The sequence below is a fragment of the Triturus cristatus genome, chromosome 7, assembly GCF_964204655.1.
Source record: "Triturus cristatus chromosome 7, aTriCri1.1, whole genome shotgun sequence".
NCBI classification, from domain to species: domain Eukaryota; kingdom Metazoa; phylum Chordata; class Amphibia; order Caudata; family Salamandridae; genus Triturus; species Triturus cristatus.
In genome coordinates, this window is record NC_140590.1 from 1,496,364,679 (window position 1) to 1,496,436,767 (window position 72,089).

Here is a 72,089-nt window from a genome sequence, read left to right on the forward strand (position 1 = left end):
GCCATTACAATGCAAGTCTTTACATCGACTTGCGCTAGATGGCGTGCTAACATTACAAATAGTGTAGTTTACTATCCCAACACCTTCCCTACTGTTAAGTGGACTGGAGTTGGAATAGTAAATTATACTTTTCTAATGTTAGCACGCCATCTAGCGCAAGTCGATGTAAAGACTTGCGTTGTAATGGCATAGCGTTGTAACATCGCATGCGTTGTAACGCATGCGATGTAACTGCACGCGTTGTAATGACACGCGTTGTAATGTCATACATCCTGTCCAAGATAGTGGGAACGCCGGATTCTTGTTCTTATCCAATTATCTACAAGAACCCACTCAGATCGCCAGGATCTTTTTACTTGCAAAATAGCATAGAGGGAAGAAACACAATTATCAAATCGTATTTACCGCAATTTGACATTTCAGAAAGGAAGACTCATAATCTGGATGGTTGACCTTTTATTATCAGCAAAAACATCTGAATATATAGGCACCTCAATACAAGGCACAAAAGATAAATGGGGACTAACACAAATGCTAGTCTACGAAGTATCCGCATACGACTAAAGATAAACAGGATTACAGCTTCCAAAAGCATCAAGTACCCTATGGCAATTGTGATATCGAAATTTAAAGTCATGAATCAAATCATTTCTGTCCCTACTCTATTCTAAGGTGACATCCCTACTCAACATTCCCTTCCAGGTGAGGATCGCATAAAAGGTGTCAGCAGTGAAACTTCCTAAGAAGTCTTCACCATATGAGAGCTCGATCTATGATGCTCCTTTCAGTCTCTCTCCTAAGTCTCGTCTGCTCAACCCACGGGTCTCTGTCCCTAATACAAAACCCCAAAAAGCTGTACACGCCCTTCAGCACACCCCTTCAGGCAGCTTCTTCCTCCAGTAGATTTCCATTTGGATCCTTTCATCTTCCCTTCCATGAATTCGACCTTGGGTCCCAGGCCTTTTCTGTACCAGGAGTTGCAACTTTACATTCCAATCCACTCCCTTCCTGTCTACTCCTTCTGTCTCCATTCCATTTGAATAAAGACTTATTCTAACTAACGAGCTACATGGCCTTGTACCTGCAGCCAAATGATGAACAGAAGAACCCCTAACATCACGAGGTTTCACAATTCAATGCTAATTAAGCTTTGCTAAAATCCTGTCGTTCTAATAAAGTATGGCTAAAATAAACGAAGGCCTTCACTTTACAAACATGGTTAGGCCTCAAACTAAACACAGTACAATTACTAATTCAATTTATTCGTCTCATATTAGTAAGAGAACTACCTTCTTTATTCTTCTAACACGACTTAATGTCTCTTAATGCATGACACTACTACAAGCTAAACATTACACCTACACAAATTCATTTCTGAATAACTGGTGGCCTTCTCTCTTCTCTCGAGGCCTGTTTACATTCTACTTTTCTATTTCAATGAATACATTTCTATTACTCTTTAAACATTCTTATTTATATGCGGGTGCTGACTAACAATGAATATGGTGCACCCCTACAAATTTCGAATCAGCAACGCTCTATCAGTTCCCCCCTTTGATGACAACTTGTCATCACACAAATCCAATTATACAGAAGTGGTAACCATCCCATTATGTCAGAAACCCTCCATTCTTTTTAGGTCCTGATATTGATTATCTTGCATATGCGCCATTCGTCTTTCATATCCCCTGAGAATCCTCTCAGCTCTGTTCCCTCTGTACCACTTGTACGCTCTTACAAGTCCCCACAAACAGATCACACAAACCACCACAATCAGGATTGGTCTCAGCACATATCCGAGAATTCCCTTCCCTAAATCTGCAAACCAGCTTCCCACATGTCCAAATCCTTTCCCAATCTTCTCCCACACATTCTCTTCTGCCAATATTGCAGCCTCTTCGTGAAGTGTGGTAATGTTGGCTATATATTTCCTCAGCTCCTTGCTGTTGTCTGGAATATACGTGCAACATTCTTGAACCTTCAACAATTTACAGACTCCGCCCTCTTTTGCCAATAATACGTCTATTGCAAGACGATTTTGTAAAACCATTGTCCTGATCGATAACATTTCTCCATCCACCAACAACAATGACTTCGCCATGTTCATTGACAACTCATCAACCACAGTTGCTAGTTTTTGTATTTTTACATCATTCAAAACCACACCCAGACCGGGTATGATTGCTCCAAAGATATCACCAATCACAACTCCTGCACTTGCATCTCTCCGTGCTCTAGAGTGGTGTCCTGTTTCTAGCAGAGTCAAATCCTCGGCATGGTATATCTTCGGGAAAATAACAGCCAAATAACAAGTCCCGTACCACTGCTCAGGCAACCTCACATATGCATTCCTTCCACACACATAATACTCTGTCGGGATGACCTGTATCTGACCCTGCAAGAAGTTCTTAGCTGAATCTTCCATAGTAAAGGTATGGGCACATGTGCTGTGTCCAACCCAGATTTTGTCCTTGTCCAACTGCGGATGAGCAACACACAGATTTCCCCTCTGTACTTAATCTAAAGCTATGGGTCCATAACTTCCCCTTGACTTATGTAGCTTCTCTTCATATGTCCAATCTGTTGACTTCTTTCCCCCGTCTTTATCTTGGGTTAATTTTCTATATCTGTCCTCAACTTGGCCAATGAATTTGTTTTCAGTGTCTGACACTGAACATGTCAAATTATGTCTATGTGCATAAGCTGTATCCAAACTTGTAGTCGGTATGAAATAAGTCCGAAGCCTTTCTTCTGACTTATAATAATCATACATATTGAAATGCTTAAACGCTGGTACGTCAGGAAGTACTGTGTCATAATTAGAGAAATAATACTCGAACTGTTTCCTTTCGTAAAACAGGCTAAGCAATAGACTGCAAGAAATCCCATAAGTCAATGGAAGGTGATGGTATCTAATACCCTCATCTACAGAAGCAGGCAACTGCATGCACACATGGCAATCTTTCGCATCCATCGCATCAAAGTACTCATACAACAATTTTGCATACGCATTTAGTTTGAAATCACCTCTCGACAAATCCATGTGTAACATACGACTTTCTTCTAGCATCATCGCCCTTTTATCTCCTGAAATATCCTTCTTGGTACTGGGAGTGACAGATGTAGGTGTTCCCAGCATCTTCCCCTCCTCCCTGTGGGCCACTGCATACGAAGTTATGACTACTGCGAATATAACAGCTATGACTACTCCTAAAAGTGTACCTATCACTGTCTTCGCCCTACGGTGTGAATTTCTAGGCTCTGTCATTTTTCCTCCTCGCTCAGAATCTAATTCAATGACAATAGGCGAGAGTCTCTTCCTCATTCGGCTTATATCTCAATGCAACAATTATCTTCTATAGCTAATGTTCTCTTTTAGCGTTTCAGCTCTCCACTTTATTTCGGCTCAGCAAAGGCTTCCTTCCCCTTTTTTCGATACCTCCGACTGAGATGTCACTATATTTTTCTTCTTCCACTCCGGCCTAGATTGCCTTCTTTTTGTTCTTTATTCGACACAGTTCATTGCTAATCCAAAATAACTGCAGGTCCCAACAACTCTAGGACTCCTTGCAAAATTTCAAGTTTGAGAGTTTTCAGTTCTTGGGGAGAAGGTACAACAGCAAAGTTCGGGAAAGCCAATGTATCCAAAATCAGACCATGAATGTTACTCAGGAGCGGCGGATCTGGAATATGGAGAGTCAATACTCCCTCGATCACCAATCCTGGGATCTTCAGTAACACTTCCGCCCTCAGAGCTGGAGGACCGCTGATAAGAGTAATCAACCTCACCCTCCCCGTACTCATCGGTCCTAGCATTCGTTGCTACATACGTCCACTCAGGTGAAGCGTACCTGTGACACGGCACTCTTGCTCTCCTCGACCTTCTCGGAGCTTCCGGATCTTGGTCTTCCTCACTCTGTTCTGACTCCGTCACTTCAGATACTGGTACAAGATCTCTCCTCGGTGTCCCTCTCGAATTTACCCGTTTCTGACTCACGGGCCAAACTCTTTCTGCTTCTGAGACACCCCTGCTCTCCCTTCTGATACCCTGTGCACTGCTTTCTTCCTCGGCAGAATTAGGCTCCACTCCTCCTACTGCACCTTCTTCCGCTTCTGTTTCTGATTCGGAGTTTCTCTCACTCTCGCTTATAGCTTGTTCCAGTGCACAACCAGCTGCATCAGTCAATCTTACAGCTTGACTTGCCCTCTCAGATGGCCCTGCCACCTCAGCTGGGTTTTCGTTTACGAGAGGGGCTGTATTTTCCAAGGGTGCACGAACTCTACGGGTATGGGAGGCATGCACCCAGTTCGGTAGTCCCCCACACTTCACTGCCGTATTTGTAACCAGAATAATCTGGTATGGGCCTCTCCAGCGAACATACAAGCAACTCTTCCTCACGTGTTTTCGTACCAACACCCAGTCCCCTGGGCACAGGTCGTGGCACAGATCACTTGCAGCTGGAACAGCTACTGCCTGCACCTGCTGGGACCCAGAATGAACCACATCAGCCAGGCCTTTACAGTAGTCGAGAATTACATCATCAGTAATATTTATCAATGCAGAGGCGGGTATTGCTGGCACAAGCAGCGCTCTCCCCATCAATATTTCGTCAGGCACACTCCGGAGACTCATGAGAACCAAAGGCAAGGCATCTGGCCACTTCAGAGGAGTTGAGGAGCACACTTTTGCCATTCTGGCCTTCAATGTTCCATTAACTTGTTCTACTATCCCAGAAGCCTCTGGTCGATAGCTGCAATGTAACCTTTGGTCTATATTCAAGGCAGCACAAAGCAATTTCATTAATTCACTGTGGAAATGCGTTCCTCTGTCCGATTCCAAAGAGGTCGGGTACCTGAACCTCGGGATGAGCTCTCTCAACAGTAACTTAGCTACAGTTAGAGTATCACATCTGCGTGTTGGGTAAGCCTCCACCCATCTAGAAAAGACACACACTACGACTAATATGTACCTCAACCCATTACACTTTGGCATCTCAATGAAATCCAACTGCATCCTGTTGAAAGGGCCACCTGACCTCCCTATGTGACTCATTGTCACAGCTGTTCTCTTCCCTACGTTCATTTGTTGACAGGTGACACATCTTTGACATACAGCTTCGGCTGTTGCCCGAAACTTCGTATTGTACCATGTTTGACGAAACACTCGCACCATCGCATCCCTGCCAAGATGCACAGCACCATGTATCAATCGTGCCATTAGATTCAACAGACATTCCGGTAACACCGCTCTTCCATCACTCGAAACCCAAACATCCACATCTCCCTTCTCACATCCAGCTCGCACCCAACTATCCCGTTCCTGGTCAGACACCTCGTCTTGCAATTGTTTTAACTCTTTCCATGTATCTGCCATCGCCAGCATCACACTGAGGTCAGTTGTCTCCTCATTTCCCCTTATATGTCATTCCGTGAAGTCACATCCCTGTTCTGCACAAAATCGAGCAACCTCATCTGCATAATTATTTCCAAGTGACACAAAATCATTTCCTTTCCTGTGGGCAGAACACTTTACCACTGCGATTTCATCTGGGCCTTGCAATGCTTCCAACAATTGTCTCACATAATCTCCATTTCTAATGGGCGACCCAGATGATGTCATGAACCCCCTCTGGGACCATAACTGTCCGAAGTCGTGAACGACACCAAACCCGTACTGACTGTCGGTGTAAATCGTTACATGGATTTCATTTGCGGCCAAACAGGCACGAGTCAAAGCAATTAACTCAGCCACCTGTGCGGAGTATACTCCTTCTAGACAAGCGGCTTCAACCACTCCGGTGATGGTACAGACAGCAAATGCTGCTCTCAACTGACCCGTATTGTCTCTTAAACATGAACCGTCCACAAAGAATATTTCATCTGGCTCTGGAAGTGGTTCATCCACAATATCAGGTCTGGGTTTGGTGCACAATTCAGTCACATCGAGGCAGTCATGATCCTCACAATCTTCATCATCTATATTCAGGATCGGAAACAATGTGGCAGGATTTAAAACGGAACACCTCTTCAACGTCACATTCTCGGCAGCTAGGATGACTTGTTCATAACGTGTCAACCTATTATTCGTGACGTGCTGTGTTTTAGTCCTGGTCATCAACAGTTCAACAGAATGTGGCACATGCACAGTAAGCGGATGACCCATTACAATGCTCTCACATCTCTCGATACTGACATCTGTTGCCGCAACAGATCTGAGACATCCAGGCAACGCAGAGGCTACTGGATCTAGTGTAGCCGAAAAATAGGCAACTGGTCTACGGACATTCCCATGAACTTGAGTTAACACTGCTAATGCGCAACCTTCTCTTTCACAGCAAAACAATGCAAATGCCTTTTTGTAATCAGGCATTCCCAGAGCTGGTGCACAGCACAAGGCTTCTCTTAGTTTCAAAAATGATCTTAAACAGTCTTCATCCCATGGTACCGGATCACTCACATCCTTGCGCGTCAGCCGCTGTAAGGGCTTTGCTTCAAAGGAAAAGTTCGGGATCCATTGGCGACAATAGCCAACCATTCCCAAAAACATTCGAACTGCCCTCTGAGTCGTTGGGACGGGCATTCTCAAAATCGCATCTATGCGATCTGGTGATATTTTCCTTTTACCTTTCTCACTCCGACGACCCAAATACTGTACTTCACTCAGACAGTACTGTAATTTATTTGGAGACACCTTATGCCCATTCTCTCCTAGGAAATTCAACAGTGCTACTGTATCAATCCTACAGGCATCCTCAGTTTTTGACGCCACAAGCAAATCATCAATGTACTGGACGAGAACAGACTCTTGGGGAAGCACCAGACCTTCAAGGTTCTTTTTCAAAATCTGTTTGAAAATAGACGGGCTCTCAGTGTACCCCTGTGGGATACGACACCATGTTAACACACAATTTTCCAGCCTAAACGCAAAAAGAAATTGGCTCTCCTCATGCAGAGGAATCGAGAAAAAGGCTTGACACAGGTCAATCACGGTGAACCATTCCGCATCACATGGGATTTGGAACAGGATCACGGAAGGATTCGGTACCACAGGACAACATGGGATTACGATCTCATTAATTCTTCGCAAATCTTGCACAATCCTGAATTTCCCGCTCGGTTTCTGCAATCCCATTACGGGCGAATTACATGGACTGCTCCTGATTTCTCTCAAAATTTCTTGCCTAAGCATGGACTCAATTACAGGTCTAATCCCCTCAATAGTTTCCGGTGACAATTTGTACTGGGGAGTTCTCGGGTACTCTACATTCGTTTTGACTCCTATTTTCACTGTATCTACGCCTTTAACTAGTCCGATCTCTTCCCCACTAAGGTCCCATACATCAACTGACACAGACTCCCTCAGGTCTAATGGGAGTTCCTCCACCGTGAGTGCAGGATACATTTCCACGCACCAACGCTGGTTCGCAACCTTAAAGGTCGCATCATCGTCTCTTGTCTGGACTTCCACTCCAGTTGGGGTGCAATAGATGGTACAATTAAGCTTGCACAATAGATCTCTTCCTAACAAACAGACTGGACTAGAATCACACACCACGAACTGGTGTCTGTCACTGAAGTTCCCAATCCTAATCGGTATTGGTTCCGTCAGTGAGCTAGTCAATTTCTTATTCGCTACCCCAACGACTTGGATTGTTTGACCAGAAAGGGGTAGATCCGGGATCACTGCGGATCTTACAGTCGATCTTGTAGCCCCCGTATCAACCAAAAAGGTTGTAGGGTGGCCATCGATCTCTGCTTCTACAAAGGGTCCCTTCTGATCTACTTCTAGGACCGCTCTAAGCGTACAATCATCTTCTCCTCCCCAGCAAGATCTTGTTGCTGGATCGGAATCATCTTCCCCATTCACTTCGAATAGAGGCATCTGTACATACGTCCGAGCTCCCTGTTGCATATTCTGTATTCTAGGGCACCTGTACCTGCGGAACATTCGTCCCCCCTTTTGTCATTCTAGGTTGCGTCACTACAGGGAGTGTGTCCGCCACTGGAACATGGGTCAACTCTTCTTCCTGCTGTATTTGATTTAACGGATTAAAAGGACACTCGCGTCTCCAGTGTCCAATCTGGTGGCAAAGATGACAAGCTGTGGTCATGTATTCCGGTGTTAGGATCTACTCCTCTCGGCCTCGCCTGTCCTTGAGCATTCTGTGCTCCTCCTTGATAATTTCACTGCCTCCTTCCCAACGTTCCTCCGGTAGACTGTCCCTGAACTGCGGTCTGCATCTGTACTAATAGCAGATTATTTTTCAATTTCCTGTGCTTAGACTCAATCTCATCGCTACAATATCTAGCATATCGGAGAATCTCATCCACAGGCTTGTTTTGCCAACAAATCAAATGTTGCTGTATCATTAGGCTAACCTCTGGCCTCAATCCCAACACAAATTTGGACACAAACTGTCCCATATCTTTGGTATCCAACGCCTCCAAACCACTGTACTGTTTAAAAGCCTGCAAAAGCCTCTGGTAAAATTCATGCACTGTCTCCTTAGGCTCTTGTACCGTCCTATCTATCTTCACCCAATCGGTGTCTTGAGGTGAGACCTTCGATTTCAACCAAGTGATTACCTGTTCGAACTTTTTCATCACTATCGGCGACGGGCCATGTGTAATCAAATCCCTGTCAGGCTCTGAGGCCGGCCATTCAATCGCAACTTTACATGCCGACCACAGATCCCCCGGGATCACTATGTCAAACAAAGTGTTCAAATCAATCCACAGTACTTTCGAGATTTTGACAAAGCGATCAACTTGCTTGTACCACTCCACAGGCTTTTCCCTCAATCGGGGAAAATCATTTGTGAAGGCGGCCAAGTCCCCTCTACTCCAGGGTATGTGAACGTACCCTCCATTCTGTACCTCCCTTAAAGGGAAATTCCCTATCGCCGTCGTGCCTCCACCCGGAGGTGGCGTCTCTCCCACTACTCCTCTAGAGCTTTTCTTCTTGGACCATCTTTCTTCCCATTTATCGAGCATAATCCATGCCCGCATTGCTATAATCAGATCTTTGACATGGGTCCTCAGTCCCATGAGTCTCTTATCTTCCAATTCCTGATCACTATACTGCTGCCGGTGATCTCCTTGCAACGCTCTAGTTTTCGACAAATCCACCCCATATCTCTTTGCCAGCTCTGACAATTTCTCATGAGCCGTGCGTGCTTTGCGAGTCACATCTTTCGCTAAAAAGAGTAACTCATCTTGTTCGTACCTTAGTATTCTCTCTAGGGGTAGATTTCCGCCTATTATCTCATCCAACTCTGCCTTTCGTCTTACAACATCCAACATTTTCCCTCTCAAAGCTCCCCTCAGAACTTCTCGGCAGGCTGTACCATCTCTGTCATCGTACTCACATTCTCTTTCGCGTGGCATACCCTCTCCTGACCTGCCCATGGGAACCGAACGATTTACGATCGTCCCTCGTCCTCTCTCTGCGTCTAACACACCTTGACTCTGTGTTCTCACCGGTGGTGTCCACATCCTCAAATCTGATCTTGACTCAACTAAAGACCTCGGTCTAGTAGGTCTCGATTCTCCCTGTCCTCCTGAGGAATCAGCTGTGGCTGGCATCGGCGTACTCCATTCTATAGGCTTCGGAGTCCGCTCCATTCTCCTCACCGAGTCACTTTCCTCAACTTCATTTCTCGTCCTGGCCTCTGATTGTTCTAAACTTCCTGCTGTCTCTGGCTCAAGCTCATACATCGACTCAATAGGTCCGATGATAACTGGTATTTTCAACGCATCTGGTAACCTCTCTCCTCTCTCCACCTCTGAGCTGCCTACAGACTTATACCGGGCATTCTCGGTTCCTATCGAGATCTTTCCTTCTACTCTTACTTCTGATCGGGGTACTGTTCCCCTACTCTCTTCTTCCTTTGTCTCATTGCCTTCTGAGGCATCCGGGTTGTATGGAGGTGGTCTCTAGGATAGCAACCTGTCTACCAGGCTATCATCCGTGTCACTGTCTTCCTCCCCGTCTACTGTCTTTTCCTTTGACTTTTCTGTCGTCTCTAATAAGGGATATAATTTATGTCCCTCTATTGCCTGCATTCTCCATCTTTTCTCCGCTGCATCCCATCTAGCATCTTGGAAAGCCTGGACCGACCTTTTCACCCTTTCCTGATTTCTGCCTCTCTCCTTATCATGCGCTGCTCTAATCCACGCATGTAGTGCTTCAAATTGTGTGGGCCTCGGCATAGGTCGTAAAGCTGCCATTACAGTCTTCAGCTGATACAACACCGCTAATCTGAATGAACCATACCGTGGGAACGCTAACTCTCCTTCTCCTTGAGTCATTTTATGCCAATTCTCAAGCCAAACTATGGTATGCAACCCTACATTTCTTGCCATGTAGTGTGCTGGCGTGTCCTCAGGAGGGGCCTCCGCACCCTCTCGAGTAACCACATGTTCATCCCCTCGACACAATTCTCGGAAAACTTTAAAACATTTCATAATGACCAAATGCTAAACGCACACAATCTCTGTTTACTTCCTGGTATCTGTCCGCCAATGACAGCGCGAACTACACCAACCAGCCTACTGCAGCGCGACACCTTCTGATGTCACTTTTCCTCCACTCGCAGCAGTTCCCCTCCTGCACACCGCTCGTCTCACCCTTGCATTCGTCCCATTCACACGCTGAAATAACCGTTTGTCCCAAACAAGTTACTCCTCTGGCTCTCCGTCCACAGCCTCTGACTGTCCGTCCACAGTCTCTGACTGTCCGTCCACAGTCTCTCGAAATTGTCGACCTCGGTTGGTTACTATCTGTCCCTGCCGGGCAGACAGATCGCCTCTGATAGGTTACAAGTACTCAATTCCACATACAACAACCCACGACCAGCGTCAGGTTGGCACACACTCATACATTCGCTCCCCCTATCTCGGTCCAGGTGATCGATGGTACCTCACGATCAATGGTCAATAAAATCTACCAGGGGTGTCAGCTACACCCTCTCGCTTAGGCTTCTCATCGCCCTAGACTTTCCCGGGCTGCGCGCGCTCACAGCCTGATCTCACAATCACACAACATTCACACTAACTCCGCAAGACATCTCACACAACACGGTCCGCCAGGCCGTCTGCCGTTCGCCCTCCGACGATTCAACCTCACTTATCATTTATGGGCCTCAAGGATCACTTATCCTAATCTCAATCTTCCCTCGCTATCAGAAATAAACCATCCGTGTCTGCTACCAACTGGGAACGCCGGATTCTTGTTCTTATCCAATTATCTACAAGAACCCACTCAGGTCGCAAGGATCTTTTTACTTGCAAAATAGCGTAGAGGGAAGAAACACAATTATCAAATCGTATTTACCGCAATTTGACATTTCAGAAAGGAAGACTCATAATCTGGGAGGTTGACCTTTTATTATCAGCAAAAACATCTGAATATATAGGCACCTCAATACAAGGCACAAATGATAAATGGGGACTCTAACACAAATGCTAGTCTACGAAGTATCCGCATACAACTAAAGATAAACAGGATTACAGCTTCCAAAAGCATCATGTACCCTATGGCAATTGTGATATCGAAATTTAAAGTCATGAATCAAATAATTTCTGTCCCTACTCTATTCTAAGGTGACATCCCTACTCAACATTCCCTTCCAGGTGAGGATCGCATAAAAGGTGTCAGCAGTGAAACTTCCTAAGAAGTCTTCACCATATGAGAGCTCGATCTAAGATGCTCCTTTCAGTCTCTCTCCTAAGTCTCGTCTGCTCAACCCACGGGGCTCTGTCCCTAATATAAAACCCCAAAAAGCTGTACACGCCCTTCAGCACACCCCTTCAGGCAGCTTCTTCCTCCAGTAGATTTCCATTTGGATCCTTTCATCTTCCCTTCCATGAATTCGACCTTGGGTCCCAGGCCTTTTCTGTACCAGGAGTTGCAACTTTACATTCCAATCCACTCCCTTCCTGTCTACTCCTTCTGTCTCCATTCCATTTGAACAAAGACTTATTCTAACTAACGAGCTACATGGCCTTGTACCTGCAGCCAAATGATGAACACGAAAACCCCTAACATCATGAGGTTTCACAATTCACTGTAATTTAAGCTTTGCTAAAATCCTGTCGTTCTAATAAAGCATGGCTAAAATAAACGAAGGCCTTCACTTTACATACATGGTTAGGCCTCAAACTAAACACAGTACAATTACTAATTCAAGTTATTCATCTCATATTAGTAAGAGAACTACCTTCTTCATTCTTCTAACACGACTTAATGTCTCTTATTGCATGACATTACTACAAGCTAAACATTACACCTACACAAATGCATTTCTGAATAACTGGTGGCCTTCTCTCTTATCTCAAGGCCTATTTACATTCTACTTTTCTATTTCAATGAATACATTTCTATTACTCTTTAAACATTCTTATTTATATGCGGGTGCTGACTAACAATGAATATGGTGCACCCCTACAAATTTCGAATCAGCAACGCTCTATCAATAGTGTTTTTATCCTGCGCAGACGATACTAGTGATTTAGATAGAGAGAGACCCCTCTTATTGCCACAACCCTTTTTCCTGGTTGAATTCATACAGGCAGTGCCCCCTAGCTCGTTTTTAGGAAAAAGTGGGAAGGATTTTTTTTATATCGAAATGTATAGGTTGGATATAGCGGCTAGGCCTTGCATACCAAATGGGTAAATTCATGATATGGTCAGTTATCCTACAGAGTCTAAACAATAAAGCTAAGCTGCAGTGAGTGGCTGAAATATTAAGGTCATTGGGTCCAGCAGTTATATGTTAACAGGAAACTCACATCCCTTGTGGTAGGAGAGAGTGGTTGACTATAAGGGGCTACAAGTTGGCAGCATGCATGACTCAGACATTAATAATTAGTGGGGTTGCTAATTTGTTAAAAATAATGTTGGACCAGTTAATAGAAAATGGGCAGATAAGTTGGGCAGATGGGCAATTGTTGAATTGTCATGTGGGATAACTTTGTGCTCTATCTATGGATCTAACAAGGGTGACCCAACGATAATCAAAGATGTAGAGGTTGAATTAGCCTCTTGGCTAGCTCCCTTAATCGCATGTGGAGACCTAAATATGCATCTCGAGGTGGGGAAAAATTGGAAAACTAAATATCAGGGGAGGAAACTACTGGTTTATCAGGTTTTAGTGTCACTCACGGAGAGCCATAGCTGGTGAACATCTGGTATTCTCAGAGAGCCAATGATTTACTGATTGTTCGGCACCTTCATAATAAATTGGTCCGACCAGATTATTTCTTGGCTTCTGCCAGATTATTGGGTAGTGTTATTATTACCTATCTGCTGAGGGTGTTTCCAACCATAAACCCTTAATACTGGAAATTGAACGTCCGGGGTGTATCAGAATGCAAGCGAAGTGTTCTTTTGATAGAAAACTGCTCCTGAATAACTCTTTTATTGCTTAGATTAGGAACTGGGTCGTGGAATAATTCAATTTAAATAGATATAGCGCTTCTAGGGGAGTGGTTTGTGACTCTTTCAAGGCTGGGCTTAGAGGGGAAGTCATCAGCTTTGTAGCATCCAAAGGGAAGGAGACAGAATGTGAAAGTGGAGGGTTGTGCAGAAAGCTAGGAGCACTGTAAGAATGTCACAGGAAACGGATTTCGCAGTTGGAAGGCATACACTACATGAAATCATTGCAGTTAAAGCTGAGATAAGTAGCTATTATCTTAAGAAGGTGGTGGAGTCCCACCAGGTTTATAAAAAAGAGTTATGAGTATGGTGAGTCAGTAGGCAAAATTCTAGCCTTGCATGCTAGACAAAGGGAAAATAGAAATCGTTTTGAGAACATTTTTAAAAATGATGGGTCGAATGTCAATGAAACCAGTTATGTTATTAACATTTTTGAAGATTTCTATAAAGCATCATGTCAGGAAGGCATACCCAACTGTATCCTGGGGGTGGGAGGATGGGCTCGAGGAGGATTACGGCCATTTAGGACCTGAGCTCAATAAGGAATTTTAGTAGGAGATATCATTGGAGGAAGTAAAATGTGCACCATGTTCAACGGCTGTGGGGAAGGCGGCTGAGCCAGTTAGGATCCCCAATGGGCTGTATAAGGCCTTCCCGGTAGAAATAGCTCAATTTTTGTCAGAACAAGTGCAGAACCTCCCACGTTCTACTTTTGGTTGGGGCAAATAATGGTTATATACAATGTGGAAAGGTCGCTGTACAATTGTAGGGGCAGGGGAGCTAGAAAGCAGGATATGACAATATGGTGTCCTATGATTAACTGGTTGACAGGTTAACTTGGGGGTATTGATTGGCATGATCAGGGTAAATAAGGGGGTGGCTTAGGCTTGGATTTGTGGATCGTTGAGTATAAATAATTTGTTTGATATTTGCAAAGTGGATGAGGGGTCTTGATTAATGTGTTTATTATTCCTTCTGTGTCTCTTTTCTGTTTCTTTTTCTTCACCAAAAAAAGGAAATACCAATGCATGGATGGATGTCCACATACTTTTACACCAGTTCAGACTAAGTATACAATTAGGCAGAGATGAAAATGATCAATCACCATGCCCATGGGTGAAGGCAGCTTTGAACCTGTTAAGAAATAACAGCTTTCAGAGACTAAGGGCCTCATTTACAAACGATTTGCTTAAGGCTGTGTCACAAGCCTTTTTGCTGTGCTGCCCTATGCTAATTTGAAATGGCAGGATTGCACCGTATTTACGAGATACAGTGCATTCCTATCCTTTTAGCCAGTGCTCAAGCACAATTTGGTGCCTAGCACCAACACAGGCATCTTTACAACATTGTACAAGGGTGTCTGCATTGTTCACTGGATTGTTTTTGTGCACCTTTCTACACAGAAACAATCCTGAGAGGCATTTCCCTCATTCTATGTGTGTTGCTGAATGCAGCACACATGCAAAGATGAAAATCCCAGTAGAAGTTGAATAATTTCTCCTCAATACGCCTGCTCTGGGGAGGTGTAAGGTTTTGGTGCTGCCCCAGATTTACAGGATTTCTTAAGTCTAGAGCAGTGTCAAAATCCATGGGTGTTTCGTGGCAACACCCAGCGCACCAGCCATGGAACGCATCCTTGACACAGATAAAGGCAAGGCAACACTCTTCACTCCCCTGCCTTACTCCATATCTAAGAGGCCATGCAAAGCCACACAGAGTGGCTTTGCGTTGCCGCATAGACATGATTGAGAGGCCTGCACCACCAGAGCATCAAAAAAAGTCATGTTTCTGTGGTGCGGATCTCTTGTAAATAAGCCGTTAAATCTCTCAGAAACTCATCATCTTCATCACACTACAAGCCATACCTTCAGACTGCAACTCTCTCAGGAACCCATCTACATTTCAACCATACCCAAATACTTTATCCATACAGGCACTTACACATAGTCCCATATACATAAATTCTATCAGTGCTTTTGGGTGTTCTAAGAAAGGAACCACTTTGTTTCTTTCCCTTGAAAATGAACAAAGGACTGAAAGTCTTTAACTTACACTCAGAGACCCAATGCATACCATCAGAAGCTCAACATCAACCCACAGAGACACTCATCTTCAGATGACCACAAGCACTCAAATATCTACAATTAGAAACACCCTTGGACACCAACACATCATCGTAAATACACACATCCATAAGACATTCCAACACAGAAACACCATCAGACAGCCTTAGAAACACTAACTGACACATGATCGCTCTCATTCACATCTCAGAAAACTAGCGCCTCATTAATGGGGATTTGCCATAGGGCAGCGAAGCCCTATGTCAAAGTGAAAGGGCAGGAATGCACTGTATTTATTCAATATGGTGCCTTCCTGTCCTTTCCCCCTGCACAAGCGCTGGCACCCTTGGTTCAAGGGTGCTTGTGTTGTCGGCATGATTGTTTTTGTGCAGAAAGGTGCACCTTTCTGCACAAAACCAATCCTGGGAGCTATTTCCTCGGAATGCAGTACACGTGGAATTAGGACAAAACAAGGAGAAATACATTTATTTCTCCTCGTTGCTCCTCCCCTGGGGATGCGTAAGGTTTTGGCACATCCCCAGGTTAACGTGGTTTGTAAAATCGAGGGAAGTGTAAAAATCCATGGGTGTTGTATTGGAACACCCACCACAACGCCCATGGAACATCTCCCTAGCTCAGAGTAAGGCAATGCAGCGATTTGCGCTGCCTTGCCATACTCCATATCCATGAGGCCATTGAAAGCCATGCAAAGGGGCCTTGCGTGACCTCATAAATATGTTATGTTATGTTATTGAAATTTGTATAGCACGTGTATACCCGTGGGTGTCTTGGCGCTTTCAGGAACATGAACACACTATGCTGAGGTATAGCTAATTTCTGAACAGCTTGGTTGAGTTCCTTTCTAAAGGCATGAAGGGTGGGTATAGTCCTAAGATGTCACGGAAGAGCGTTCCACTGCCTGGCTGTACTGCTAATGAAACTCCGTCCTCCCCAACTCGCTTTTCTGACTCTTACAGTGGCAACCAATCTAGCCTTGGCAGAGCGAAGAGTTCCAGTAGGAGTGTACCAACTAAAACCCTTCCAAAGAAATCTTGGGCCTTCTCTGTGCAGGGCCTTATGAGCAACACAGAGCGCCTTAAATTTAATTTGCTGTCACACCGGTAGCCAATGAAGATCCTGAATGCCTGCTGATATCGGCTGATATTTGGGAACATCCAGGATCAATCTGGCGGCTTTATGCATTACCGCCTTAAGCATCCCAACTAATCTGACCTGGAGATTCTTGTGTACGCTGTTACAATAATCCAGCTGTGACATGATTATTGAGGAAATTACTGTCTTCCTGGTGTTTCTGTGAATAAACGGGAGGATTTTTCTCAGCTCTAATAGTATAGAAAGAGGAGGACACTGTCTTAGACACCTGGGCCTCATAGTTGAGCTTCTCATCCATGAAAATACCAAGCTTTTTGTCTTTAATCACTGGAATGGGGGGTGGGCTAAGGCTATCTGGCCACCATGCAGGAGACCATGTTGGAGAGAGGTTACCGAACAGTAGAGCCTCTGTTTTGCTCGAGTTCAAAAATATGATGTTGTGAATTGTGCTGCCGGAGCGACACAAAAAGTGATGCTACAGTGCGCTAGGGGCTCATACATTTGCCCCCTAGTGTCACTTTTACATATTTTCACCCCTAGTGTCACTTTTACATATTTTCACCTCACTCCTCCATCACATCACTATGTTATGCACACACTCTTCAAACAGCTAGGCACATCACTTTAGACATACCTCAATAGGTATTCCTGACTCACTAGAAAGAGGATGTCATGTAAGCTCACATATAGACCTAACACTATCTTCACACACACATACATCTATGCTTTCTCTCATAAGTGACACATTCACTCTCAAGCATCAAATGATCATAACACAACTGAAACAGGCACACATATCCAGACACCAACACAACATGTTTAATTCCCTCTCAGAACAATCCAGATACCTTTCAAATACCATCCCAGATATGAACAGGTTTCTAGGGTGCAAGTTGCAAGGTTGCATGCTGTAATTCAGTTGAAAGATGTTTTGTAGCAATATGGCTGTTTGGTTCCCTATAAGGAGCTGAAAGTTGGGGGCAGGAGCAGGGAAGGGCCAGGTGAAACTCAACAATACTAGGATAGGTGTTTAAAGCAGAGAATGTGTGTTGCAGGTCTTACCTTGATACAACCAAGATGACAGTTCAGCACAGAAATCTGGCAATATTCCCATCATCCATATACACCCTTGCCACTTTCTCCAGATTCCTATACAACTCCACAGAACACCCCCTAGTTGACAGAAAAGCTCTTTCACAATGCAACAAAAATAAACAATAAATATAAACACTCTGAAATGTCACCGGACTCCCTTATCAAAATGCCGACAAAAAACTCAAAGTGCAAAATAGGTATTTTCAATGTTTGGCAGCACACTATCAAATTACAACTCGGACCTTTACAATGCCTCAGTCATGTTAACAAGTACTACAGATGAACTCCTAAATTCCTCCAAACTGTCAGACCCAGCAAGCACAAAAAATCACAAAGCACCCAAAAAAGGTACTGTTAGACCTGACAGTCTTAGGGTGGTCTTCCCCCAAACCTTTTGCCTGCTTGCCACCAATTTTGCTAAATTCTTTTTGTTGGCCTTAGGACTCTGAGCACTTTACCACTGCCGACGAGTGCTAAAGTACATGTGCTTCTCTCCTAAAACACAATGATTTAGCCATAATTGGCAACTTTAATTTACCTATAAGTCCCTAGTAGACTGTACTACATGTGCCAAGGCCCTGTAAATTTAATGATACTAGTGGGCCTGCAGCACTGATTGTGCCACCCACACAAGTATCACTTTAAACATGTCTAAGGCCTGCCAGTGCAGAGCCTCTGTGGGTAGTTTGCACCGGAAATTTGACTTGACATTTAAAACCCCTTGCCAACCCTTAAACTATCCTATCTTTTGCATATATCATCCCTAAGGTAGGCTCTAGGTAGCCGATAGGGTAGGGTGCTGTGTAATCAAATGATAGAACATGTACTTTTAGGTTTTGCATGTCATGGTAATGAAAAACACTCAAATGTGCTTGTCACTACTCTGAGGCCTACCCCTCTCATAGGTTAACATTGGGAATTCCTTATTATACTTATAAGCTGTAATTCCTGATTGAGAAGGAGTAATTCTGTCATGTTTCATATCATTGGAATAGCAATGTTAAATCCTCTTTACTGGTAAAGATTAATTTATCACTATCCTTTTAAAAATCCCACTTTTAGAAAGATGCAATTGTTCTGCTCTTAGCCCTGTGTGCCTGCAGCCTGTTTCTAATACATGTCTGGGGTACGTGACAGCTAGTCTTTTCTGCACTCCCTCTAGACGGTCACACTCAAAGGGAGCTTAGATGTGATTTAGGCACCATCCACAACCTGATGAGCCATCCTGGGCAGGATGGGAGTAACGAACTGACAAACCTGAATAGTCTGTGTCCTGTCTCCATACAAAGGGCTGCATACCCCTCTGGAGTGAGTCTGGAGCCAGAGCTAGGAAAGAAGACCTCTGTGCACTTTAAAACCCCTCTTTGAAGTCCCCCCCATGTGAAAGGCACAACTGGATATAAGTAGAGGGTCTCCGGCCTGCCAAATCAGATACAATTGGGCCTGTGAAGAAACTCTGCCAGGAGGAGGGACTGCTGTGCTGCTACATGGACTGTCACTTTGCTGGACTGCTGCTCTGAAAGAATGCTGTCTGCTATGCTGCACTGATGTCTACTACCCGCTGACCTGCTGCAGAAGTACTGGACTCGTTGACTTGAACCCAGAGTGATCTCCAATGGCATGCTGTCTTGCCTCCCATTTTAAGATTCAGGGATATCAACGTCTTATACCCTGCTCCTGTGCCTGGTCCATTGGAAGTGAATCAAGGTGCTTGCTCCAGTGGAACCAAAACATGTTCTACTGCATGAAGCAGAATAAACACAATGTTACGGGAACAGAACCAGCGAATTGCACTTGAAACCAGCACATCACCATCAGAACCACTGCATCGCCACTACTGCAGTGAGAGTTTTCAGTGATAATCTCACGTTAGGCAGTTAGCGTGAGGATTTTTATCACTGAGGAGATAAGCGTTGCTAATAGCACGCTATCTCAGCGCTAAAAATCCACGTTACCCGGCGATAATTATCCTCACGCTAAGAACGCTGAACGATAATTATCGCCGGGTGTTGCTGATATGCCCCATAGACACTACGGCCGGCATGGTGGCGGTCGCATTGTAATAACCCCTGTGAGACCACCACCTTGTAGGCGGACGGTCCCACTGCCTGATACGATGGCGGACAGACTGAAGTCTGTTCACCATCATAATCAGCCCCTTTTTCCGAACAGTCGTCCCCAGTGACCAAGGTCCTGAAAATCATTAAGATAGGTCTATGATATGATGGACTGCTAGTCACCATTCCACTCCCTCACTCAGATCTATGGAGACCAGAGGATGGAGACAGATCTACACCTGCTCAAGCACCAGCTTCAGAGATAGGTTTATCACTTTTTTGGCATGAGAATTGCAAGAAGAAAAACAGAATTACTGTGTTTCAAATCTGGTAGTCTTGAAAATGACTTCAACAAATATAATTGTAATATTGTGACATATACTCCACTAAGCCATTGTTAAATTCCCTGTAGAGGCTCCACTGTAAACATATTAATTAAAAACTACAAACATGGAAGTAAAAGAGAATTTAAAATACTATATTAGTGTAGCTAGAGTCTTGCAGTCATCCTGTTCATGGAACATATTTCATTTCAGGAGAAATATCTTCCAGTGCTTTGCTAGCTGGTGCAGTCACCCTTTGTTTTCTGAGTTTTGACTTGTTAGCAGCTAATCTGTTTCCTGAGCTTGCACTGCCTTCATGAGTATCTCTGTCCCTAATCATATGCTTACTCTTTCCCTTTGTTTTCTTTCATTTCTGCATGTGCGTTTAGTATAAGGGATTGGCCGGTAATTAGTTTCACGAGTTGGCATGTAACATGATTTCCCTTGGTCCTGATATATAGGTTCCCATTGTTTATGCTTTGTTGTTTACTATTATTTTTGTATGATTTTGTTCTTTTGTGTTAAGTGCTGATCTTTCTTTGGTCTTGAGTATAAGGTATGCACAATTTATTCTTACTTTTTTGCATTCCTCTATAACCTCATGGATATTTTGGCACAGCTGGCTCTCCTGTTTTGCTTGTTCTTGTGTGTAAATGCTGGCTTTACTTTTGCTACAAAATATTCAGCTTCACACAGCTTATGTAGCATATTCCCATAGAGAATAATATTTATATTTTCAACTGTGAACGAGGAAGTTTCTTACAAGTATTTATGGAATAATCTTGTTAACTTGCCATGCACAGGTGGAAGGTGTTATTTACGAACATAGTGCATTTTATTGATTTCAGAGCTTATCATTAGGTGAGCCTTTACTTCATCTGTTTTTCCGTATAATACTTCCACCCTTTTTCTTTCTGCCTTTTTAGAGCTTTTCCTGTCCCTCTATCTGCCCAATCTTTCTTATTCTGTTTGTTGTTAAATTCATTTAGTTACGCCTTTTAACTTTTGTACTAGGTCTTTTCTTGATTTTACCTTATTTTCCTACTCATTTGTTCCATGTAATACACAGTATTTTACCTATCATTCTCACACTTCCCCAAAAGACAGCTAACTGTATCTGGATAACAGCTCCTCAAGGAATCAAATAAAAGATGAAAAAGAAATTACTTGAGCTTGATTCCAACTTTGGTCCATAATACTCTATAACAGCCTACAATATCACACTAGGGATCAAGAAGAAACAACCATGTGAACTCCTCTGTTCTTCCTTTAGAACTGTGAAGTAAATATGCTGGTCTCCTTCTGTTGTTGAAGGATACATTAAAAGAATGAACTGTCATACTAAACTCATCAACTCACAGCCAGACCAGTTCCTGCTCTGTTACAGGGTACACACTTGCTGCAGACATAATTTGACATCTATGAATTACCCCACTGATATTTGGCTTATGTCTCAGCTGTCATTTCAGCTCAGTCATTTGGTCCACTCAAAAACCATTACTGTTCAGATCCAAGAAATATCCTCCTGTAACACACAAAAGAACAAGAAATGCTTCACAGCCAATCTTGTTCTTGGCCATACTTTCACTTACAGGTCACTAAGTGTTAGATGATCTTACCAGACCCGGGCTCGTAGATTATCTTATGTTGGAATGTGAGTACCACCAGCTTCAAACCTTTCCTCCTTAATAGTCAAATCCCTTCTCTCATGTGTAGCAGCAATTTAACCCATCATAAAGTTCAACTTAGTTTGTGAAAACATACAAAGAAAACCACAGAGCTCCAGCACTAGTGTCCCTAGTCCAGAATAGTCTTTACATAGAGAGATGATGCCACATTCTACCAGTAAGTGCAAATCAGATACCAACATTAGAAGCCATCTTAGGCCAAGAGAAATTGAGTAATTTATCGCTTAGTTTATTTATTCATCAATTATACATCAAAGTAAAATTTGATAATAGTTAGGCCTAGAGATTAGTTTGACGCATGGATCATACGGTAAAAATGGATGCTGAGTTCAGGTTAATTGTCACTTTTGTTATATTTCCACTCTTTCTGGCACTTAAGGTTTTCTCTTTTTTTTTTACTAAGATCATATTTGAAGTTTAGGCTTTGTTTGCTGTTCTGGGCCAAGTTAATGGCTCTACTGTCAGCCAGAAGAGGATCAAAGGCCTTTGCACAGAATAGGGCCATTTGCTTGGGCTTGTTCCTGGGAAAGGAAAGGGTGGGGACGGAATATCCATGTGATAATTACTTTTCACACTGCATGTGAACAAGGAAGGTTCATCCCTACAGAAACAAATGAGAACAGCCAGGCTTGTGGAACCAATAACAGATGAAGCTCCGCTTTCAAGTTTTGGAAAGAAGGGACCAGGCAAATGTGGTAACTAAGGGCTGGCTTTCGGCTCTCATAGAAGATCTTTCAACAAACTACTTCAAGTTAGCATTTTGAAATGTCCCAAAATGCTGCACATTTTGGTTGGAAATGGGTTATCCTTTGATTAGAGAGACGTGCCTACCTTCTGGAACTTTCTTGCAAACATAAAAATCTCTGATGATACATTTTGCAGGACCTTGAAGAAGACCAGACCCCTGTCTGGGGTGCTCATGCATTCCAGGGCCAGTGATGATGGCCGTTTAAATCCTCTGAGGCTTGGTAGAGTAATTGTTCTGCTGTGTGACTGGAGAGAAGAAGGGTTCCCCTAAAACATCTGAGGAATGGTCCTGCAGAGGAGTATCCTTGATCAGACGGCAGCCCCATGACTTCTACTATCACACACAGCTGCACTCCAAGTGGCCACAAAGGCTAAGGGACCTGAAGAGAGCAGACGTTGGGCGTTTTCTCTCTTGAAGGCTGTGTGGTGCTGCTGGAGGCAAATGCAGGCTGAGGAGCACACCAGGCACTGGGCAGTATTGAGCTGGGGTGATAATTCTTACAGAAAGAATATAAAATGTTAGGAGCAAGGAGATCTGAAGAAACCCCTCCGGATGGCTAGCGCTGGCCACCAGAATCGAGATATCACCAAGATCATTGAAGTTAACAAACCAGGGTCAGAGAAATGGAGAATACAAGTTTGGTGTCCATTGGGAGACTGGCTAGTCAGCATTGTTTACTGTTTTGTCAACAGTGACACTTTATTGTAAAAAGAGAGAAAAATATGCCTTAGAGTGCATTTAGAAATCCCCTTGGCCTACAAAGTCCAGAAAGATATCAAACAAGGGTGAAAAGTGAGTATCTAGTACAAATGTGCAAGTCTCAATCAGATAGGTTTACATCTTATGGGTCATGCAGAATTTTCATATTTCTCTCACTCATTTCAAGATCAGAGTCTAGCCCTTTTGTTACTCTGCTGGGCCAAGTTACTTAGTCTGCTCACCAGCGGAGGGAACGAAGACCTCCCTGCAAAAATGAAGAAACTAACAGTGCTTCCCTCAGCTACTGAGCAAGAAGGAGTGAGGAAAAAAATCTGCATCTGTCAATTAGCTGTAACACTGCACCAGGGCTGGGACAGCCCAGCCCCACTGAAAAAAAGAAGGAATACGAGAGAACTGGAGCCAACTCAGGAGGGTGCTTCTCTTAGATGTTTTGGTGTGAAAGGCCCTGGCAGCGAGGTCAACAACTTTCTACAACGGTTATTGCACTGGGGTTGTGGAATGCCGATGGATGCCCTGCGAGCTGATTTGGACATAGAAAACATCAAGGGCTTTATTGCTCTAGTAGCGGTAAAGTATTTGATCTACATTTGGTCCAAGGAGAAGCTTGATTCGTATAGACAGACATTATCTAATATTATGAAGAACCAAAACTATTGTTTTCTTCCCTGGTTTGCCCACATGTTCATCATAATATTCTGGAAGACCTTTGACTTCACCCAGAAAGTATTACCAAGGCTAGTTTTGATATGGTGATAAAGTCTTCCTGGTTGGATAGCAATCAATCAAACACATGCCGCACAGGTCCTCTGCTATTATTTATGTATTGTTCGCATTATGGGACATTGAAATAGTCTGGAGTGCTTTTTAGTTGTAGAGGTTTTCCTTGTAAATGTTAAAAGGTCATTCTTGTCCTTATTAATACTTGTAACCATCAAATCGTAGAATCTTAAAGGTTACTTGTATTTTATAACTTAAGAGAGTCAAATGGTACAAAGCGGTATGACTCTGATAATTTGTGTGCATTATGTGGTATGGCTGTGTAGCCGTACTCTGAAATACACTCACAAAAACTCTATTGGGTCCAGTCAGGCTCATTTGAACAACCTTAAGCTCATCGCAGGGTAGCTATGGCTTTTCAGCAGGTAGTCTTGAACAAAGGAACTTAGGGGCATATTTACATGAAAATGACGCAGCGTGGTGCCGCAAGCAATTTTGCTGCGCCAAGCTGCATCATTTTCAAAATGCAGGGATGCGCCTTATTAACAAGAAAACAGCACATGCATGTGCTTACCTCTATGCCTGTGCTAAAAAATCTGCCTAAAGCCAGTGCAGGCACCCTTGCACCATGGTGCAAGGGTGACTGCATGGCAGGAACAATTGTGTCTATGCAGGAAGGTACACCTTCCTGCAGAAAAACAATCATTAATGGTGTTTTGCTTCTTCTATATGGGCTGCAAAATGCAGCACACATAAGAAGAGCAACATACGAGGAGATGTGGTGGTCACGCACCCACGCTGAAGAGAGCGTGAGCGACCTCCTTAATCACCCGATGTAGCCCACAACCAGGGATACAAGGTTCAAATTGAACAAAATACATGGAATAATATTTCCACCTTTTTCACCGGAGACCCTTGAAGATTAGGGTCCCCTTCACTTTGCTAGGTTCTGAAGAAAGCCCACTTGACCCTTTGGGGCATTTTAGAGGGCTGAAACATGTCGACCTTTTTATGGACATTTTTTATAGTGCACTAGACCGTAACTAGTCTAATTTGTGCACACAGACTAATCTTTTTAAACTATCTCGAACCCAGTCTAATTAAAGGCATGTACTGGTTCTACGAGATATTTCAATATCTCACTACACGTCACTTCACTTAACACCTACACCTCTTTTTTTCTCTACGATCACTACTGAAATAACCAGTGGGACGACCTCCGGGCGGAGGAAGCATTTTATTAACCCAATGATGATGCTGTCACGTTGCTAACAACAGAGCGGAGAATCGCAATATACCGCTTTAATCCACCTGCAAAAACGTGAATGAGGGTTTCTTAACAGTACTTTGTACTGATACTGCATACCCTGGTTTTTTCAGGACCAGTGATCCACTCTCCACTCGCATTTGGCGATGCTGCGCGCGCAACGAAATTCGTTTTTTTTTTTTTTTTCGTAACTTACCTGCATTCGGCCGTATGCCGCATTTTGCAACCCCCCACCCAGCCCCTCCTCTGCCCCACGTCACCGCCCGGTAAAACGCCCTACACGGGCCGTCGCTGCTGGTCAGTGCCTCAATTACACTCTATAATTTGCCACACACAGCTAGTCCTTCTAACCAGTATTCTACTGTCTACCACAATATTGTGAAAGTACGTATATATAGGTAAGTATACAATTACTATTTCAAACTCCACATCCGTCCCCCTGTGAATTATCAAATTATTCCTTGATCGTACAACCCACTATTTAATAACTCTTTCATAAATATTTTTAAATGTGTCTTGGAACATCAGCAAAACCCTGCTCTCATTTAAAGCAAAGCAAATAATAATATGCACATCTTATGATCTTTCTCAACTTGCTTACCTCTCAGTCCACTGTAAAGGATGCATCATGGAGCCAATAATTTAGCAAACCAGACACCATTATATTGATAAAAATCCCAATCTCAACTGGACAGATCACCACGCAATACCATTATACACAAATCCATTGTGGCTTCATCATAAAGGCCAACCAAACCCAAAAGTAATTTAGATGAGACCATTAAAATATAGTTAAATCAACTTTCTCAAGGCCTCATGTATCGCAACATGTGTAAATATTCCTAAATCCGCTGAAAATCGCTCTAATTTCTATAAAAAACACTATACATAACTTCGATTAGTGTGCTGCTATTGTACAAAAATCCATCATGTGCTTGCCAATCCAGGCATCGAATTTATGGAACATACTATTTTCCATATATGCTCCTGAGCCAGTCAGACATTTCATCCACCAAACCATTCATAATGCAATCTTCGATGGTATTGCCTGTGGCATATCTGCCATTTTTCTATCTGTCTTTTGGAGTCTGTGTGTGTTATCAACCTTGGCCTGTTCACAGATAAATCCTTAATGTTTTTTTTGTATTTCTACTGCGATACCGTTAGCACTATTTCTGTAATGCATTTTGGTAATCCCAAAAATTCTCATTTACTCTGGATTGGTGTTGGTAACTAAGGAGTTGAATTTTAAGAGGTCAGAGAACGTGGCTTTAAATCATTTAATTTTTTGAATTATTTCTTTGTCAAGGGGTTCCATAGTAAGTCCTGCCGAAAGGTGTCAATCCATGACAGACACAAAAAATTATTTTTATAATTGTAAATTATTTTACTTTGGATTAAGTTTTTTAGGTATCTAGCATATTGATATCCTGAAAATCATGTCACACCAGACTGACATTCGACATGCGTTGCATTATATATTGCTTGACCAACGGCCATGTCTGATAAACTACCTTCGCTGCTATTTGTTCTTGCAAACGATTGATCAGCCAAGGGCAAGCTTTGCTGCATGGAGAATACCTTGAGTGTTTCCACTTAATTCTTATATGTGCCATGATTCTGGCAAATTAATCTATGTATGAGCACCCATGTGGTCCAGTCAGTGGTACATATTGTCCAGAAATGTGTCTCGTTATACTTGACCTGTTCTGGTTTTGCTGGTTTTTGGTAGAGTAGTGTATGACATGTCCACAAGAGGAGTCTTGCGTTGCCTGTGAATGGATGTTGGGGTCAGAATTTGTGGCTGTATGAAGTGAAAGTGAAGACTGGTATGTTTGTTTGTGTCCCTGGATGTGTGATCTACTTACAGTTACTGAACCACTGTCTTATCTTGCTAGTCGAAACACTAGTAGCTTCCATAATGACTGCATCATACTATAAACCCGAGAGGCAGTCAAAGTACACAGAGAACAGGAGTTTGGCACCATGTACCAAATGGTATATCCTTTGTGGGTGAAGAATCTGAAGAAATGAAGATGCTCCGTTGGATTTGTCTATGTGAATGAATGTTCTGCTCCAGCGGAAAAGACGGATTTACATATTCTCCCTATGTCACATACTCGTCATCACACTACTTCATTCATACATTCATTCATTGGTGGGGCCCATAACACCAACACACATACGTCTCACTCAAATCTGTACATAAGAGGAAAAGCGCTGGACATGTGGGGGTACCTTGTTAGTTGTCAGGAGTAATTCCTTTACATTATATACATTATATACATCTGCACCTACAGAATCCTGACTTTGACATCAAGGCACTCCACCAGTTGGTCGACGGACCAATTAGTTGGACTGGTTGAAGGTGATTTAGACAAAATACTACTGAAAAAAACCACCTGCCTACAAGTATAGGATATATATGAGCCCAAAAAGGGTCAGAACAATATAAACAACACAACACCAGAGCTGACAAGGGGACAAAATCAAGGCAAGATTACAAACAAACAATGAGTTACAAAATAGCAATTTATTTTAATGTAATGATTCAAATAATTAATCAATTCGTATAAACTTTCTCATGACGATAAAATAAATACACAATACAAAAAATATATATACAAGTCCCACACTAAACAATCCAAAGAGTCAATCATACCAAGATTCATTCACACAACATACTCATTTACTCATCATTTACTCGACATAATCATACATAATAATTCATAAAAGAATCTAAATCAAGATCCAATGGGGATAACAGATCATAGAGTCTCGTGTTTCCTCCCAATCATCGTTGGAGGCAAGGTTTTCAAATGTACACGAGAAAATAACGACAACGCGTGTTTCGGTGTGGGGCCCAGGGGGGGCTCCACCTTCGTCAGGGCAATAGATGTATAAGTCGTGTGGGACACACAATTGCACCTTAGCTGGGGATGTAGCGTCCGTTTAGACTTTTAGATAGGACGTATATCGGGGCTGCATTCGGCTCAGAGAAACAATGTTCAGAGAAGTTCAGAGTGCAGTAAACTCCTAAGGCAGGTGGTTTTTTTCAGTAGTATTTTGTCTAACTTCTCCCCTGTGCCATCTGCCTATTAATTCATTTTCAGGGGTCCCCCTTTATATTTGATGGTGATTTAGAACCAGCTAAACACAATTAAAACCTAGGGAAACCTTTGATTAATTCCTCAGTACCTAATAAAAGAACCACAAACTCATTTCTTATTAATTCAAGTTTTTGTAATCTAATATTAATTTAGCATTCAGGCAATATAGAATTCAATGTATTCCATGGAGACACCAAATCTTTAGAGCATAAGCATATATACGTATTTCATTATATTTACCAGAATCCCAAAATTGGTGACCCTCCAATCACGAGGATGTAATATCTAAAGTCCCGGTTATACTCTCCAGCACCGCCTGTCCACCCACGACAATAATCAATCATCAAATGGAATAGCTCTCCAAAATTTCAAAGACACCCAAAGTGGACCAGGGAAAGTCTTCATCAGTTCAACACGGACCCAACGCCATAGACGATCAGCCCAACCAACCACATCCCTTGCGTGGACGAGGGTCTTTATACCCTTTTCCCACTTACTTCAGATCAATATGCAACAATGATTGGCTAATCCAATTCAATTTGTAAGTTCTTGGAGTTTTCTCATGTTCGCCTGTTTTCCCATGAGACCGGGCATGGCAGAGGACAACTGTATATCCTTTCCTGCGAGTCACAGTCGACAGTTCCGAAGTAACGATAAGCAAGCCTCCTTGTACAGGTCCGTCACTGTTCATCGTTTGGCAGTCCTCCATGTTCCTATCCTTGACAAGGAACACTCTGGTTTGTGATTGAGGTCACTTGGAGATCTCCAGAGCCATCCGATTCTGCACAGTAGCTATCGCGCTCACATGACGGCGGCATCTTTGGAACTCCATTTTAAGTACTGCAGCCTAGTAGGCCCGAATGCCAACTTAAGCAAAAACAAACATAACAGTAATTAGAATATAAAAATGAAGATTCTAATGTTTAATCCCACACTAATCCCAGTATATATTAGTATTTCCTAGCTTGTAGCGACATTTAAAGCAATAATACTCACCATTCTGCAGCACTGGAAGCACAAATCATCACAAAGCAACATGAATCATGCAGTTCTCTATTTCACCACGTTCTAAAGTTAATTTGCGTACCACAGTTAATCATTTGTAATTGTTTTGCCATGCAATTAGCATTTTAGTCTCACATGTATCTCGTGTTTATCAAGGTGCAAAATTTGATTAGTCGTTTCGTTCCACACTAGTTAGTACGAGTTAATACTTAATATGGTTAAGTAATTAATTTCATGCAAAATAGAGGAGGTATACAAAATGTTGTTTTACCTGCACCATCAGTTTAAAAAAATGACCTTTATGGTGATGGAAAATTAGGTCATCTGTGTTTTCATATCAGCTATGGTATATTGAACAGTGGAATGAGGCATGATGTGCAAACTAAGGCATGAGTGTGTCAGTGACTTAGAATACAGCCTTGAAAAAAGATGATATTTTGATTTTGTGATACTCATGTTTTCACTGTTCATTTGCTCTTTTCATTGACTGCTTAATATCTCTCTTAGCAGTTTGTTTTCCATTTTCATTTCATGATGTGTTATTTATAGAAGGCGAAAATGGGCATAATGAGGTGTAGAAAGTAGATGCTGGTGTTTTTTGGTGTTTTAATTAATATGTTCTAATGAAAGGTTATCATTACATGCACCTGTGTGATCACAACTGCTTTAGAAGTACATTTACTGCCGTTACTTTCATATTTTCTGTGTAACCTCAGGATCCTAGTGTTCCATAAGAAATGGAAATTGTATATTGATCTTGATTAATGTATTCCATGCCTGCAAAAAAAAGTTTTTCTCACAGGTCCATTAATTATCTAATTTAATTTTATATAACTTATGGGCATATTTACAAGGGAATGACAGAGAGCGGATCTGCTGCAGATTTTGCAGTGAGATAACCAGCTATTTTCAAAATGCAGGGATGCGCCGTATTTACAACAATACGGGGCACCCCTTTGTTTTCCCTAGCACTGGAACTAAAAAGAGCCGCCTAGTGCCAACACAGACACCCTTGTGCCATAGTGCAAGGCGGCCTGCATTGCAGGGAATTAATGTTTAAGTGCAGGGAGGTGTCCCTTCCTACACATAAACAGTCAATAATGGCGATTTGTTACTTCTATGGGTGCATAAAAGTAACACATTGTCATTATTTAGTGACAATTTCAATGTTGGCTGCATTGTTTAAGACACATAGGAAGAGCCAAAAGACATTAATGGATGTTTATGTGCAGGAAAGTGTCCCTTTCTGTACATAAACAACCATTAGTGGCATTTGTCTCTTTCTATGTGTGCTAAAGAATGCAGCAAATATTGAAAAAGCAAAAGTGTGGAAAAATAAAAGTGTTTCTCCTTGTTGAGCCATTCTAACGCTTGCTATTGGCGTTGGTTTTTTTGCAGCCTCGGATTTACACCTCCTTGTAGATCTGGGGCAGCATCAAAAAGAAATGGGTGTTGCAGAGGAACGCCCACAGCAACACCCATCGCACAGCCCTTTCCTGCAGATACCTGCTTGGAAGAGTACCATATGTACAAAGCGGCGTAAAAGCCACTTTGTAAATATAGTGCAGGGCATTGTGCCACCGAAACATCAAACTAAAGCAGTGTTCCGGGGGACAATACCCTTGTAAATATCCTCTGAACTACTTTGGGTCTCCTTCACTATATTTTGATGCAAAGCAGTGCAGCAAGACTTCCTGCTGCGCTGCTGTCCATCACAATAAAAGGGTAGGAATGTGCCGTGTCTACAAAATAAGGCACATTCCTGTTCTTCTCCCCTGCATCTGCACACAAACAGCATCCGTGCGCCAACGCAGTCACCCCTGCTCCATGGTGCAAAGGTGCCTGCCTTGCAGGAAAGTGTATTGTTCCTGCACAAAAACAATCATTAATGGTGTTTTGCTTATTCTGTATGTGCTGCAGAATGCAGTCCACATAAAAAGAGCAAAAACCGAGGAGAAATAGAAGTATTTCTCCTTGTTGAGCTTTCCCAGGTTTATGACACTTTGTAAATCTGGGAACGTGTCAGGTTCCATGGATGTTGCATGGGAACACGTATAGAAACACCCATGGAACGCCCCTTTCATGCAGAGTAATGCATGAAAGGGGCCCATATATACAAGACCATGAAAAGTCACTGCGCCTGCAGCTCAATGGGCTTGTGAATTAGGCCCTCTGTTTCCAAACGACTATTTTTTTACACTGTTTTTGGTACAAGTTCTTCTATTCGTTCTTTAAATGTAATCTATTTTGATCATGTTTTTAAATACATAGGGCCTCATGTAGGTAGCCAAATACCGGTCGGTAACGGCCGATTTTCGGTAAATATGCCGTTACCGACTGGTATTCAGACAAGTGAGATGTAGGAGTCCAAAAACCACTTTTCGGTAAATATGAGGCGGTAAATACCGATTCATATTTACCGAATTCCAAAATACCGAATCAGATTTACCGAATACATAATTAACGATTCGGTAAACATGAAGTGGTAAATATGAAGTGGTAAAATTTAAAATGACATGTAGGAGCACTCGGTAATTAAGAAATCCAGGAAAATCGGTAAATAAGAGTCGGTAATTAACACGGATTGAAAGCAGGTGGTAACCATCAACAATGCATATAGGCAAACCCAAAATGCAACAGCGTGGACAACATGGCCGCCATGTACGTCATTGCAAGGCGCCTACGTCTACAGGCAGCAGGACTGAGGGTGTGGCGACGGGAGGAACAAATCTACAGACAGCGCATCACACTATTCCAGCTGACTGATGCAGAGATACATGAGAGGTACAGGCTACACCCCGAAACCATCATGGACTTAATCAGGGACCTTCACCCACTCCTGGACCAGCCAATAAGAAGGGCGCACGCCATACCCCCACATGTGCAGGTGCTCTGCAGCCTACATCTGTTGGCATCCGGCAGTTATCAGGTGGTGATAGCTGCGGTGGGTGGGGTATCCCAGAGTTGCCTGTCACGTTTCTTCAGGAAGTTCCTGGATGCCATGATGCAGAGAATGCACCACTACATAAGCTTCCCAAACACACAGGCTGCACTGCAGAAAACAAAAACAGACTTTTATCACATGGCACAGTTCCCCCATGTCATCGGCTGTATTGATGGTACACACATCCCAATCTGTCCACCAGCTGATACAGAGCACATCTACAGGAACAGGAAGTCCACCCACTCCATCAATGTGCAGGTGATCTGTGATGCAGGGAACATCATCACAGATATTGTTGCAAAGTTTCCTGGGAGCACCCACGACTCTTACATCTTCCAGAATAGTGGGATCTACACACGACTGAGTGCCGGAGAATTCGGAGAGGGATACCTGCTAGGTAAGTAACAGTGACGCCCCTTGAAACCTGCAAATCATAGTGTATAGAGGCATGTTACTGATGGTTCCCTTTTACTCATCCAGGCGACAGTGCATATGCATGCCGGTCATTCATCCTCACTCCCTACCTACACCCAGCAACCCAGAGTGAGAGACGATACAACGTGGCACATAAAACAACACGCAATGTGGTGGAGCGCACGTTTGGACTACTGAAGAGCAGGTTCCGCTGCCTGCACAAGAGCGGAGGCGCACGCCAGTACAAACCCATCACCTGCTGCAAGATTATTGCCACTTGTGCAATGCTGCACAACCTTGCCACGAAAAAAGGTACAGATGTGGAACTAACATATTTTGAGGACAACGAGGATGAGTCAGGCCAGCCAGAGGGCAACGCAGCTAGAGTGCCAACTGCAATCGATGGGAGAGAGAGACGGGCAGAGATCACATGCAACTATTTCTGAGTAAGTGAGGGGACACAGCGAGTTGTGAGAAGTCCTGACGTAGTTTTAATGTGGCACCACGCCATGAACACATGAACAGGCCAATCAGGCAATATACCATCTATACAAGGAGTATGTCCAGGGTTACGTCACCCAATGGGAAGTGGCTTAGCAGGGCTACATCAATGTTTGCGCATACGCGCTGCAGTGGTGGATTGCACGGCCTGTGCATCCTCACTAGAGCCAACCCCAAGCCGCCTGCTGCTCCTGCGTGCTTCTGGGACGGGGGGTGTGATGCTGCTGCTGGTGTCGATGCTCTCCGCAGCATCCCCTGCAGCAGTTGTCGACGCCTGACTAGTCAATAGCACCCCTAGTGCACTTGTCACCTGCACCATCCCCCGAGACAGGTCGCTGCAGCACTGTGTTAGGCCCTCCTGCATCGTCACAGAGCGCCGGCACAGTAGAGAAGTCGCAGTTGCCAGACGGTTGAGTGCCCTGCTGGTAGTGTCCCTTCTCTGGCGTTCCCGGCGCCGTGCTTCGATGTCAGCATCTAATTTGCTGCACAACTGCTGGATTGACTGGGACATGTCCCGAATGCCCGCAGCCATGCCGCTAATGTTACTGTCCATGTTGACTAATGTTGTCCTCATCACCCGCATGTGCCTCTGGACTGACATGACTGCCTTTGATTGCAGGCGCTGTTGCTTCAACATTTGGCCCTCGAGACCCAAGAAGACACCATGGCCGTCAGTGGGTGCTGGTGGACTCTGGACACGCGACCTGCGGCGCCCTCTTGCTCCCGTCTGTGCTGCCTGTGAGGTGTGGGGCACAGTGGCATGGCTCCCTTCCTGGGGCCCGGTGCGGTCTTCTGGGCCCATGCTGTCGTCTGACGAGGTGTCTAAGGCTCGTAGCCTGGCTGCTGGACGCCTCCTCATTCTCACACCTGCAAGCGGAGATGTGGCCGGTGATTCGAACATGAGTGGCGATGCTGGCTCTGGTTGTGGTGATGCTGGCTCTGGTTGTGGTGATGCTGGCTCTCTGTGAGGTGATGCTGGCTCTGGGTGCGGCGAGGCTGGCTGTGTTGGTGGTGCGGCTGCCAGTGGGCCTGCTCCCTGGTCTGAACTTGTGCTGGCTAGAGGTGATACTTGTGGCCGGTGTGCCGTCTCTCCTGCAGCATGCCCTGTCCTGCATGATGTCACATCTGTGGACAGAAATACAACATTGGCTCAGTGTCCCCGAAGGGCTGCATTGCAAGCGTCACAATAACACATTTCACATTCCAATATGTCCTCTGTCTCCTTGTGCCTCGAGTGCGTGACATGCCTTGTTGCCCTGTAACATTTACGTCATGGTTAGTGTTGCCCTGACTACATCTCCCGGAATGCATTGCCTGTCTGCACTGACACGTGTGGACTGCAGTGTGATTCTCGTTTCACAATGGGGGATGTGGGATAGGGGTAGGGGGGGCTACATTGCTGTGCTTTCGTCTTACCTTGGTGTGTTGCGGCTCTGGCAGAGCTGTCGGCGTCCCCAAGGCCCACGACGCTCTCCTGCTGGATTGTGGCCGCCACCAGCTCCTCCAGTTCGGTGAGGGCAGGTGCCCTGTTGGTTCCACCTCCGGTCTGGCTGGCCTCCTTCTGGATGTCGCCCATCTTCCTCTTGGTTACAATCCTCAGGTCATACCAGCGCTTTTTGAGGACCTCAATGTCCCTGTGGGTCACTCCCACAGCATTGACCTGCGCCTGGATGGCCAGCCATATGTTGCGCTTTTCCGCCTCAGGCACTTGCAGGGATTGCCTTCCAAACAGCTTCTGGTGCTGCTTCACCACCTCCTCCACCAGCACCTGGAGTTCCTTGGGGCTAAATTTCAGCTTCCTCCTCCTTTCCCCTCCGTCTTTCTGTGTTCTCTGGCTGGACATGCTGTTCGTTTACCCGCTCGCACATGCAACGGCTCCCTGCCTCTCCTCTGCACTCCAAGCCTCTCCAGGGTCGGCTAATTATGTACACCTGCCTGGGTGTGGCCACTTCGGCTAATTATGTACACCTGCCTGGGTGTGGGCACTTCCTGGTTGGGTGGGCTGTCGTTGCACAGGATTAGCTGTTTCGTCAAGTCATGTGATTTTATTTACCGAATCCGTACATACCGATTCGGTATTTTCCGATTCGGTAAATACCACCTCGGTATTTTCCGATTCGGTAAATACCACCTCGGTATTTACCGATTCGGTGAATTCCGATTCGTGATTACCGAATGTTACCGAATCGGTAACTGTTACCGAATTTTTACCTACATATAACTTACCGATTCTAATTTACCGATTCGGTACGGCTCGGTATTTAAGAACCGGTAAAATTTATTTACCTACATGAGGCCCTAAATGAGGTAAAATAACTAACAATATTCAACATTTTTCATAATGAAAACGCTTAAGGACACAGCAGTGCTTAATTTGAGCCGGTTGTTGCTGGTGTTGGCCACAGGTACTCATTTAGGTGGGACGGGCAATTATTTTTCTCAAGAGAGGTGGAAAGAGGGAGAATGGGGAAACCACACAAAATGAGAAAGTACAAACCTGCAGGGGTGAGATGAATTGGCAGGGTGTGTATGTTACTGGATGAAAGAGTCATGAGGTGGATTTAGGACTATCAACCTTCATATTCTTCGGCCCATATTTAATTGCACCGGCCTCAGGCTTCAGAGTAGAACCCTGGGCACCAGCACTTGTTACTTTACAAATTGCGCATACGTTTTTAATTATAAATGCAGGCCGTTACGTCACTCGACCGGTTCATTGTAGAAAAAAATGCTAAATAAACAGTATCTATAAGCAAACAAATGGTGTTGGCCTCATGGTAAAATATATTCAAGATAACAATTAAATATAGAACATTGGCTCATCGTCAAAATACTCTGGGGCTTATTTATGAGCCCCTTGCGCCAGTTTTGCGCCGCCGTTGCGTCACTTTTAGTGACGCAGCGGTGGCGTAAATAATGCGCCATGTTGCGCCATATTTACGAAGTGACGCATCTAGGCAGATGCGTCACTTCGTAAGCCCCTGCGCTACCTTATACCTGCGCCAGGTATAATGTATGCAGGGTGGGCGTTCCCCCGCAAGAAAGGGTCGTAGGAGTGGTGCAGCGAAATCAATGAGATTTTGCTGCAACATTTCTAGGACACCAATGCATCACATCCTTACGCATGCCTCATGGCAGGTGTAAGGGTGACGCAGGCCCTTGCCCCATGTGAAAGGAACATTGCTGGAGTTGACTCGGGCTTCCGACACACTTTTTATGCTGACAGATACGTTAGTTATACTGATGTCCTTCCTTATGACATGATGCGTCATATTGTAAATTGTCGGAAGGAGGGCGCACTGAGAAGTGCATTTCAAGCAGCGATGCGCCACTTCTCGTAAATGAGGCCCTCTGTCTATTTGTGCTAAGCAAGCGCGTAAACTTCTAGGGGCAGATTTACAAGCCCCTTGCGCCACTTTTGCTTCTTTTTTAACATGGGAAAAGTGATGTACTGGTGGCGCAAGGGGCTTGTAAATAAGCCCCCTAATGCTGTAGAGGTTTAGTGAGTGCCAATGATGTCATTCCTATTTAAAAGCGTGTACTCCATTTTGAAATTGTAGCGAACCCTGTGACTCCTACATGACGTGCAGACCTTTATAAAGTCAATCATGTCACATGCGAACACAAAAATATGATGCTGCGAGGCATTTTGATTGGAAGAAAAACGGGCAAAAACATTATTTTTTCGCGTCAAATATTATCAATGCTTAATGTCAAGCCAATGTTTTTAACCACAATTTTCATCAATGAAAAATCGGCGCCGATGGCTGAATTTATCTATTGCCAAAGTTGTGAAGATAAAATATCTCTGTAATACTAGAGAAGCAAAGCTTTGGAAAAGGAAGTTGCTTCGGCACTCTCAGCGCTACAGTCACCTTAAAGTTTCCGTGGCTTTTAAACATAAACAGCAGCTCCATTTTAAATGACTTGACGAGCCTTTGGCCCTTCTTCAGAGCGATTTCTTCGTGGTCGAGTGCAGCAATATATCTTCTGAGTAAATGCGCTACAAGGGGATTCTACTGGCAAATAAATTTGAAGTGGCCCAGAGTCGTGCAGGACCATCATTCGTTCCACTTTGAGGTTTTCCATTGCAGCGAGCCCGAGGCCTGGATTTCTCCGTCACTCCGCCTGCTACCTCGAGAGTCCTGCGCTGCTCGCCCGGCCTCCTGTTGGAAACGCGCGCAGTCATTTTTGTCAAGATAATTGGAGTTCCTCGGGCCTGATGTTCGCATTTAAGGGCAAAGGGATTTATTCCTCCGCATAAAGCGATGAATCCATTCCCTTCGTCCCTTCAGCGCATTTACATAAAAAAAAAATATTGTATTTCTCTTCACTAGATTCTCATGCCTTGCGTTGTAAAAAAAACTCACGTTAAGGACAGGAAACAAATGTGTGCATTTCAGAAATGTTACAGGGCAGGGGCGTTACAGACCCCTGCGGCGATTGGGAGGGTGTGGTATGCTTAATAAATATGGACACAGAGGTGTGGTGCTGGAACTGGCCACGAGCACGTGCACTCGGGCCCTTTTATTAACAGGCTCACGTCACTCTTGTTGCCTGTGATGAATGGGTGTGAGGTGCATGTGTGCCCACTCCGCCAAGAGAGTGGTTAACAAACTCAGGGGCATATCCTCAAGCCCCTATTGCCACGGGAACGTCACTTTTTTGACGTTCCCGTGGCGATATGGCCAGCGCCCTATTCTCAAGGCAGCGTTAACCCACTTAACTCTGAGCGTGAAAGGGGGCGTGCAGTGGGTGTTGCGGTGGGCGTACCACCACAACACCCATTGAGTTTGACGCTGCCACCTATTATAAAGGGCGGCGATAATAGGTGGCAGCGGCGAACTTGACCAGAAAAATTCTGGTCTTAAGGTGGGGAAATGAGGAGAAATGCTTATTTTCTCCTCGTTTTTGCTATTTCCATGTGTGCTGCCTTGTGCAGCACACATGGAAATAGCAAAACGCCATGGTTTGTTCATGTACAGGAAGGTGTCCCTTCTTGTACATGAACAAACCTTTTTTTTAAATGCCATTTTGTAACTTACATGTGTGCTGCATGAAGCAGCACACATACAAGTTATTAAACAGCATTTTCGGTTTGTTTATGTGGAGGAAGGGACACCTTCCTGTACATATACAAACCTCCCTGCTCGCAGACAACCTTGCACTCTGGTGCAAGGTTGCCTGCGTTAAGTCATGAGACTTAGCACTGTCGCAGGGGGAAACACCAGGCTGCACCACATTCTTGAGAATAAGGTGCAGCCTGGCATTTCCGAAGTGGCGGTGAGAGGCATTAAGCCAAGGAGGCTAATACCTCTCACTGCCACTTCCTCGTGAATATGCCCCTCAGTGTCTGCAAAGACACTACAACATGTCCAGCAGGACACAACATTCCTCCCAAATTTTAATGAAAACACAACAAACATTAGTCCAATCTGTAGGGGTAAACGACATTCAAGTAAAACACGACAGGGTCCATCAGCTTCTCGTGTCAGGCAGCAGGAAGATATCAGACAGGGGCTGGTGACTCTGACTGCAGCAGGACGATCTCGGCGGGCACTCATATTTTAACCTGAGAGGTTCAGGACACGAACGCTGGCTTGTAGACATCAGCTGCACTCTCGTACCATGCCAGTGGAAACATGTCTTTTGGTCTGAGGTGGCTCCCCTTCGCTGACAGTGAGGATGGTATGTGGTGGGTACTAGCTGTTCATTGAACATGATGCGTTAAGAGCATGGTGGGAGTCAAAGGTGAAGATTCACAATGGTGTTGCTTCATCGACTGAAACCTCTGCTAGACTACTTTGCTGTATCCTGCAACCCGTTCGGTGGGGCAATATCAAGTCCAACTCTCCTGCCTGGGGAGACCCTTTGTCGGGTTTGCCACAGGACTGCTTGTGAGCTGCGCTGGGGCTGCGTGTTTGCTGACTGGGGGCAGCTTAAAGACCACTGAGGAGCCAGTACCCAGTCGCTCGCACACACCTCAGAGGTGGATGAGTCTTGGTCAGGACATGCTCTCGCTGCCGCAGTTCAGGTGTACGCCAGTTCAGCAGTTGGCCTCTGGTTTTGCTTGTCGGCTGGTTTAGCAACAGTGTAGGACTCCAGTCCATTGGTACTCGAGATAGTAGTCTTTGATGCATTTGACGAGGACTGGCGTGATGGCGTTGCCAGCCATGTGGTGAATCTGAACAACAGTTGGCAATGAGTTGCCTCGATAGTTGCAGGCCTTCAGTCTTGAGTCGATCATCTGAAGCAGGGGATGGCCAGGTGCCTCCATTTCCTTTGGGAGACAGTTACATCTGTGCACTTGGACTTCTTGGACTACTAGGACACTGGTGACAGTGGCTTGATGTACACGCTGAGAAACGTGGGGCATGAGACTCTGTCCGCGCAGGCTTGCAGCTTACTCTCGGTCTCCGGCTGGGCCGTCGCCAGTTCCTTCTCTGGTTATCACCCTGTCCACTGGCTGTTGTCGGGATGCACTCCTTTGGCAGCTCGGGTCCTCTTCAGCGTCCAGCCCGGCCACTCGTGACTTCCCCTCCGGAACTTGGTCAGTTGTCTGATTCTTAGTGTTGACCCTCCGGTCACACTTCCAGCTTTCCTGCTGAGTGGGGTGTCATGCATGTGGCAATAATGATGTAGTTGCCATTGGGCTTGGACGACAGGTGGTGACGATCTTCTAGGAGAGGAGGTTTCTGGAGGGACTTTGCAACTGCATGTCTCTGCCTTGCTGAAGCTATTCTTTCCCCTCTGGCATCTGCGGTCAGGAGCAGGGATGCCATCCGACTTCGACTGCCGTCACTCGGGGTTGGATGACCGCACTGGGAAGCCGTGGGGAGAGACTGTCTCGAGGGACATTATTCTGCCTTGGTGGCTGTCTGGTGTCTCTGGGTGTGCTCTTGGCTTGTGGTGCTACAAGTCCTCGTACTTCTCCTCTTGCAGTGCACCTGTGTTTGTCCAGGCTACAGTAGGCCTTTACTCCTCTTGGCTCTGGGGAGCGTTAGTGGCTCTGGGTATGTGTGTGGGATAGATGGCAGGCAGCTCCTCTCTTAACTTGTGGTGGGGAGCAGTGCCAGTCTTCCTACTCATTTCACCAGTAGCAGCTTCCCCTTTGTGATGTGGCCTTGTGCCACATTCTTTTTTCCTTCTGAGGGCGTAGTGCTTACTCCTCAAGGCAGCGCTGCCGCTGTACTTAGTCCTGCCTAGGTTCATGCTTGCTTGGCAGGGTTTGTCAGCCTGCGTGACATTCTCCTTGATGAGCAATTGGTGGCCATGTGGGGCTAGTCGGCCAGCTGGTGTTGCTCTCTTCATGTAGTGGTGCACTGTCCATCTGCCCTTTTGGAATCTCACTGCTCTGGAAGTGGTGGGTCTAGTAGGTATTTCTTGTGTGTGCCGTTTGCGGGCTCCTGCTTTGCTCTTTCTTGTAGTGGAGGCTTCCTGCCACCTGGGGCACATTATGCCCTCCTTCCCTTTCGGGGAGAAAGTCCATCAGTTTCTCTTTGTTTGCTACGGCAGTTGTAGTGGTGGTCTTTCACCACTGGGGGTGTGCAGCACTACCTCCTTGAGCATGGAGGTGGTAGAGAGCCACCAGGGTGCACGCACTGCTGTTGCCATGCTGGGCTCACTTTCTGCCTGGCTGTTGTCCATGCAGTAGTGTGGGCTCCTTTCTATTGCCACTTCTGTGTCAGTCTTTCCGGAAAGAGGCATGAGCTAGAGACCTCTCGCCCGGACTTTCTTATCTTTGCAGATTCTGCAGCTGCAGGGCGTGTGGCCGTGTTTGCGCTTCTGCTTTGGGCTTGGCTGCCATTGGATCCCCTGCATTGGCTCCTTGTGTTGGAGAAACAGTCTCTCACCCCTTGCTGTAATGTTGGCCAGTCTCCTTATTCACTGTGGGCCGGCGGGGGCAGAAGGACTTGTATTCTCCGATAATGCGGCACCTGCTCTCCTAATTTCTTGGCTTGTGTATGGCAAAGTCACAAAGGGCACCACCGTCTCTCTGGTGATTTGCGCAGACATCTTGTGGGGGTCACATCGGAGCCAATTGCTTGTCCTGGTGCAGTTCCCCGATTCTCGCTAGGTGGCGCTGTGGGCACCGTTCTTGTCGTGCCACGTCAGCTGGCCTAGATGTTGGGCTCTGCAGGGCTGAAAGCGCAGATGCAAAAGGCAGACAGTGCTGATGCAAAGGGCTGCTCCTGTTAGGCACACTTTACTTTCGTGCCTTTGGGCGTGCCATGGGGGAACTGGAGAGCCCTCTCAATGCATGGCAGTTTACATTTGTGCACCACAGTGAACGCTGTCGGGGCTGCCTCACAGTTACCTCGAGGAAACGGTCTATGGTGATGACTGCCAGACGGTGCTAGAGTTGCTGCAGGAGACCGTGGCTGCTTTCCGGACGCTGCAGACCTCATGGTATGTGGAGGATGCCGGTTCCTCGCTGCATGTGCTTCTACTCAGCCCCCTCTCCAGGACAGATGGCAAGGCAGTGATGATCACGCTGTGGGTGCGGCAAGGCGGCTGTTTCGACTGGGCCAACGCACACAAGTCACCTAGGTAAGGGTGCTGCCGCTTCACCTAGAGGCCTCAGCAATCTTCCTAGTGCTGCAGGGCGTGCTTTCATTGGTGGGACGCTGTGGTCTACTACAGGCTGCACAGTGCAAGATGCTTCTCGCTCAGGTCGCACCACTTTTTTCCGGTATCGGTGGGACAACAGGCATCCGCCACAACTGGTTGCATGAAACGCTTCCTGGTTTCTGTTATGTGGGAATTGCTCTGCCACGCTCGATGCTGTCAGCTTCATTGGGGGTGGGTGCTTCTCCCATTCTTTTTTGTGCTATGGCAGGCTGGGGTCAGCTTACTAGTGCAGCATCATGCAGGGGGCATGGTGGTGTATGGATGTGTCTGTCAGACTTCTGGGGGTCATGCATGGTGTTCCGGCTTACTCGCGCTTCTCACCAGTTTGTTCAGACCCGTAGTACGTGGACGGCAGTGGGGCATCCGACCGACTGTAGAAGATGGACACTCTTCTCTTCCGCCGCAGGGTCGGGCAGGACTGGTGGTGGCTGCAGGGCACAAATAGTGGATACTATTGGGTTCACTCTTAGCCGCCTTCTTGACCTCTCATGCCTCGTGAGCTGGCACGCTGGCAGCAAGTGCTGCATGTCTTACATTCTGGCTCTGCTTTCTCCGACCAGGAGTGGAAAACGTTGGCTAGCAAGTAAGCAGGGCCATCCCACGCTCATCACCAATGTGGTATTATGGGACCTAGGCCCACATGCTTAATTAATATGGACACAGACACACCGTAGATGTGGTACTGGAGCTGGCCACAAGCATGTGCACCCGGGCCCTTTTATTAACAGGCTCACGTTACTCGTGACGCCGGTGATGGATGGGTGTGGGGTGCATGTGTGCCCACTCCCCCAAGGGAGTGGTTAACAAACTCAGTGTCTGCTGAGACACTAAACGTGTCCAGCAGGACACAACAGGAGGGGTTGGGGGGCAACCCTTCAGGGACCACCAAACCCTTCAGAGTGACCCCATTCCACCCACGGCCAATTACAAATCTGCATGGGGGCATGTCAGACTTGTCATTTTGTTTGGTCACCCCCTATTTTCTTTTACCCCTAATACTGATGGTTATAAGGCGGAGAGTGCACTGGAGTCTGTATTCACATTTAGATTGACCACAGCTAATGTAAGCTTTTGTCTATAATGGTGAACGTCCTGCTGCCATCTTGTTTCATATCCTGTGTATTCCTGTATTTCTAGGTAAAGCTGAGATCACATTTACAAATGCGGTGTCCTTGTTTTCTTTCTCATTTGAAATGTTGTAATTTATGTGATAACTGTATTCAGTGCACCTGCAGAGTACATGCTGGTCCGATGTTTCTCATTAGACAAATGTAAGTGTGAAGGACACTAAGAGAAGCTTCATTGTGTAGGAGCCTGAAAAACGAATTATCTAAATACAGTATCTTTATACTTTAACCTGATTGGAGTGTTTCATGGAAACCATGTGTAGATGTAGCAAATGTTAGGATTGTGCGATTTAGGCTAGCGCAATGTACAAGAGAGGTGAAAACCTTTCAGACTCTTTTCAGACATGTTGCAGCCATGCTTGGATCCACTTTGAGACAGCTTAGAACAGAGTAGTGTCATGTGTTTTTGGTAGAACTGATTTACTTAGCCTTAGCTCTGAAAACAATGTTATACTAAGGGTCTGAAATAGATGTCTGGTGGAAAGCCTCCTACAGTCTGTCAGAGGCTTTCCACTGGACATCGAGGGTTTCCCTCCAACCGCTGTATTACGATTCTGCTCCTCTTCCCCCTTGCGCCCTGCTATGGGGCATGGATGGCATGTATGGGGCCCCTCTAAACATGCCAGCACCGTGTGGCAGGCACCATGAGGCTACGGTCTGCCGACATCTTAATAAGAGCCTTAAGCTGTTCTCTAATTTATATGACTGAGTGAGTTGAACTTCATAATTGCTAAATGCATTCATTTATTGATAAGTGGTCAATACTAATTTGATGATTTTAGATTTGTAAAACACTTTAACCTTTAACAAATGTAACCTTTAATAAATGGCTTGAAAGCGTTACCACTTTCTGTCTTACTTGTGGAGCCTAATGCGATCACTTTATTTAAATGTATTGATTTGGTAACTAGCCTCAGTCATGGACTTTGATACATCAGATAGCACTTTATTGGCCCTGAATTTGCACAAAGGAAAGTGCTAACAAATCAGTATACCCACACCAAATGATGGCACCCTCCTAACAAGTACCTAGGAGTCCTGAAAGTGGGCAAAGGAAATGTGCAGTCTAACCTAGCACAGAGAACCACATCCTATACTCAACAACATTTACATTTTGAGTAAAATAAAAATTCTAACACAAAATATAAGAGTGCATTTGAGAAGGACTGGATGAAATCCAGTAGACATGAGCAGGGTATTTGCATACCCACACTCCTTTGTAAACAAAACATGGCACTCATAAGACATTGTGTAATAACAAATGCACTGATTCGATTTCAATACACACACAAAAAAGTTGACTCTTCAAATGTGTGTTGTTTCTGAGGTAAAAGAATAAGAGTCTGAAAGAAAGTGAATGGTTGGCTTAGTAACATGGCACATGTCTAAAAAAATAATTAACATAATGAAATATTTGTCCCTGTTGAAAACAATGCTTAATAACATAATGCTTAAATAAGTGGTCACCACGGCCGGCATGGTAGATGTGATGTTGGGAGCTTTTTCAATTTCATGAAATAAGATGCCCTCTCAAGAGATTATGTTTTATCTTTGTTTTTGATCTATGAGATATGGGAAAATTAATGGCCCATCATGGATCCCAGTGTGGTGTTTCAAGAGTGTATGGCGGCTGACAGCTCCTGCTTAACTGACAACTTCTAAAAATGTAATGTAGACAAGACAGAGGTCTTGTTTTTTCACTGATCTGGCCTCCTGTCCTTCTCAACCATGTTTGGCCAGTCTCCTTGTAAGTGATGCCAGTTCTGTTTGTTGCAGTGGGTTACTTACTTGTGTTTTCATTTTGATGATTAGTTGTTGTTGACTTGTGTAGTAAACCATCTGCCTGAAACTTGTTTTTCTTTGTTTGTCTGCTACACAAAGTTCTTTCTTTTCTGACATTACAAGTCCGGCTTTTGATGGTAAAGGAAACGATACTCAGTCATCTGATCTATTGTAATTCGTTACTTCTTAGATGTTCTGGGCTTGTAAATTGGCCACAGCGTATTGAGAACTACGCCACATAACTATCCATACAGTAGCCTTGGTTATCTTCTGCTTCAGCTGCTTATAATACTTTGCACTGGTGTTCCTGATTTCTAAACAGGTCCACTTTTAACCTCTTTGGTCGATTTTGCTCTTCTTTGCCCGGGCCTCCGTTATCTACAAAATATGTTTCACCATTATTCTCCATCTCAGGAGCTACTCTCCTCTGATGATCATGTGATCATTGTTCTCAAGTTCAGTAATTTAAGATTGGTCATCAGGGATTTTTGATTTAAAACAGCTCAGCTTTGGAATATGTTCGCTCCCCCTTGCGACTGTTGCAACAGCTTCTGCCTATTCGAAAAGCCTTGAAAATCTGACTATTCACACACCAAGATGTCAACATTATACTCGTAAGCCTGTTTGCCATTAGTGCCAGCATTATGAACTTAACATTATTAACATAACATAACATACAAATGGCTGAGTACAATGAAAAAGGCAATTATCATCATTTTAAAGCCACACAAAGACTCACATGCCCCTGTGTTTTACAGGATTTAATAGATGATCAACACTAATCCTACAGACTTCTTAAAAGTTATAGGAACTCTCAGAAATGAAGACCAGTGCAGGTTCATCCAGGGACACAGCACGCTCCAGAACCTTAGAAGGCTCAGCCATGTGGTTCATGCCCTGCAGACAGCAGAGCAGAATAATGCATTGGCTGCATAAGATATATAGAAAGGTCTTCGATACACTGGACTGGACATATATGAGGTGAGTCATGGAGAGCATGGAATTTGGGTCCAACTTGCTGGTAGGGATCAGTCTATTGTACACCAGACAAATAACGAGGCACCAGGAGTGGCCGCCTGTTCTCTTCTTTGCTGTTATCTCTTGCACTTGAGCTAAAATATCGCTAAGAATAGAATATTTGGACTGTAGAATGACTGTGGGTTTCACTGCACAAGTAATGTTGATGTTCGCAGATGACACACTTGTCTGCCAGAGGTGTTTCCGGGTATCAGTCTAGCTCCTGCTTCAGGAGCTCAGCTGATATTCTCTGGCTCTGGATTGAGCACTAAATGGGAGATGTCCATGCTATTCCCCACAGGGAGTTCGACAAGAAGACAGCAGAGCTCCATCCAGATTAGATCCTACGGTGGGAGATAGATGGATTCAGATACTTGCTAATGGCATATGGCACGTACCTTAAATGTAAAGTTTGCACACATCATGAGGAGAGGTATAGACTGGCTAAAGCACCTCGGGCAATTCTAGAACAACTTGCCACTTTCAATTATGCCCACTATTGCAATAAGCAAAATGTTATCCTATAAGGAAATGCCTCTTTTTGCACGATCACCCACATTGTTTTGGGCTGATGCTGCAGGCTTTTCCACTCTGATGGTGCACAGACCCTTAAAAGGTATATGTCTTATTGATTCACGCACTCTTGGCATAAGATACCTCACTTGTAAGTCTCTAGTACATGGTACCTAGGGCCTATAAGTTAAATGGTTCCTTGTGGACTGCAGCACTTATTGTTCAAACACGAATGAGACAAAGCAAAGCAAAACTCTGAGTCTGCTATTGTTGGCTGGCAATGCATTTCTCGAATTGCAAACTCGATTTTGTCATTAAATCTCATGACAAAGTCCAGACCTTCCTTTTTATTATATAAAAGTCACCCCTAAGGCAGTCCTATCGAGCCATAGGCAGGGCGCTGTATAAGAAGAAGTGAGATATATATTTTCACATGTCCTAACAGTAAACCCCCCAAATACTCGCTTTTGCTGTAGAAAGGCTCGTGGCCCCATTGCATAGTACAGGGTTACAGGCTGACAACTCAATTCGCCTAACTTCTGAATGGGACTATTAAAGTTGTAACTTCAAAGTATTAAAAGATCCATTACATTAAACCCAACCTGATGCCGAAGTAGACTTTAAAGTAACTTTAGAAAGTTGCCACGATCGTGTAGTTCCTACCAATCTGTAGGACCTGCACATTGTTCAGACAACATAAACTGAGAGCTTGCTCTCAGAACAGATTCCAGGCACCAGCACAAGATATGTTAGCCTATAGATCAGCTAGCTCACAGTGCAACTGTAAGCCCCCCTACCTACCAGGAAGCAAATTGTTTCTGGCAACCACTGAATATGACAACCCTGATTCCTGAGGAACCGTGGAAACAGTACAGAACCTTTCGCTCAGTCACTCGTGCTCACTTATTCTCAGAGAAATACTCAGAGAATACACAGTGGGACGTTTTCAATAATATTTATTGAACCAACGTTATTCTTCGAGAAAATACGTGAGCTGCAATGATTAGCAGACAGAAGCAGATAAACGTGATTACAAGTACCAAGAGTATAAATGGTAGATACAGCTTTACCATGGTGCTGAACAATTGTTTATATGCAGGCATCTAAATAAGGCAGTAATCTGGTGTACTCCTCCTATGCGATCCCTACTCTAAGTGTACCTAGAGTGTATGTAGGTGTATAGCCAAGAATCCCCCAAAGGGACGTTCCAACCCCATTACCTGATGGGATAGAGTGAACAACCTAGTCTTGGTCACAAACTGGTCACCCCTCACAAAATGTCAGGCCGCTGCTTGGTGATTTCTCAGCATGCAAGGACATAGATTTGTGATGTGGTGGATATGTAGATAACCCTGATGACATTTGTACATAGTAAGGAACAAGACCTTGTACATGATGTACAGGGCATTGTGATAATGTGTGAGGCAAGATGTAAAACAAGTTTAGTTTCGGAGAAACTCATCCAACATTGTTGTGTGTGCAAATGTATGCAAAAGGTCACTGCTTGGAAATGTTATTTGTGAGGACAATGTAAGTACTAAGTTGCTTCCCTACATGGACCTAACCTAGGAATATAACATCCACTCCTCTACTAAGGGTCGATATCAAAAAAGCTATCTAAAAAGCCAGCAGACAGTTTTAAAACGTTAATAAACTACTTTTTAAAAGCATCTAAAAGCAGGCTTCCCAATAAAATATGTCAAAAGTTACATAAGTCATTATATTATTTGAGATCCCAAACACTCAGAAAGCCATGGTGCCTAGAAAATGAAAAAGTTATTTTGGTACATTTTGTAAAAAAAAAAAAAAATCCCACAAGGAAAAGGCCAATTTGACAGGTTAGTGTGGAGTAGTGTCTGTATCTCAGACAAGGATCTGACAACCTGGCTAAAGTTAAGGCCACATCCTTCTGTAAAAGCATGGCTTTATTTTGCTCAGGGAGTCAAATTTTATGTTGGAAACATTTATCAAAAACCATAGCACCTCATCTCTAACTGTGCGGGCAGGTACTTGTGTGCAACAAATGACTATTGAATTAACCGTCACTAAATAAGGGATGCCCGGTTCTATTCCGCAGCAACCATGATCATTCAGCATCAAGTAGCTCCCATTCGAGAGCAGCTTGAAAACAGGATGAATCACGGCAGCTGGGGAACCCTTCACATAACAAGACCAGTTCACCATTTAAGCATTGCTTGCTCCATGGCTAGACATGTCCTTGGAAACAAAGGAACCCCTTAAGGTATCTTCACAGTCAGAGCCACTAAGAAAAACCTCTGTGTCCCCATTCCTGCATCTTTACCTGAACAGAAATTCCCAATACTCGTGCACATATCCTTCCCCTAGCACTTCATATCTGCCTACCTGTTGGTATTGGAGACAATATTGGAATTGAAAGGTCTCGACTGATAGGGTGATGTAACCATAGATTATCCAGTCAGTGGATGGTGTCTCAGCCACGGTGAAAGGTAATTGGTCTAATTTTTCAATATGCAACATGGTATATTTTGCATCTGTGGCATTTCATCTGTCTGTCTGTTAGACCATTTGCTGAAAACAGATTTGTACTGTTGATGTAACTCCAAGGCATGTGGCCAGAACGTAACGTTTGTAACATCCAGCTCAATATTACTATTGACCGTAATTGTGACTGTCCATGTTGTAAAATTGACATGTCTTGTTGTATTATGTCAATCGCAGAAGACACTATGTTGCCCAGTGAGTAAATTCTGGTTGATAAAGTGGTCATACCATGGTCAACCACAGCCAAATCCTTTTCTAAATTAACCCTACCAATCTCACGCAATCTCTCAGCAGCTTCCTGTTGAGAAATCTTCCACAATTCATTGTATATTCCAAACAAAAAAAGCTTTTGATGTGGGTTCCGGGGATGCAGTAAAAAATCCCTGAGATCCATGTCATCAGAAAGAAGGGACAAGTGTTGTTTCACCTGGGAGAGTGTTGAGATTTTTAGCCAGTCTTGGTATAACTTCCCAGAACTATATGATATCACCACCCGAGTTTTCTGTCTGTACATATCAATGATTAGGCCTATTAATCTTAAACCATTCAGTGTTCCCCTTTGTATCCACAGTCCAAACCAACTAACCCTCCCAATTCTGGTTCGATGAATTGAAAGAACCATTACGTATCATGGTGTCTAGTCCTCGCTAAAGTGTGTAAAGTGCCGTCAATTCTTGAAACGTGAGAATGCAGGAATAAGAGGTGTGTTCAAATCCTTTGTTTTGCTGTACCGAGACATGAAGTTTGTTGCAATGTCTTGTTCAGGAAAATCATTTGGTGTGGTATGAGGAGTGCTCTAAATAAGGCCTCCATCCCCTGAACCTGCCAATCTTTTGTCCCCCAGATAGACTTTGTGTATATTGGGTCTTTCCAAAAGTCAAAAACTTGTAAAGACAGTTGGGAAACAAAGGAAGCAGAGTATATCAGCTAGGTGTTTGTTAGCATATTTTTCTTTGCAGGAGTAGGTGCAAGCCTATAGTAATATGAGGCTGGATCTAATGTTCCAAAACTTGAAAAATAAGCAAACTTCTGCGCAAACGTTTTTGAACTACCTTTTGGTGATGTTGGGCAGTGTTCCCATTGTGTGTAATTATAAACACCGTGTGTGACTCTGGCTTTTGAACAAATAAGGAATTTTCAACAATTCAGTAGTACCATATAAATCATATGATACCCTGTGCCATACAATTAATTCAGGAACTGGAGCCACTGTAATGTTCACCTAGGACAAGTCTCTTAGTTCAGGGTGTGATGATGCATGTGGCTTAAGGACCAAGTTCACAAGTTGCACTGCAGATACTTCTGGGAGTAGCCATCCATTCAGAAGTAGGAAAAGACAGTTACTATACTAATCCAAAGTACCGGGAAAAGTGAGCCAATTGTAATCCCTAGATGTATCCAGGGAGGTCTTGCTGTTACCGTTTTCACTTCCCCAGTGGTGGTGCGTTTCACTTGGACATTGCTTTGTAAATCTCTGTATTTTTTTAGGTCCTGTAAAACATCCAAACGATCATTGAGGTCAAATGGATTTTTAACCACCACTGTGCTGGCACTATCGAGTTTGGATACCCACATCATTACCCCAAACAGGAGCTCATAAGGTGTATGACCCGAGGGATTTTCTTGGCATGTTGTTAAGTGCCCTCTGGAACCCATATAGGTGATTGACCCAACTGCCACCCAAGCCTAATACCCTTGCTGTTAAGGACTGCTTTAAGCTGCATTTTTCCTCTTGACTGCCAAACATCCCTCAGGATGATAGGGGGAGGAGTACCTCAAGGCCACACCCAAACTTCCCATGGCTTCTTTGTGAGCCAGAGAGCTAAACACCAGGACCTAGTAAGTATGTAGTGTGCCAATTGTTATATGTCCTGATAAAGAGCCGCAAATCCTTTATAACAGTTAGAGCATCAGCTGAGCGCTGGGGTCAAACCCACAGGAATCTAGAGCATAAATCTACTGCCACCAAGATGTACTTGTAAGCCCCTTCAGAGTGTAAGTGGCAGCAATGATCCAAACAGACACATGCAAGTGGTTTTTCTGAGATCAAAAAAGGTGTTTTTGGTGGACGTTCTACATTGGAGCCCTTCATCTGGTGGGAGATGTGCATTTGAGGACAAAGTCCTTGGTCTGTTTAGTTAGACCTGGCTACCTATAGCGCTGCTTTAGTAGTGAAACTGTAGCAGTAATACCTGCATGTGCTGAACCCAGAACCTCATGTGCAGCTAGTATTAATCCCAATCTGGGAACATTGTTCGGTATTACTCCCCCACTCCTTGAATTTGTGCATACGGAATATTTTGCACATCTAATTTGTAGGAGTACTTGAGTGGAAAGCCTTTCGGCAGGACTGAGCTGTTGTGCGTGGCATTGACAGCTATCATAGTTGTTCCATCAATTCTCGTGCTAGAACGAGTTATTGCAGCAATGGCAGCAGTACGCACTGTTGCCTTGGTGGCCTCATCTGCCATTGAATTCCCTTCAATGTCAATGCCAACAAGTTGATGAATCAATGTATGAATGTATGAATAACATGAGCCTGTGGCAGGCCATCTTCCAGCTTCGCACTAGTTTCCAGGCCATCTTGTGCCATTCTGGCCCCAATAATGTAATTATTCGTTATAGGCCTGGACACAGTAAAGGGAATCACATTCCGTGAGTGTGGGGAATTTGTGATCTGTATTTTGTAGTGCCAGTACCAAGGCTTTTAGTTCTGCCAGCTGCGCCGTACAGTCGCCTAGAGACTGTGTGCGTATTTTCCCCGGAAGAAACTTTCCGCCCTGCATGCGCCCTTTTACAATTGCGCATGCCACAAAATATTGCGGTTTCATTCCTACGGCTGGCGGGGCAGATCCATTGGTATAAATTATACATTGATATCAATCTAGAGGTATTAATTCATTCGGTAGAGGATATTCTTGTTCGTATTGCAGAAATGCCTGCCTTTGTAATGTAGAATCAAAACTGTAATCTACATCAGTTGCAGTGAGAGAGTTAGTCCATTGAATCCTTCGTGGATGTAGTTCTATCATTCTGAATGCTTGCCTTTGTAACAGCCTCTAGGGTCGGTATCAAGGTTACGTCAATTATGTGTTTCCCCAGCGCTAGTGCTCTTTTTCTCACAACATCAGTCTGTACTGCTGTGAGTATTTTATCTGTTGGTACAAAATGCAGTTCAGCGTTTGTGTACAAATGTGATTTGTAAGCAATAGGTACCATATTGCCTTCATCGAAAGTGATGTAGGTGTACCTGGTGGGTCAAGGGACCACGCTGATCACCAGGTTAGCTGTGTTGACACGTGTGTGTAAATGTTTGGAAGCTATCATGTCAGCGTAGGATATCAGTATGTTCCTGTGTCCAATGGAGCACTGAAAATCAGGTCTAATTAAGTCATAGAAAAGTTTTACCCTTTCTACATAATCCAAAATATATTTTCTGCCAGAATTCAAGAATCCCAAACTGGATTGTAGTCTTTTCAGAGTCGTTAGAGGTTAGAGCAGTGCACATTTGATTAAATTGTGCTGCCAAGCTTTTGCCTTACAACAAACAAATGATGGACGGAGTGCTGACAATGCAAACATTCTCCCCTAGTCAAAAGATCTGGGTTAAATCCATCGTTCTTTTGCCCACTATGCCACCCCAGTTTGGACCCAGCCATATACAAATCAGTCTTGACCCTGTGCCCCATGGGAACAGTCCAGAATGAACTGCCAGGCCAGGTCCTCCCTGGACCGGAAAGAAGCATCCTGGGACCGGTTTCAGGGTATGTCACCCTTCTTCAGCCAGGCTAGCTTGAATCCAGTGGCAAGAGTGCATGGCTTCTAGAACTTTCCACCCCTTTTAAAAACTCTTGCACCGCGAAGAGTTGTTGTAGTTGGAGTTGGCCACTGGAACTGTATGGTGGCGGCATCCTTGAACAACCAGAAATACAAGACCCATAATGCCCTAATGGACTAAGGACACTGCTTAAAACTGACTCCAGGACCAGTGGGTCTTTCCAAAGGGCAATGAGGATGGCCCCCTTACACTCCCTGTGGACAAGTTGGGGGAAGACCTGGACTCCACTGCCTTCCCATATGCCCTGCAAGATGGCCAGGAGGCAATGAGGTCTATGGAGGGCACAGCAGAGGAGAAGGCTGGCACAGGGATCGAGTGAAACCATCTCCTTGCAGACTGCACCCCTTTAGAGGCCTGCTGAAACTGCTTCTGGTGTCATGAGCTCACCACCAGGAGAAATAGGAGTTCAAGATCTTTAAATTCAGCCCATTGGAGCCCAAGATATTTTCATTTGAAGATTATTGACCTTTGACCCCCACCAGCCATGGAGCATGTGAGGCACAATTTTGGGAAATACCCTGAGAATGGCCAGTGCTCTCGGGTCAATGCACAATCCCTTTATTTGACTGTTGCCAGGGAGGGAGCGTTCACTAGACCCCCTTCCCAGACTCACCTTAGGCCCAGGGGCCCCGCTCCCCGGGTTGATGTAGCTTTTAAGGGGGACCCTAGAGCCCATTTCCAGGTCCCTGAAGCACAGGATATGAGGAAGAGTGCTATCATCCCTTCCCCTGGTGGGTAGTGGACTCACTCCTTGTGTTAGGGGGAAACAAGGCAGCTACCTCCAAATGTAACAACTTGCCTGCATGAGCAGGGACGGAGAAGAAGACTGCTGGCTCGCGCGCTGATGAGTACAGTGCCAGGCGTGAAGGTAGCTGGCTGGCCTGCACGGGAATGGGAAAACTCTCTCCAGCATGGCCCAACAGTTTGGAGGACAGGAGTGTCTGGGTCAGACCGGGCACCCACCTTAAAAACATTTTTTTTTTTTTAAAGAAAAGCTATGCAGCTCTCCCGGGCACAGCGGGAAAGCAGCTACTAAAATATTCACTGTTCCTTCAGGGAGTGCCCCACGATACCGTGGTGGGTTTTCTTATTTGCACAAAATACTACTTCTTGTTGTGGCCTTAGGAAAACAGGGGCACCACTAACAGCATTAAGAAAGTGCACAGGGACTGCAGGAGCACAGCAGATACCCTGTGATCAAATTTCAAATGTGGCTCTATATTTTCAGGGTCAATTAGAACCCACCCCTGTCCCTGCAGGATTTTCATCATTTTTTAAAGCAATTCCATGGCTGGAGCTTTGGCTTCTAGGGGTTAGTTTTATGGTTACATATTTTGAAGACTGAAGCTGTATAAAAAATGGCTCAGACGTAATGTTCATTTCAAATGCTTCATTAATCATATAAAGGTGACTGTGACTTTTGGTCAATGTTGAAATGCTTTATTAACAATAATGCTTGCATTCACACATGGTTGTGAAATACAGTGAAATGATGGCGATTTTAAAATGTGGATTACTTGTTTTATAATATGTTGAGCCTTTGACAAAGCCAGTAAATTGCCAGATATGTTGATATGGTGACCCGTTGACAAAGCCAATAGGTGTGTCTCATTTATAGTGATCCCTGGCGGACGAAGGCTGACTGTGACTGTTTAGAAAGATGGCATGTGTTTCACTATATGTGTAGTCTATGGCCCAAAAGAGAATGACCTGGCAATTTTTGACCGAACTTCTTTTCTGGCCATTACCCCATATCACTTGTGGGGACTTCAAAGCTACATTATGCCCTCAAATAGATTCCACATTTCAGGGGCAGGGGAACTCGAATCAGGTGATTTGAGGGCGACAATGCCATAGGGGGTGTTGAAACAACTCATGTCTTATTATATACTTGTTGATTTTTGCCGACATGGTAGAGCTAGTCAATTTGAATTTACTTTTTATTCTGCCCTCCACAAGTACCTCTCATGGATTGATATGTTTTTCGTTAGTTACTGTCCCGCATCGCAGTTGAAGACTCAAGTTAATCTGAGAATAATATCTGACCACAATTCTTTATCTTTATTCATTCAAGTGGGAGGTCTTCTCCAGTCTCCAGGACTACAAGGCTGGACTTTTGAGCGAAGACTGCTTCTCGAAGATTAATATATCTGCTCAATGAATTTGCTCCTGAGGGAGTGTTTAGAGACTAATATAAGTTCAGAAGTTACTATTTCTGTTTGGTACACGCTTAAGCACCTTGCTGGCAGTTCGAGCTGGACTTTTCCCATGAGGCACAGGGTCAAATCTGATTTGCATATAGCTGGGTCTGAACTGAGGTGGCGAAGTGAGCTAAAGAATGATGATGGATTCAACCCAGATCTGTGACTGGGGGTGAGGGTATGAAAAGTTTCAGCGCGCCATCCATCATCCCCTTGTGTTTGCTTTGTTCGCCCTAAGTTGGCAGGGTATGCCCAGACATGGGTCCTTTGCTCACTTTGCCACTGGATTCAAGCTAGCCTGGCTGATGAAGGGTGTTACACCGAAACCGGTCCCAGGATGCTTGTTTCCGGTTCAGGGAAGACCTGGCTTGGCCTTTCGGGCTGAACTGTTCCCATAAGGCACAGGGTGAAGACTGATTTGCATACAGCTGGGTCTAAACTGAGGTGGAGAAGTGAGCTCGAGAATGATGATGGTTTCAACCCAGATCTGTGACTGGGGGTGAGTGTCTGAAAAGTTTCAGCGCTCCGTCCATCATCTCCTTGTGTTTGCTTTATATAGACAGTCACCTAATTGAAATCTTAGGATATAGCAAAACTGAGATTAAATCTATACTTAAGGGAGAGAGAGAGATAGAAAGAGATACCCGTGAGAGTAAAAAACTATGTTGGGTAGATACCTTTCAGGCCCAGAATAAGCCGACCTGCAAAACTACCTGTTAATGGTGAAGAACATTTAATTTAGCTACTATCTCACTAGATTATGCCTAGGAACATTGCACCTGAGGATTGCTTTTCCAAAGACAGGGGCCTGGGCTGATACATTATCAAAATGCCCATGTGATGGCAGAACCAGTCAAAGCGCAATGCACTTTATTTTGTTCGGTAGCTTCGATAAGGATCTCAGAAAACAATTCTTAGCACTGATTTTTAAAACTGGTGAAACTATTTATTATAAGGATGCTTTTAATTATTTATGTGCACAAGAAAATGTGGATGTTTGTTTTTCTTTTATTTCATTCATTATATCTGCTCTTGGTAGAAGAAAAAATCTTGCACAATAAGAAGTTATGTCCTAGGAGGCCACATTATAAATCTTTTTGAAGATGCATATATCTATATTCAATATGTGACTCTTGAATGACTTATCTGGTAGGGTCTTTCTAAATTAGTTTTTTTTTATAAAGCGTATAGTCCTAAAAACAGTGTATCATCAATCTTTATTAATCTGGATGCCCATATTTAGAGCAAAGAATTGGCCAGCATATGTAGCTCTTCAAACAACTAAAATTGGCATACATAAAATTCATGGATTTTGATTAATGAAATGAGAAAGAGAGCAAAATGTTTTTAGCGCGAGCGGTTATTGAGACATGAGTCTCTGCTTCCAATTTTAATGTTTTCATTGTATTTTTTTTATTGTGTACTTTTATGGTTTCCCGTATGTAGTCTGAATAAAGAAATAAAATGAAATGACAACCCTTGTTGAACTTGCGACTTGTGTATAACTTAAAAAACGATAGCAAGTTACCATCCCTTAGTCTAAAGGTCCCTTTAAACTTGACCTTGTTCATTTCACCATTTGTTTTAAAACATTTTTTAACATAATTTCCAATGTATCATTTTGATTTAGTAGCTTTGATATTCTTGTATTGTGTTTTCATTTTTTTGCATGTTAGTCATGTTTTATTCACATGTTTGAAAAAAGTTAAAGTAACAGGTTTTTTTTTCACTGTGTTGCTTCCTTGGTTCAGTTACACATATTTCCTCACACATATTTCACCGGAGGTTTGCCTTGGTGCTTAGGTTAAACTACTAAAAGTCATCCTATGATACCCATAGGAAAACCTGGTTTTACAACTGCGAGTCCATATGGATTGTTAGAGTTCAGTCACAGCTACCATCAAGGGGACCGCTCTCTCCCATAGCTTTCTAGACGGTTGCATAGCTGTCTGTTCAATGTGTTTTTTTTATCTGACATTCTCCAGGGTTTATAGTGATTGGAGCTCCTTAAGCAGCCAAACATACACACTGTTCAATTAATTTTTGTATTAATAAGAACCTTCTTGTTTTGTATACTATCAATTCTGCAATACAATTGAAAAATAATTGGATACTAAAGCTGCAGATGTTCACTGGAAAATGAATATAGTGTGCTTTCTCTCAGAACTGAACCCTGGAATTTCTCCAGTGGGTTCATAGGATTTTTTCAAGTAACACAAATTCTAGCCCCAAGTGAAATTTCATTTTTCGCTGGCATAATCTAGTGTAAATTGAATTCCAGCATTTCACTTTATAATTGTTTTCGCAAGATGCCTGAGATTGCACTATTATGCTTTGTCACGAGTGTTGCCTCGGGTAAAAAATAAATCCTATTGTGGGAGCCAGAGAGTAACAGAAAAAGAATTCGTTGTAGTTCACCTCACATGTGATTTTGTGATATGTTTTTAAGCGCAAAATGTGTCTTCGGATTCATAATAGAGGTGAGGGTGAATTACGTGCTTAAAAAAAATAGCTAAAGTATTGAACAGACATTTCATGTAATTGTACATAATTCTGTCTATTTTTGCGTGCATTCCAAGCCATTTCTGCAAAGGAATTTATGCACATTTTGCCTCGGGTTACAAAATTCCGCTATCTCTGACAATTAAGATGGCACTACATGGCCCAGCTCAACTGATGTTTGCGCAGGTGCTCACATGAGACAAAGCATCACTCAGTGCCATCTAAAGGAATCTTGGGGCCTCGGTCAAGGTATATTTTGGGGCCTCTTGTTTGGGACTAATTTTCAGCTAAGCTAAGCACTCCTGGGGGTGAGTTTGACACAACTCAGGTAAATAGATGGGGTAGAGTTTGACAGAAAGGTGGAGATTTATTGATTCATGAGGTGAAGAGAAATGGGAAACAACAGTATTGAAACAAGCATTTACAATGCAATGGTCTCGGCATTGGTAAAGTTAGAGCTATTGGCATTGCTCATGACATTATTTTTGTTTATGTTTTTGTTTTTAAAACATTTAAAGAAACGGCATTGTTATTTACAATGTCAATAGCTTAATCTGGGTGCAAATGCAATAGGTCTCGCATTTGAGAGTGATTAAGCTATTGACATTGTAAATAACAATGCAGTTTCTTTAAATGTTTTAAAAACAAAAACATAAACAAAAATAATGTCATGAGCAATGCCAATAGCTCTAACTTTACCAATGCTGAGACCATTCCATTGTAAATGCTTGTTTTGGCCATTCCAGCCACTACTTTAATCAGGACCTGCCTCTTCAAAACGAAATGGAATGGAGCAGTACAAATGGGTCCAAAATTGTGCCCTACCTGCATTCAGCATCCTCAGACACCAGCATTCATTCAGGGCATACATGTTGGTGCACATGACACCATTCCTACCCATAACTATTGGGTAGAAATTAAGTCCATTACATTCTCATGAAAGGCCCTTTAAGGAAGTCCACAGAAAACCTTCCCCCAACCATATGTTTAGATAGGTCTAGGGTCGTTTTGATCTCAGACTGACCCAGTACATTCATCCAGGAGTCAATGTACAATAACGTATTGGGCTTGGAACACACTGGGAAGTGCATCGACTGCCAGCTCAGCCTCCATCTACACTGAGGACTCCTTTATGAACAGGGAACCTTATGCCTTGAAGGCCTGTTGCACACCAGCAGTACGACAATTAATAATTACATTTCGAGTTATGTGTGTTACTGGAAATAAAGCACTTCAATAACATTATAAACATAAAACTTATTTGAAACATTGGCATAGGTGTTTACTAACATGATATTTGAAGCCATGATTACTATAACCTAAGGGTAAACAACGTCTTCCCCGAAACTTTTTAAATGCAGGGAATCACAACGCGGTCGTTACAACGACCGCATTGTGATTCCGCATACCATTACACCGCAAGTCAGAACAACGACTTGCGGAGGGGGGAGGTGTTGGATTTAAAATCCAACATATCTTTTTAGCAAATCTAAGCCTAGCAAATTTTCACCACAACCCGTTGTTAGAATGAGGGGTGCTTTTAGCTCACAAGGTCCAACAGAAAGTGACATAGGACTAGAAATCGGGTTCCTAACTGGGGCGCCAGAAAAACCTACTGAAACATTCATTTCGCCAGACAAAGGCGCGCCAGGGAGTTTTGAATGCATGATTGAACTCTTTGCAGCACCAGTATCCAGCAGAAAGGGCTCCGTTACATTTGCTGTAGTTACTTTAACATAAGGTCCGCTCTGATCCACTGGCACTGAAACAACTCCCTCTCTCTGTCTACGGCTGTCCTAGTAATCATTATCTTCTACATTGTCGTCTTCTGCATAATAATCATTATTGTAGTACTGAGCTGTATTACCAGTCGCGTTGGCTTGCTGATCAAAGCTATTTATGGTACTTTGAGGCGGAAGAGGACGCGCGTTCTGGGGAACATTTCCACGCCCTCTGCCCCTAGGAGCTTGCTGACCACCTCTACCTCTTGCGCCATACGCATTACTGTTACGCTGCATTAATTTAGGGCAACTATATTTAAAATGACCTTCCTCTTTGCAATATGAACATTGGTTGGGACCTACAGGGATTCGTGGTTGATAATACCCATTCATTTGCTGATTATTCTGAAATTGTTGGGGCTGCTGATAGATACCTTGGGTTTGCCTATAATTATTCTGTCCTCCACGTGGTGGATAAGCCTGCTGCAAGAGGACCTTTGTTTTTAGTTCTTTCGTTTTCTTATCTGTTCTATCCTTCTCATCTTTGTCTCTATTTTCATAATACTGTGCAGTAGCCAGTATTTGTGCTGAAGAGGAAACAGCCCAGGAACTTTCTGAGTCTTTTAATTGTTTACACAACTCGGGAAGTAGATTCTGCACAAATTTATCAACAAATAACCGTTGGCCACCTTCAGTGCTCATGTCTTGACCACTGTGGTCGATAACCGTTTCTTCAAACCTGGTAAAGAAATCGGACACTGTCTCATCTTTCTTCTGCTTACATGCGGATAGTTTATCCCAATTTACGCGCATCGCAGGCATTATAGTTTTCATGTAGGTAATAATTCGACCAGGGAGTTCTGCTACCAAAGGATCAGGTTTCACGCCACCAACTTGGCCAGCATCTGCAGCAATGATATTAGCCCATGTGTTACCCAATTCTGCAGCGTGATCTACATTACGAATGGATCCCCATAAAGGCTGTGGAACCACATTCCCAAACAACATATCTATGTCAGCCAAATTCATTACACACGATTCTGCAGTTTGGGATAACTCCTTATAATATCCTGTAGGGTTCTTACGGGGGTCAGGCAATGTCTGCTTGAGCGCTAACACCTCAGATCGCTTCCATGGGACATGTACCCAAACACGCTGAAAATGAGCTGGGACAGCTGGATTAGCATTTAAATCAGCAGGTCTCCACACTGGAGGAACCTCACGCATCGGATATTGGCGTGCTTTTACCTTTTTCCCCACATTGAGTTCCTGTTCGAACAATGTTTGCTGGCAATCACCATTTCTGAGGGACAGTAAAGTCGCAACTGCTTTATCTACATTGGGGCCCACAATTGTACCTTTTTCAAAATCAAATCGCACTCGACACAATTCCTGTGGGTTTGGGTTTGCACCATTATCCTCCAATTCCTCACAGAGGAATTCACACATTTTGTCAAAGACATACCTCTGTGTTGGGGCATCCACCTACGCGCCAGATGATCTAACACCTCTTTCTCGTCAGGGCCAGGCAGCTGACTGCGCAATTGCTTACGCTGTAAGGCAGGAGTCGCACTCGATGACCCAAAGAGAGGCGACATTAAACTAGTAACTACATTAGCTAGTCGTTGTCGTGCTGAAGGAGAAGTTGAGGCGAAAACGGGGGGATAGACAGAGGGAAGAAAAACGGATTCAGATACAGGTACCTGGGTAGTGTAAGAAGGAGCGCCAGGGGAAGCCGCTGGCGTGCTAGGCAAAGTCGCAGGAAGTGCGGGGGTAACAGGTAGCAAAACTGGCGGTCCTTGAGAGGGCTGCACTGCAGGGATAGGAGCCAGCTGAAGAGGAGCTGGCAGCTGCGGGAAGGCTATTCACCAGCACATAATTGTCGGTCACCTCTGATTGGCTGTCCACCAGCGAATCGGGGTTAAGTATCTTCGTAAAATAGTTAAATACAATTTTTTGATTCTTTATGTTCGCATTGGACCTCATAAACATTTGTTGGCACTAGCAATATATTATCTATAAAAACGAGGTAATTAACATTGATATGTGCTCTAATCGGTGAAAGAATGATAAACCTGATATCGGCCATTTAATGGTCATGTAATTGTTTTCCATAGCCCTGTTAGTCTACTGACGTCATACAATTGGCCACCCAGCATTGTAGTGTTTACGTAACAATTGTGAACACTATATAACTTTATTGACAACTTTCACAATCAGGTTATTTTTCTTTGAGAGTAGTCATAGGTTACTAGGCAACGTCACGCCTTCTATTCCGGCATATTAAGGTTGGAATCCTCTGATTGGCTGTCTCCTAGCGAATCGGGGTTAAGTATCTCCGTAACTCCACCAATTGCTGTAATTGTACCAAACAGACAGGACATCATTCGCCTGCTGTAGCACCCTCCGGGATATTCGTAACCCTGGAAGTAAAGAAAAGAGGTAGGAGCAGCGTGTCCGTCTCTAGTATAGGTTACCCTTATAAATGATAGTTCAATTCCATTTTTACCCCTTATTACTTTCTTTGATATAGTTGACTGGACTCTTGGAAATATAACGACAGCTATTTAGCAGTTTGGAGCCTCGGCAGACTGGCTATAATATTTAATTCCTGTATCGAGCTACTTCAATAGCTGACATACAAACATTGGGCAACTGCCTCCGTGTGAGTTCGTCCTCACAGGGGTAAGTAAGAAACTTGTGTATCATTATGAGGATAATTATTGAACAATGGCTGTGATAATAATGGGGTTTCTCGTTCTCACACAGTACCCGGCTGAGTACCTGTGAGTATTTAAACCTTCACCTTAAACACGGTGTCACTGTATATTTAAACGCTAGACCTGCCCCGGACGATAAGGTAGATAGGCTTAACATCAATAATTCCTTAAACACACTTTCCTTTAGAATTCCCGTTTTGACAAATATTTTTCTTATTTTTAGGTGTCCCCCTTATTAGACTGTCCTGACGAGACCCTTTAAATTGGAACAGGGTCGAAACGCCGTTGACTTGAAAGGCAAATCTATAAAGCAACACTCAGAATGCTTGAGTGTTAACTTAAATCATTATTTGTTTATGATTGCCTTGGAATAGAAAATTGAAAACCTTTTTTGTATGTTGCACTTTGTTAATTGTTTGTTTAGGTTGATTATTATTTTTTTCATTGGGACACTATCTTTGTAAATTGTATGTATAATGTCAATTTGTATTTTGTATTTATGTTTACTTTCTATGAAAATACTTTTGTAATATAAAGGAAAAACATTCTTTACAATAAGACCCACTGTGTATGGCTTTGCCTTTTCTTCTGACATCTCGTTTAAACCCCCTTCATTTTTATTATTATATACTATATACTGCATTGATAAATCATTGATCCACACGAGCTATTGTTTCCTCACAACACGCGGGAAGGCTTGCAGCATATTTACTGGAGGCTGCACATTTACAAGCTGTGGAGGTGCTGTGGCATTTTGCGCATATGGGGGTGGTGAACTTAACAAATGGGACATTAGGGAATCTTTCTCTTTCTCTTTTGTCTCATCTTGCACAAGGGGTGACAAAACAGGGTAACATTTATCAATCCCTAGTTTGCGCTGTCGGTGCAATTGCTCATTCATTTGTTCCTCCTCATTATCTTTAAATTGCACAGCCGCTTGCATCACTGACATACCTCTTTCTCTCTTATTTCTTTTTGCTAGCTTAATTTCCTTCTGTTTGGCTTCCTTTCGCCATAGGCAGAAAGAATCAAACATCGCCGGCCAGGCTTTCTTTTTAAACAATTTCACTTCCAAATTATCTAAGATATCTGTATCGAAACTACCATTTTGGGGCCATTTTAAAACACCGTCCTTTCTAGTATATCGGATCCATACTTCATTATATGCAATGGGGCCCACGCCATGTTTTACATAAAGCTCAGAAGTTGGAGTTCCAATTGGAGGAACCGGACATGAATCCTCTAACTGGAAATCCCTTCCACAACTCAAACAAAACAATCTTCCAAATACACTAGCACCAGGCATCTTTGCTCACTAGTCTAGTTCCAAACTTCAAAGGATTATCGATTACGATAGTCTCGTGAATACACGAGTCCTCTGGCTTTGGGGTTTGCAAACTCCAAATCAAAATTATCCCGAAGGATACCAAATTAAAACTGGGAGACGCTCCACTTATACTTAACTGAATATCGATGATCAATGGCGTCACCAGAAGACTCTTTCGATTGTTTCGCTCTACCAAAATCGTCAAGGGTCCAAAACAGGGCGATTAATCAGGGAAGCAGTCCTTTGTAGCCGTCGGGACGCGGAGAACCTCGCAGAAAAGACTTTCGGACCACGTCGACATGCAGGGGTCGATGAAGTGGCGGCCTTCCTCCAGAATTTCCACACGAAGCTCCTCACGAACCTCTGGCTTGGACCGGTACCGCTGAAATCGCGCCGAGTTGGGCGCCAACTGAGGTACTGGGAATTTTAAGCCCAGCGGTGCAGGGGAACACACCCTATGACTTCGGGTTCTTCCTGTTTCAGACCTACAGAAACACAGAGTCTTCTGGGTGAAGTCAAAGATCAGTTTATTGGCTGCAGACCAATTACAGGCGTCCTAGAAGTACAACAGCGTGTATGTTCTCAGGAGACTGCTAAAAATCACAGAAACGGGCTTCTCCTTAAATACAAAATTTCCTGCTTCAGGCATACATTCCTTGGTTTACAATATGGCCATATAAAGGTATACATTTCAAACGAAAAAGCAGAGTCATGATGACCATCCCACATTCCAGTTAAGCCAGCCCGCAATTATTTACCCAGCAAGGCTCAGATCCCACATCAGATATCGATAGGCCCCAATAAACATGAGCATCTCCTGTTTAGAAAACAAGCCATAAAGCAGGAACAGTCAGGTGTGAAAGAGATTAGCTGGAGGCTCGTGTTTAATGTAAAGGCTTTATGGTGTGTCAAGCCCTGATGCTAATCACAGGTGGCCAGAGGACGGGGAGCTCGTGAGACCGGACTGACCTGGGGCAGCGGAGCCAAGCTGCCCAGGTCACAGAAAAGTCAAAGGAAAGCACATGTGCTCTAAAAGGCCCGTATTTGCTTCATGATATGTAGCCTATGTGAGGGCAACCATAAGATGGCCACCGCTCTAAGATGGAACCCACGTAGTGATGTATAATAACATATACACAGTGCATTCATAGCTAAAACGTTATACAAAGCACTTGTACATACCGCATTAACCATTCGCGGTTCACTAATACCGGGATGGACAGGGGTAGGGCCCTGCCTCCTACGCGGTCCCAAATTCTAAAGTACGACATATTCATGCATGGTACACACTGCATACTGGTTTTATGGCTAAAGTGGACTTAAACGGTTACATGTTCTACCTTCGTGCAGAAGCAATTCCCAATAGTTGAGGAAGAGAAGATTCTTAATAACTGTTCTGTGACCATCATGCTCGGTATTTTGGTTGTCTTGTTGATCTCTTGAAATCACTATAAAATTAAAGATCATACACAAGAGAAAAGGATGTCTTCTTGAGTATATTTCCTCCTTTTGTGAAGCACTTCTAGCCACAGTTCCTCCTCCATTCTGTAGAGGCATCTAATTTTGTTAAGTTTTGGCTTAGTAATACATTAGCAGCATTAGAGGAAAACTATTGGAGTGATGGCATCTTAAACACTTTCTTTATCAAAGAACAAATGAAGCAAGTGTATGGACAATGAAGCATTCAGTTCTCTATAGTGATGGCAGGGCGATCCACTCTAGGGAAATTTTGAAATGCTATCTTGAAATGGGATTTAGTCCAATGGGTAAAATCCCATTATGGTTCTATTCCCATCTGTGTGGCAAGGAGTCATGCTACAAGCAGTGTCGCACATGAAAGAATGACACAATACATGTAAGGATACATTTTGCTAGTGTTCTTTTCCACGCATGTGTGTGTTTGCCCCATTTAACCCGACTCAAGTCCACCACCGGCCCTCTCTTAACTGTGTGTGTACTCTTCTGTCCCCACTACCTATGATACTGGGTACCTGTTCGTCCATGCCCATCATGCTCATAGGACCCATATTGCCTGCAATGATTTATCTGGTTCTGCTGGTCTCAGTGTCCGATTCGTCCTCCAGTCTCACCTGCCGCCTAGTGATCCGGCGGCATCATTGGACTGTCAGCATATAACTGACAGTGTGAGCTTCAAGCATGGCCAACCACATGTAGATTACAGTTATTAAATACTTAGGAGAATGGCTTCCATTGTGGACCTGCACTACCGGGAATTGTGAGTGCAGGCAACACTGGAGAAGAACAACAGAGACCCAGACCGAGCATCTGCTGATGTAAACTGGAAGTAGGTACTTGGATAGTGTGACCAGATTTTCATATCGAAAAACCGGGACAGGAACAGACATAGAAATAGGACTAAATGTTCTATTAGGTCTCAGGGCATCAAATATATATATCACAGCTTCCAAGTCTGCAATTTATCTACTGCACTCTGGACAGGTGCCTCCATGTCGTGGGGCGTGGGTCCACGTTACATATAATGTTCCAAATCTCCAGAAGGAAAATACAGGGCACTGCCAGGGCAAATTTATCATCATTTTAATTTAATCAGAAGCGCTTCAGCGTTGTCCTTTCTCAGTGCTTGTTTAAAACGCATTAACACAGCACGTGATGCCTTTTAAATACAACAGATGTACTCCCATAGGAGGATTGTTCGTAATACTCGAGGAAGGACTGCTGCCGTTCTGAATGTAATTCAACGGTTTTGGCAGCCATGTCTGGTAGGTTTGAGTTTCATATGACTTCATACTAACATGTCAGTCTGCAATTTTCAGTGCTAAAATCAGATAAGGCCCCTAGAATGGTAACTTTGTTGGGCTATATGATGAATTTTTAGTTTTTGCCCTAGCCATTATTCAACTTTAGCCTATCGTACTTAAATATAGTACAAAACATGTGCTAGACATTGGGATGATTTACAGGTTTTGAGCACATGCTGCTTTGATCTACGTGTAACCTGCAGGTCACAAGTTTGAACGCTAGCATTAGCAACACAACAAGTTGATACAATGAGCTCCGTTGAGTTGTGGAACAGTACTTGCAGACTTATGACATGGGTGTAGGAAGTGATATATTAAACATATAATTGGTGTTAGATTCATATATTAACAAGTCTCACTTGTACCCGACACTCACCTTAAAAGGTGGTCTCACTTTACACCCAGCACTCATCAGACGAACCAAGTCTTACTTCGTACCGGACACTCGCCTTGGAAGCTGAACTGTGCCGAGCTGTGTGCACCTTGCTGCACTACTTGACAGGGGAAGAGCAGGAATATGCTGTATTTAACATAATATGGTGCATTGCTGGCTTTTCCCAGCACTAGTGCACAATGTGCCACCTGGTACGAATGCAGGCACCCTTGCACCATTGTGCAAGGGTGCCTGCATTGTAAGCAGGATTGTTTTGTGCAGAAAGGGACACCTTCCTGCACACAAACAATCCCCTGAGGCATTCCCTCTTTCTTTCAGAATGCAGCACACATAGAAAGAGGAAAACATGAGGAGAAATAAAGATATTTCTCCTTGTTCGGCCTCCCATGGGAATGCATAGCAGTTTTGACACATTCTCAGGTCTACCACTTATGGTAAATCTGGGAATGTGCCAAAATCTGTGGGTGTTGGTGGGAACAGCCATGCACCACCCATGGAATGTCTCCCTAGGGTAGACTAACGCAACACAGTGATTTGCGCTGTATTGATTTACTCTATATTTATGAAGCCACTCAGGGCCACAAAAGGAGCGTGGCTTGATAAGTCCCATTTAAGAGTTGCGTCACCTTTGTGCCCTATTGCGTGGCGCAAAAGCGAAGCAAACCTTTGATAAATATGTCCCTTAATATTTTAAACCAACAGTAGTTGGTCACCTCCAGATTCCCATAGGAGGATGCAGAGCAAAATTTGCAGGGATAGGGGTTTTCGGTATTATTAGCCAATTAAAGGTATGCCCAACTTAATTTAAATAAAAACTCTATTCTGACAGTCAATCTTCTATTCCAATATATATTCCAAAGCTAATTGAGTAAATTATAATTGAAAATATAAGTTAAAGTGAATAGTGAAGTACACCACTTTTTTGTTATTTTATTTTAACGTAGAAGAGCGAAATCAAATCCATTCTTTAAACAAGTTGATATGCAAATTGAGCAATTCATTAAAATAAATCAAAGTTTGAAAACATTAATAGCAATCATTTTTGAGAAAATAAATTAAAGGCATTTTCATTTTTGGGGTGAATCAGCCTGTTTCTCAAATTAAGCTCGGCATGAGAATCCCCATATACTGTCATATCAAAAAGAAAAACTTTTTATTTGCTTTTTGAACAAATGGTTATAGCCCTTTGTGTGAGACTGAACCTATCCTATCATGCTGTGCCTGTCCTTGCTATGTGTTTGCAGTAGGTGAAATCACTAGGCAGATAATGAAATATGTGAATGAATGCATAATGTATATATTGTGAGTTACCATAAAGTATGAACACGACAAATATGTACCAGAATGACAACAAAAAGGGAAATATTATATTCCCCTATTTTGAAATGATCCTTTTGGGATATAATAAATTAAGAGGTGAGCAGTAAAGCGTGTGGCTGTCTGTTTCATATCTCCAGAAATCTTCGAAACGTATATTTAGATCTTTGTACTGGTGCATGCTCACGATTTCATATTCTGATGCTATGTGTAGATTCTCCTAAAAATCACACATATTCAAGTGGATTTTAATTTAATTTATGGTAGGGTGAAGCAAATCATTCATCTATTCCTATGTTGTAGAGTCAGCTAGGAATTCAAAAGAATAATTACTTACCTGTACTGGTAAGAAACTCTAATGAGCTTATTAAAAAGTTGTGCCCAGAAATCTGGTAGATGTAGTTACATCAAAGCACTTCAGAGGGCAGGAAGGGTTGCTCAGGATAATAATGTTGATGGCAATTAGGGGTGAACCAAACATAGGTATTTGAGAAATACACATTCACCCTAATGGGTATCTTTGCGCTGAAATAACATATTTTAATTGTTACACAGCTTAATTGTACTTATTTCACAAACATAAGAAGAATGAAAGCTGGAAAGACTTACTGGGATTTGAACTAATGGCCATGAGGTCCAACATAATTTCCTGGAGTTGATGAGCCACTACCTGTTCGGAGGGAACACTTCAATTCCTGAAAGCCTGGTGGGTCAATTAGACCACAGGAAATGGGGGTTTGACTTTTGGTTTGAAAGACAGATGAAAATGTGTGCCCAGGACTTGATTAGAAAACTAGTTTTATTTGAGCATTTTTCATTTGGGCAGGAGTATATTCAATTTATAATGCGATCCAGCTTTCATGAAATCATTCATAAAAATCTATTTGGGATTTATAATTCTGGAGAGCAAATCCTAAAGAACTATAGGGTATTAAAATGGGGTAGGGGTTAGGGTGGGCAATGATTTTGCATTGCCTGGTTAATTTAGCTCAGTAACATAGAGCCATTTGTGTTTGAATTCCATTGATCACCACTCCCTTGATGTTCAAGTCTTAACACAGAACACATATTAGAATACCTTTCTCCTTGGGAAAGTTTAAATCGTACACCAGGATTCTTTAATTGGTTAATATTTATTTCAAGATTGAACTCTTCCAGTCTCCTGAAGGGCATACCATGTGGCAATAGCCGTCTATGGTTGCATTGAAATGCCCATGTACAATTTTGAGACACCCATTGATGCAAAGTACCACAAAGTAGCCTATAGTGCTACTTTGCATTACTTTAGTGCTACATTCCAACACAAGGCAATATTTGCAATGGAAAGTAAATCTCAATTCAACACTATGCGCTAGTTTGCATCACTTTTGGGGACACTGTATCAGTGCAAAGTGTTGATAAATGCAGGCAAAGTGTCAAACTAACTATCACTGTCTATGAATAGTTTAGTACAGTGCTCGTGAAAATATCACTGAGAATTAATCATATCTGATGTGAAGTCTATCAGAAGTGAGAGAAGGATTTTTATTGCCAATTGAAATACTGTCTACTGTAGTCGAAATGCTGCCTCTGGTGCCAGTGCCACTTGTAATAATCCTCTCACAATAGTTTTTTAACTGATATATATATATGATGGTTTTCAAGTCTAACTCAATGGACACCTCAGCACATTTGCAGCTGCTGCTGTGATCCCTTTATGCAACCTAACACTGTACTCTGAACCAAGTGAGGACACTCTACTCATCATTAGAGGAGTCAAAGTAAATGTAAACATAGTACATGGAGGATTCTCTATTGTTAGCATGAGTGTGGAAAGTGGATGTGAGTAAAAGTTCGTATTTATGTAAAAAGTGAAAAATTCCACTTATATAAAGCTGATATTAGTTAACCATAAGCTGCAATACCATTTGAAACCTACTACTTCACTTGTGCTGAAGGTGCTTCATAAGAAAGAAAACTGGAAGAAACCACAGGTAATCATCTTCATGATAGGGGGAAGATTCAGATGCCCTGTGTTAGTTATCATTCTAATCTGTGATAACGTAGGCCCTGAACAAGAATTTGGCAGACGAGGTACTCTGTGACAAACGCAATGGAGTACCCTGTCCCCCAAATCCTAGATCCACTGCCTCATTTAGAGATGGGCAGACCTTAAATATTCTGGGGCAGATTTATGAGCCCCTTGCGCCACTTTTGCGTCACTTTTAACATGGGAAAAGTGACGCAAAAGTGGCGCAAGGGGCTCATAAATCTGCCCCTCTGTTGCTTGAGCCCCTGTTGGATTTCTTGATGCAATATTTCTCCAACAGCCCAATGGGGTAGGACCTGCCAGAGGAAGGACATTATACCTTTTACCCTGTTGAGGATGGATGGCGTAATGCCATTTGTTTTATTTGGCTGGAACCGAAAAAAACAATGACCACCCCCACACTCGGGGAGAAAACGTCCAGGATGTGGGGGTCATTAGTTATTTGTTTTTCAAAAACAAACTCTCACTCTTGGAGGTTGCTTTGAAAAACAAATATAAGTCATAACTTTGAGATACTGCCATAAAACCTGATGGTGGCCATACACCAAACATTTAGTACTTCAAGGGTGGTTCACTTCAATAAACTGAGATCACAGTGGGTCCGGTACTCATCTCTAAGTTTGGTGGGTGGAGGACCCTTGTAGTGGCAGAGGTAATACCTTCCACCATCCCGAAGGACACTGCTCCCTAAGCCATCCTCTAAATCAGAGCCATAGTCTTGAATAAAGTAAAGAGTATTACAGAGAGATGGTGTAGTTGTGAACCCCAGAGTTATGCTGTGCTTTAGCAACCAATGATAATAAAAACAAGTAAACATGTGAAGTGATTCGCCCCTCCAGATGAACTGTTACTGACTACAACGGAATCTTCTTAAAGCATCTTTCCTTGCTGAGATCTACTGTGTTTAAAATTATGAAGAAGACCCAGGATTTAAATGCTGCCTAAGGCCCTGATTTCATTGGCCCGATAAGTGTGATATTTACAGTAATGCCTGTTATTGCACATATTGCAATTAAGTGATTTTGAGTGAGCACCACATCCTGCATGTTTTTACCTAGGTACATTTCAGAAAATCAAACCTGCTGAAGCTTACTGGGATAAATATCCTTACTGAATTACTGGGCATACAGATTAGTTACAGTTAAGCACCAAAATCTGCATGGTATATCCCATTCTGGGGATCAATATTGTAATTGGGTGCTGCTTAACACATGCAATAAATTCCAACTTCTGCAGTTTCCAAATATATGAAGTGCTTTAAATATGGCACCATGTTCCAGTTCAACCATAATTGGGGTATTAGATTCTTAGGGAAGAAATTAACCAGTTCTTCGGTTCACTTTCAGATGTCTGATATATAACTGCAGTGGTGTAGGACTGAGAGAAGGGATTGGATTGCCACCAGATATAATTACATTTTTGCGGAAACTATCATACAATCAGAATAACACAACTCATGGGATCATGTTTCTTTTTTACATACCTGGACGTAGTTCAACGAGTTTCGCTACACGGAACTCTGCTAAGTGACGAAAAAACTCAGCAGAGCCCCGCAAGTGGCGGAGTGCAGTGCGACCTGGCATTCTCGCTGATCATCCTGCCTCTCCTGTAGAAATTGTCCCCGAGCGGCAGCTTGTGCTTGCAAACTTACCTTTCGCAAGCATCAGCGGGGAAAAAACTCTGCTGCACTACGCGGAGCAGAGTTTTCTGTACTCCGCGAGCTCCGCAGATCGCAGAGTGCCGAAAAATCCTCAAACTCCATGAACAGAGCGGAGTTCACCTCCCAGGTGTAGTTTTTTAACCAGCCCTGAGGATTGAGAAAATGTAAGAAATTGCCTTCGTGAAACATCAGCATTGCAAGTTAAAAATTAGGGGCCTATCAACAAGGGCTTTATCTCTGCTTTTTTGGCCTTAAAAGCCAAAAAAGGAGAGATAAAACTAGCGCCCCATCAACAACAGGGTGCTAACATGCAAATTTGCATGTTAGCACCCTTTTACTCTACGCTTCCCCTTGCATCTCTAATGAGATGCAAAGGGGGCGTTCCAGAGTAAAATAATAGGAGAAATGTCGCTAAGCGACATTTCTCCTATTATCAAGAATGTCGCTAACCCTGTTAGAGACAAAAAAAGCAGCGCTAACCGCGGTTAACGCTGCTTTTTTACGTCTGGTATTTTTCTGACTTAGCCATGATATCCTATGGAAGGAGGATATCATGGCTAAGTTTGCCTGTCCCTATCAACAAGGTAACGTGAGATTATCGCTGGGTTTCCAGCGATAATCTCACGTTAGCCTGTTAGCGTGAGGATTTTTATTGCTATTGAGATAAGCGTTGCTAATAGCACGCTATCTCAGCGATAAAAATTCACGCTAGCCGGCGATAATTATCCTAGCGCTAAGTGCGCTTAGAGATAATTCTCGCCGGTTGTTGTTGATATGCCCCGATATTTGTCTATCTTTGTAGAC